Genomic DNA, 72,089 nt, shown 5'->3' with positions numbered 1-72,089 from the left:
TTTACATTAATGCCTTTCTCATGAATCTGAAGGTGACCGTTATTCCTTTCATCGTGTTGTAATTAAATGGATCAACTATTGCTTTATTATTTCCACTATTTGTCTGCACAGCACATTAAAACTTTCAGATTAGAAAGTGGTATCGAACAATGTGTGAACTATAACAAACAAATATTTCCAAAAATATAGGGTCCTCTTGATGCATTGCTAAAGGAACTGTTCCAAGTGAAAGCACAAAATCTTTAATATTTTATTGATCAGATCTAAACCTTCTGCCCAAAGTGGCAATTAAATTTCAATTAAACTGACTGAAAGCATCATATTAAATTTCAGCACTTTACGAGCTATCAGATAATGCTGCAGGACAAATCTTTAGCATGATCACACTCTTTTCAAATTATATTATCCTGTTCATTCACAATAAAAGTGACAGTTTTAGGTATACTTTCAATATTTCTTGAATATAAACCCTCTAATGAACACATTTTATTGCCTTTAAATCAATTATTATTGGATATTTTAATAAAGTGAATTGAGCACTTTGTTTTACACACTGCTTAGAAGTTATTATATTTTGCAGTCTGCACAGCAAAGAACTGAATCAGAGAGAAAGAAAGAGAAATGGCCAAATGTCTGACAATATAGGAGAAATGGAATGAGCCATTTATAAGGAGGCGGGCTTCCTGTCTCACTCTATAACATTTAATGATACATGCTAATTAGCATTTGATTAATGGTTTTTTCTTTTTGAAATTTAGGTCCAAGTTCTAGAAATAGCTCTTATCACAAGAGGAGGATGTTAGAAATCACAAAACTATACATGAATATAATCATGTATATTTTATTTTGGAAATTAGGACCTTACGTTTTGTTTATTTGTTTCTGTCTCCTTTGCCCTTTGAATTTGTGATTTATAACACTTTTCTGAGTATTTCAACACAAAGTTCATATTAAATGTTGACCAAGATTGTGCCCATCTGAATGACGTAAGTGGAATCCTGAGGCATTTTGTTCTTCGCTTTGGCCACTCTTGTGAATAAGTCAGACTCCAGACTCTAGCGTACAGCTGAAATGGTCAGTATTGATCGCCAAGATGGCCAAAATGACTGCTTTGGCTCTGTGCTGTCCAGATCGCTTATCACATACTGGAGACATCACTCCATATTCACTTCATACAAAGCTCAATGTACTGGTCCCATTTCATGCACATGTGTACACCATTAACACACTAACTAGACAAATAGCATAGAATCACATTTGGAAAGAGACTAGGCAAGAGAATGCCTTCTACTTTGAAAGAACCTAGCCACATATAAGGATTTTGTCCTGCTTTGTGAATAGGGAGATGCCTTTGTTGCTGAAGTCAAAAGGATGCTGTAATAACCTCAGTATAATTCATTGGAGTAGATTAAATTAAAAGTTAGATGAAAATCATGATTTCTTATTGAAATGATTCAATTAGATTATGATCCCTGAATTTGAGTAATTGAGTCTCAAGGTGACAAGGGATTTAACAAGTCATTAAAACTATGCTTCTGTGCGGAGCTGGATAAGACACCAACTGTAAGCCTATTCATGGACCTGCAATCCAATCTATAAGCGATGCAAGAACATCATTTCAATCAATGGGGAAGTAAACTCTGGCTTCCATATGCAACCCATGTAGGACGTAAACTACAAATTGCCCAACTCCTGCTGAAGTAAACAGCACCTCCAAGTCACAATTGTTAGACTGTTCCTTCCTAGCACCGTTATTTCTGTTGAACATGGGCCCCTTCAGCTTCAGTGAGGCAGACACAGTCAACTGTTCACTATTTACCTGGAATGAGTGGTATAGGATCTGCTTCCCAATAACAACAAAATATTTAGAAATAAAAATAAAACGGTAATACAAGCAATTTGTAAAGTAGGAAGTGCTTTGCCCAGCTATTTCAGAATAGCAGCTGTGCTTCAGCAGTTGAAGTGAACTAAGATACCAGTCTCTATACAATTTCCATGAAGACAAAAATCGGTTTCTCCTTCACTCATATTTTGAAAGGACCCAAAGAAATGTTGTGCTAAGAAAGACTCTTCTCTATATCATTCCTCACAGGCCACAAACATAAGAATGGGAACTTTTAAAAGCACATTCTAATTTTAAATAATCCTCACTACCAGCGAATCCCCGTACACATAATTACAGCTTCCGTTTATTTGGGTTCTGTTTTTAGTTGAGCAGAGACAGTTGACAAGAGACAATCCTGAAAACGTTCACTATCCTATCTTAATTGACTTGGTGTTTTATACATTGGCAAAGTAGTGGTATGTGTGTATGGTGGCAGAGGGGGGTGACCTCTGTTTGGAAATTAAAAAAAAGAAAAATAGGCATAGCAGAAAATATATTTCCCAATGAGGGTTGAACCCTTCGAAGTTGAAAACCTTGGAGCCTACCCACCTGGACTTCCTCAGGTGAAGCTGACCAAGTGAAGGGAAGCCAGGGTTACCTCCCTAACCACTCTGCTGCCCTCCAGGATTCATTTTCTCTCCCAGATGTCTTCAGAGTGTTCAGGGTGAGCCACCGACGTGAGAGAACACACTAGACATTCTATTTGTGTTTATTTATTTATTTATTGCTGCATTGGGTCTTCGTTGCTGCGCCCAGGCTCTCTCTAGTTGCAGCGAGTGGGGTCTGCTCTTTGTTGCGGTGCGTGGGCTTCTCATTGAAGTGGCTTCTCTTGCTGTGGAGCACGGGCTCTAGGTGCGTGGGCTTCAGTAGTTGTGGCTCGTGGGCTCAGCGGCTCTGCAGCATGTGGGATCTTCCCAGACCAGGGCTCGAACCCGTGTCCCCTACACCAACAAGAGGACTACCAACTACTGTGCCACCAGGGAAGTCCCTGTATTTAATTTTAGATAAAAGTAAGAAGGAAATGAATCTTTACTAAAACTCAATATACAGTTTGACACTGACAGCCTCACTCAGACACATGTCACTTACAGCACAAGAGGGCAATTGAACAAAGCAGCAATATCACTAGAGCAGGGAAGGACCCTCCTGCCTTCGTCTGCTTCCAGCCCATCCCAGGGCATAATCTCCTACTTCTACCCAGTTAGACAGACCTCCAGATCATGTTATCTAGTTTTAACTAAACTGACCCTCCCAATATGGCCTTATGGCTCTAGAATATTCCTGCAGAAAAACTGAGACAATACAAGCACATGCAATCCTTCTCTTATTCCTAATCATGTGCTTCATCATTCACATTACAAGTTAAAAAATAATGATGGCCTAAATCGGTCTAACAAAATTTCAGGCAAAAAATTTTTTTAATTCTCAGGAAAACTATTGGAAAGGTAGACTTACATCAACAGCTGCTAATAATGACCTTCACCCTTCTCATGCAACAACTTTTTTTTTTTTTTTTTTTTTTGGCTGCATTCTGTCTTCGTTGCTGCACGCGGGCTTTCTCTAGTTGTGGCGAGCGAGGGCTACTCTTCGTTGCGGTGCACGGGCTTCTCACTGTGGTGCTTCTCTTGTTGCAGAGCATAGGCTCTAGGCGCACGGGCTTCGGTAGCTGTGGCTCATGGGCTGTAGAGCGCAGGCTCAGTAGTTGTGGTGCACGGGCTTAGTTGCTCTGCGGCCTATGGGATCTTCCCAGACCAGGGCTCAAACCTGTGTCCCCTGCATTGGCAGGGAGATTCTTAACCACTGCGCCACCAGGGAAGCCTGCAACAACTGTTTCTTGAGCAGCTTTGATGGGCCAAGCAGTATTCTAGGCCCAGGAGATGGCTGTGAACAAAAGACAATCCGTTCATTCATGGGGAGGTGCAGTAAGATGTACAGTAAACCAAATAAGTAAATTATATAGAGTATTCAAAGGTAATAGGAAAAAATGAAGCAGGGAAGAGAGGTAGGGAATGGTAGGGAAGGATTTATAATTTTAAAGAAGATGATCAGGGAAAGCATCACTGAGACAATGATATGAGATAAAAAACGATGCAACGGTGATTAGCAAGACACATCAAAACTGAACACCCACTACCTGAAAACAAACATCTACAACTTGAAAGCAGAGGCATTGATGTATTTAAAAAAACAAAATACTCTTTAAAAAAATTTTAAATGCATTTCAAAATTAGGTCATTCTTTTAAATTTTTAGTTTTGTGTACTTGCTTAAATAAACATAGTATATTAGTACAGTGGAACCTGTATAGTATGTAAAAATAAATAAATATTCGTATGTTAAGAGATGAGTTCTCCAAAAATCTTTACTGATGGGATGTATGATGAAAGAATTTGGGGGGTACTTGGCACAACTACAACCAAAATAATTTTTAAAAATTTGATCACCCTCTTGCTTACGGGAAGCCCTTTCCTAGCTTCCGATTGCCCTAAAGAGTATATCCAGACTCTTGGTTCTTGAGACCCAACATGACCTGCTTTCTCTTTCCTCCCCGTCTCAGCCTACACATTTCAGTGAGACTGAACTCTCAGTTCCTAAAGTAGACCATGCGCTCTCTCTCACCTCCTGACCCGCACACACTCTCTTCCCTCAGTTGGAGACACTCTTTCAAGGACCACCCCACTCTCCAGGGGCTTCCTCACTTTTCACCTGGCCAGCTGTGCTCCTTGTCCTTCCACGTTGTGAGTCACTGCAGAAGTCTCTTCCTCCAGGGGGCCTTCTCTGACTCATCAAGCCCAGCTTAGTTGCCCTGGTAAATTATCATCCCAGCACCTATTGATTCCAGCTCCCTGTAGGCAATAGAGGGCATGGACTTGTCCCAGGTCACTGCTGTAGTCTCAGAGCCCAATCCAGTGATGCACATAATAGGTATTTCCCACGTATTTGTTAAGGGAGTGAATGAATAAACAAATGGATGTAGCTACTGCATATTTAAGTATTGGTACAAATTTCATAGCTTCTGTTCACACTCATAGTGCTATTAATTGTGCTCTCATGACAGTTTCTCTGTATATCTTTTTTCTTTTCCTTTTTGGCTGCATCGAGCAGCATGAGGGGTCCTAGTTCCCCAACCAGAATCGAATGTGCACCCCCTGCAGTGGAAGCACGAGTCTTAACCACTGGACTGCCAGGGAAGTCCTTCTCTATATATCTTTATAAGAGAACATTTTATCCTGGATTTTAATTATTTTCACCTTGGATAGTGTGATCACTGGTAGTTGACAAGCTCACAGTGCTTTGGATTGTGCCTGATGTATGGTGAATTCTCCAAAAATATTTATCAAATGAATTACCTTGAGAATGTAAGATACAGTCCTTAATGAATGAAAGTATACGTTCTTTGAGCATTAATTTTCACAAGACACAATGTTTTAGAAATAAGCTCTGTGATTTTAGTTTGGACTAATGTGAAGGCTGCCCCTCATTCAAATTCACAAACTTGAAATAATTATTTTTTTAATACTTTAAAATTTATTTTATCATCACACACAAATATGTCAGATGGGATGATTGTAACGTAATAACTATATACCATATCTGTGTAATATGTTTTATATGTATTGTGTGTGTGTGTCCAGATGTGTCTTCCCCTTGTAACCAAAGGCTGTCCTTGCCTCATTGATGCCTAGAGGAGGACCATACTCTGAGATTCCACAAGATTCCACCTTATTTATGATCTTCTCATTAAGAACATGCATAAGAGAGTATAAATGTGACAGTAAGGGACTTGACCTTCCTCTTTAAGAAAGTCTGATCACATTCCCCCCTGCTGGAATTATGTAGGTCTTAACTCTTCCCAGTTGTACCCATCCCCTACTTGCTCAAACCTTGGGGTAGCAAAATGAAATGACAAAAGGAAAATGTTTAGCACATGCACACCTGACCTGACTCTTGTAGTAGACAGGCTACATTCTTTTCACGGGATACTCAATTTTTTTTCTTCATTTTTTTTTTTTCCTGAAAGCAATTTTTGATGGATAGTTAGAGGAAACCCCTAACTTTGACCAAGAAAAAAAATCAAATCAATGAATGTAAATATTGAAAGACATGCTGTTTGTTTATAAGGACACACTCTTGGCATTTAAGCAGACAGTCCACAATCTGAGCTGTGTGTTGTGTTTATAAAGTGCATGGTATTTGAGAGAGCATTTTTTTCCATGATTCAGTATGTTTGGTTTACTCTTAGCTATAAACACCTTTTCCATACAAATCTGCTTTTCCTGCAAAAACATACATATGTAAGCAATCTTGACAAACTGATCAAGCCAAGCTGCTAATAAATTTATTTGATAGCTATTCTTTGCATATCCTGCACCTCCTAAATATATAAATTCCCAAACGTAGTAAAAGACTAATTTTTATTGCATTTAATAGAGTCATTTGGCAATTTTTTTATGCTGTGTTTTATTTAACTACGATGAAAGCCTTCAGAAAAGGCTTCATGTAAGAGATATAAGTAGATGGGGAAGGAAAGGGGACAGAGGAGATGGGAGGCAGAGGGGCGTGCTGTGCTCAGAAAGTGCTTTGCATTTCATGGAGTCCTTACAATTCATATCCAAGTACAGTAGCTCTGTTGTGTGAGCAAATCTCTTTGCCTAGACCACAGTAATTGAACTTTTACAGATTTCTCAAGTACATTGAAACTGCTGCTAAATCAGGAAGGGTGAACTGAAGCCTGCTCCTCTATACCACACTTACTCATCTCCAGTGCTATGCTGAATTTATTTTTGACACTAAGAAAAGAACCATGAATTTTTGTCAACTGCAGCATGGGAATTTACATTTGTTCTATAAAATGCACTGAAAGGACCAGCCTGCTCTTTGAGAATGGGAAATGTAATCTCTCCAACTCTCAATAAACTTGAGAATATATATCTGGTTAAACCCATCTAAAATGAGATGCAGTCCTGGCAATATGGTGGGCTCAGAAAGGCTGGCAATAAAAGTAGATATACAATATCTGACATCAGATTGTTTCAAGCTTAATTTCAGTAAAGTAATAATGTCAGGAAAAGAAACGCTCTGTGATGCACAGATTGATAACATTAGATGGAAACTGTGCAATGCCTTATGAACACGACCATTTTTGACTTGATATTATGAGTAAAGAATAGAGCAATATTCAATGTGCCAGCTCCAGATTTGCAGTTATAAAAGTTGACCAGGAATGTGGTCAGGAAAAGGGATAAAATATGGCAAATATGCTCTTCTGTAAATAAAACCAAACAAGATTATATTACTCTAAAATATGTTCTGTGTAGATGCCCTTCACAGTTTGCCCTGGGTAGCAAGTAATTGCCCGCATTTGATGAGAAGGAGCCTTCCAACACAGAATATTAAACAAAGAATACATACGTATCATTGTCAAAGACAACAAAAGCACCTCGGAGGCACTTCCGGTCTCAACAACAGAGGTGCATGAAATAATTGGTGAAAGGCAATGGATATCTTGAGAAACGCAAGCAATGAAAGTCCAGTTCCATTTATTTTTCCCTTAAATTGCTTTTTCTAGTCAATAAATAATCACACAATCACATCCTACTTCCAGGAGAACATACATGGTTGACATCCTTAGCAGGTTTCATTTGTGGGCTCACACCTCTATTCAGGATTCCACGTGTCAGGTCTGCCTTTAGTTTTCATCTTAACAAATGTCAAGTGCATTTTGTCTTCAAAAACAATGGTGTTTCTGGTTTCTCTTGTCCTGTACGAAAGATCACTTCCCGCTCTCCTTTCTCTTTTGCAGAAGATATTATAGCCAGTTCAGGTACTGATCAAGTTTGTAAAACATGAAGTGGTACACATCCGTAAAGGTAAAATCACACATAGAAATATTCCACTTCCCTCCTCGCATAAACATACACACATGCATTTTCTACCCAAACGTGGCTAGATACCTTAACAAAGAGCTTACTTGGACATACACCCTTAAAAACAAGGAGACAAGTAAATAATCCATAAAGAATTGTCCTTTATAATCTTGGAAAATATTATGGCAAGCTTAAATCAATAGATAATGCCACAATTAAAAAATTATTTCGAAATCCACTCTGTTAACATATTAAGTACGCTCCCGATTGTGCTGTGAAATGAATAAAAGAGGAAAATAAAATCTTTTCTTTCACCTCCACAATAATGAAAAGATTACTGACAAATCAATATTGTTGCTAAAATAGTTGCATCCTAAAGCCATTTTGGGGGGAAAATTGTGCTTTCCTCTGTTTGTATACCATGAGTCTGTCCTCTGTCATTCCTTTTCTCTTTAATCTTGTTTGAGTGTACAGCTCACTCGTCCTTATTTTATTGACTCAATCACAGGCACACTGTCACTTTTTATAAAATGGTCACTGCAGAATCACATCAAGCAAATTTTTGATTCTGCAGTCAGTAATTTCGTGCCTTTATGGAACTGCAATTTCAGGGCTCACTGCTTGTTTTTCTAAAACGTACTTTAGGAATTAGTTACTCCAGCCACAAATCAGTTGAATTTATGCACAGTTGTAATACAGTTTATGGCCTCATGGTACATTGCTTCAAAAACAGCAGATGTGAAATTATGATAAATATAATGAGTGTTTTTTTGCCTGATCTAGTGGAGTAGAGAAGGATCTGGAGCGTGTTTACCTATCCCATACAGTACATTTAATGTCTTAGTCAGGAGCCCTGACAATGGCTGATTAATGTCCTCATTTCCTTTATTAAAGATAAGAGTAGCACTGCAGTCAGGAGATAGAAAGCACACCATAAATCTTCGTAAAATGAACAGTCAAATAATCACTCATCAGAAATAAAATCTACATACATTAACACTAACACTCAGCCTTCCGCGCACGCTCCCATAAAAAGCAAGAAGAGATGGCGGTCCTGAAGTTTTAATTTGAACTAGTTCTTTAAGTTGAATATTACCAACCCTGTAACCTGGATGCAAAAGCTGGCATTTAAAAGCACATGTGAAAGGAGCAGATGCCTCATCATTACATTAAGAGCATGAAGCAGGCAACAATTAAGCGATTCACTGGAAAGACATAATGCTGATCTATGCTAGCAATTAATCACAGAATACATTAGACAATGATGGGTGACCTACAAATTTTTGACAAAATAATTTTTCATCATGTTGGCGATTTCTTAGCCTAATATGCCTGCAAGGCACAGAGTCAAAACCTGTCATTTATTCCATCGCTCCTTGACAGGCGGCAACCTGTCTTCCAGACAAAATGAACATTATCTGTGCTCACTAGACATTTAGTGCAGGGCTTAGCTTATGACTAATGATAATCGGCAGACAGAAATGTTAGAGTCTGAAATAATGTTCTCTTTGTTAAAGAAATTTCTTGAGGTAGAATTTTTTTTTCCGAAAGATGTATAAAGATAAAAACTGTTTTTTATCTGGGTTTTAATGCAACTCCAAGAACCAATATTTCCCTTCTACCAAAATAAACAGAAGGATGGAGCAATTTTTTTAAATTAACATCTCATTTGAATACCGACTCTTGCCTGAAAATTTCTTATGTGGTTAGAAACTGAGATACGGAGGAAAGCTCAGGAGATAGAGCCTTAAACAAGAAAATATGGGCAAGCTGTTTTGTGTTCCAGGCTTTATTTTGAATCTGGTGGAAATAAGGTTGAAACATCATGAGTGCGTGTGCTGCAGAATATAAATAAATGAAGACTGTGTTGAGAAATGTACTCCCACCACCCCTATTCTTCTTGATTTCCATTTGTCACTAGGTTCTTCAAAGCCTGAGACAACCTAAAGCAATTTGAGGAAAGCAATTTTGAGGGAGAGAAATGCATAAAATCGCAAATTTATTAAATGGATCTAAAATTCCACAAGCAAGTACTTTATCTTGTACTTATAATTAATATAATTGTTTTATGTGCTTTGGATGAAGAGGAATGGATTTTTTGGTTATTTTTCTTTGTGTATTACATGTGCATAATGCCATCTTAGAGGCAGCTTTTTCCTTGGGTTCAGGCACCAAATTCCTATTAGCCTTAATGGGACTTATACATGCACATGGATAGGAGAATATACCCCTTAGGCTTGAAATTTAAAGGAACAAATGGCAAGGACATCAAAATAGTAAAGTCTAATTTAGATGATCCATAAGCCTGCACAGTTACTTTCCTGAGAAGGCAAACAAATGTTATGCCTTATGATGTTTCAGATTGTTTTGATAGCCCTGTAAATACATCCTCTAGACTCATTACTTAGGGGGAAAGTCTGTTTTTATCAAGCAATGCAGTTTTTGACCACACATGTTTGGTTTGACTTATATATTTTTTTATTTTGCATAATGCATTAGTGCAAGTTAGTTAGATGTAGTTCATCATTTCAATCACAACCTCCTGCTTTGAACCTCTTTGTACCTATCATACAACTTGTATGTCATTCTTTTCCCAAAGGTAAAAAGGAAGATGAAAAGCCAAAGCTCTTTTGACCCCCAATTTTGTAGGTTTGAGTAGATTCGCTAACCAGATTCCTTCCAGAAAGAGTCTGGTTGGTGCATAGTCCAAAGAAGTCTGTGTTATTCTGATGAGACGGTTGCTGACATTCCATAAATCACATGACTTTGTTTTATCAGTATCCAAGGCCAGATAAATAGTCGTCTACCTGGCAAGAGTGGGGCTCGTTTTGTTATTGTTCAAAACAATTCAGTTTTGAAGGATGCTGAGAAAATTACCCTTTCCTTTCTAAACATAACCGGGGTTTCCAGTTCAAGGGTCTGGGTATACTGAGTATGATAGCTAATATTTAAATGACTGTCTAATCTCAGGATAACAAACAACTTTAGCCTTCAGTGATCACAAGTCCCTCATTTTCTGGGCTTTCATTTTATCTCTTGCAAAACAAATATGAAAAAATTATCACACTTTTTCCCCATCACTGGGCCTCATTCTCTGTCATGTACGTATTGATTCATCAGCACCAAGGGGCTTCTAAATGAGGGGGACGAGAGCTCAAGTGTTGTTACAAGCCTCCTCCAGGAGGTTACAACTCTTGCCAGTAACTAACTGTGTTAGAACTGCTGCTTCCCTGCCAGGGCAAAGTCAGGTCTGTGTCTGTTTTTCCCACTTCGGTATGGAAACCTCCAGAAAATCCTTTGCGTTGTTCAAAACTGTAAAATTTTGCTTCAGTAAAAATATGAATGAGAGATGTGGGCCTGAGCAGTCAAGTGACCATTTGATACAAGTCACCTATTAAATGTCATAAGAGTGTAAATTAAATTTGAGAAAAATAAATTAGTACATTAAAATTTAGAAGGCAGCCAGCCTAGCTTGGAGCTAAGGAATGAAAACTCTGTGCATGCCAATTCTAATTCTGGGAACAGCTTACTTTGTGAGCTTCACCTCTCTTCTCCTTATTCTCCTTCAGCTCTTATTACATCTCTCCTGTTCCCTCCATCTACCCCTTCTGCCTCTGTGTCAGCCAATGGACTCGTCGTACTGTTTCTCCATGTGTAAAATGGAGACAGAACAAGAAACAAACACTGGTTCAAACATCTGGTATCAGGATCACAACCACAGCAGAGCTGTCCAGGAAGATAAGGTTGAAAACATGTGGAAGAGAATAACTATTGGGTGAATGTTATGAGTATGGAAATGACGACACCGCATACAGAGTCTGTGACTTTGTTCCTGTTTTCAAACCCGCACTTTGCTGAATAATGAAGATTCAGGAGTGGTTTTACAATCATACCTTCGATTCGCTGTTTTCTCCTGAAGTTCACAGGACAGGAGTGAAAACACTTAGTGGGAGGCCAATGTCCTAACATCACTACATTTGAATTGAGAGCACTTAGAAACCACCCCATCCTATGCATGAATTCCTCTCTACAACATCTATTCGGAGTAGCTGTCTGTACTTGCCCCTATTCTCCTCTAGCGATGTGATATTTACCTTGAGTGAGACCTTCTTTCCGTAGGAATATGAAAGGTTTAATAATGATAGTGACCATTTATTTAACATTCATTACATACCAGACATTGGGATAGGACCATTACATGCATATCCTCATTTAAATCCACTTGAAGTGTTTTAAACCCATTTTAAGGATGAAGTGATGCAGACATAGTTTAGGAAATTTCCACAAGGGCACAGAGCTGCTTAGTTCTGTCTGATTCTATAACCATTATGGGATACTACCTCCTTGAAATATATACACATTCTGTTTTAGTCTTGCAGAATAAACTGATTCCATGCCAATATCATTATCACTTCCTTGCTACCTTTCTTCTCTTCCAAGAGACATTCTGAGTCCAGTTTAACATTTCCAGTTGTCTGGACTATTTCTCATGCGACTTTGCTTTGATTGTCTTTTGTGTCCTTCTTACTTTCCCTTAGGGATTCTTTTAAAATGTGGCACCTAGAGCCAAATGTAATAATTTTTATGAGGTCTGGTTACGTTTTCTGAAAAGTATACTTTTATTTATATGGACTAAGATGAAATTAGCTTTGGTCTTAGGTCATATTTTGGAAGTGCTAAACTGTATCACCCCCTTGACATGTGAATATCACAGTCTGATAAAAGGGCAAACTGCATTTCACATGACTAGGATGCATCTCTCCTGGATTTCCATCTGTTCTCATCACCAGTTAGATATGGAACCCTCACTAGGTCACAGTTTTCTCATTTATAAAAAGAGCCAGTTGATTGATTCCTCTCCAAGACCTATCCCAGCTAAAATATTACTTGTGTCTTCAATGTAATGCCAATAAATTCTCTTTCATCTCTTTGCTTATTCCTCTCCGGGCCTACCAAATTGAAGATAGGGGTAAAAAGAGGGTTGTGGGGTTGGAAAAGAGCAGAAATTACATAAAGGAAAAATTAAAAGCTCACTTTAATAAGAAGCTTACTTACATGTAGGGTCATATTTCATGCATAATGTAAGGAGCATTGTAAACTTTTTAGAGTTTAAGCTCCTACGAGTCAGGTATTTTTTGTCAGAGAACTTTGGGCATGTTCCCAGATCCAACAGAAGGAGCAATAATCCTTAAAACCGTCTTTGCAAAAAAGCCCAGAATTTATCATAAATCAAATGGACTAAGATTAAAGTCTTTAAACCTAAGCCACATGTAATAGTTCTTCTAGGTATCACCAGAATCAGATATGAATGAAGCTTCATTTGTGACAAATGGAGTAACTACAATTTATTCACTTTACTCCTATCCTGAGTATAAGGATTAACATGGAGATTTTCTGAATCATTTCGATGTTTTCAGCACTGACAGTTTTTCATCATTTTTGATGAGAAGATGGCTTAGCATAGGATAGGAAGATTGCAGGTAAAACTTTCTTCTTATAGCTTCAGTGTTTCTTACAGTCTTCCAGGAAACAACAGGCCTGTATGTCCTTCCTCTTTGCCTGAAAAATGCCCAACTTATTGCTGAGAGCGCCAGCAGTAGGTGCTTTTGAGAAAATTGTTCTGCCTAGTCCAAAAGTGTTCATTGGATCTCTGATTCAAAAATTTGCGTTTTTCAGTCTCATTAATTACTTAATGTATAACAACTACCTACGGAGGGCTCCTAACACCATTAGTTTTGCCTCTATTTTTCCCATCTTTAAAGGAGATGTGGTCATCTTTTTTCTTTTCCTACTTTGAAGGAAATATACACTGAATTGTGAGAACATGTAAATAAAACTTTAATTGATAAAAGGTATCAAAGGTGAGATAATATAAAACCTTATTAATTCAATATTCCAATGCTATGGGGGCAGACTTAATATGCAGCTAACATACAGGGGAAGTCCTCAAATGTCGCAACATGGACTTCTGTTTTTTGCAGATGGGAATAGAAAATCCCAAATAATTTAAGCACTTTCTATCTGGGTGCTCTTGGACAAACCAACAAAGATTTTCATGTTACCAAGGCCAATGGTTCTTTTTCTGATCATGTGTTACCTGTTATCTCAATGGCATTTGTTGTAGTAACAGTTTCAATCTTCTTAAAACATTGTTTCCTGGCTTCCATGATATCATTTTCCCAGTGTGACACTAACTCTCCTTTTCAGACTCCTTTGCTGTCTCTTCCTCCTCTTCTGTACCTAGGTCCTCCTCTCTTCTGTATATATACATGCTTTCTCCTCTTTGAATTCACTCAGTCACATGGCTTTAAGTACCATCCCTAAGCCAGACTTTTTAATTTGACTGCTTAACTGACAGTTCCACATGGATATCTAATAATCATACCAAACACATGTCACAAAAACTAAGAGTTCCCCCAAGCCTCCTCTTCCCTCAGCCTTACCAAATTCAATAAGCAGTACTGCCATCTCCCCAGCAACTCAAGCTAAAAATCCTAGGAGTCATTCTTGATTTCTCCAGTCTGTTTACCCTCAGTATCCCGTTTTTCATCTAACCTTGATGATTCTACTCCAAAACCTATTTCACATGCAAACAATTCTATCTCCACTATTACCAGCATAGTCAAAGCACCACCTCTGCCTTGGACAAATGTGGTGACCTCCTAACCAATCAGCCTCTTCCATTCTTTTCTTCTTTGATCCATTCTCCACACAGCAGTCATCATATTCTTTCACTGTATAATCATATCATGTCACTCTAGTGCTTAAAATCTTCCAATGGCTTCCTATCAGAAAAAATAATAATAATAATAATCAAAATGTCCTACCCTGGCTTATAAAACTAACATGATCAGCCCCTTCCTGTCTCTCTCACCTCATCTTCGTTCATGGTCCTATTTTCACCATGCTCAAGTCACAGTGAGCTTTCTTTCCTGTTTATCAATCATTCATGGCTTGTTCATGCCTTACAAACTTTCACTAATTGATGCCTCTGCCTAGAATGCTCTTCTGTACGTCTTTTCCAACCGGCTCCTTCCTGTCATTCATCCATCAGCTTCAATAACATCTCCTCAGAGAAGCCTTTCCAAATCAACCATGCAAGCTCCATAGAGTAAGGCCTTTTTGTGTCTCATTCTTCACTCCATCCCCAACACCTAGAACATGACTAGCACACAGTGGTACTCAATAAATATTTGTTGAATGAGTGAATGAGCTTTATTTTTCTTAACTGTAAAGTGAACAAATTGGAATGGATAACAGCTAAGCCCTCTCTAGTTCAATCATGTTAAGTATGGGTAGGTCACCAGTAATTTGAATTTTCATATTGAATCCACTCTATTCCAATCTGTTTCTCCATTTGAAAGGATTTTCTTTTCTAACAACAAAAGCTGTTAATAACTGATATTGCTGGGCATGATGACACCATATCTTCTTGAGATAATATTAATTATGGCTCTTTTTATTAGCCATAAGTACTAGCATCCTTTCTTTAGAGCTGTGTTGACACACATCTGCTCTTAATGTTTGATTTATTTCCATAGCAAAAAATTTCCATGCCAATGTAAACAGGGATGAGAGAGGGATACATGGCATCTTATAACTGAGCATTATATGAGATTCTATACTCTATTTTTAACAGAAAAGATAAACACTTTTATTATGACTAATACATAATACAATATATTTATGTCTCACTTTATTCTTTTTACATACATACTTTTATTTCACTGCCTCTGTGTGATATATACCTATTTCAAGGTGGTGTGATTTAACTCATCTAATACAAGCTCTTAGGAACTTTTTTCTGCCTGTTTTATGATTATTATTACCTATCATCTTTTACCATCTGAATTTCTTGAAAACTAATGAAGGCAGTATGTGTATCATACTCTACTAGGTCTTAAAATGCCCATATCACTTGAAGACTTTATAATAATCCCAAATAATAGTTGTCTATGTATTTCAGAGATTTAGATGGCTAAAGTTTCCTATTTTATATTTTTATCTAATTGCCTCATTTGCCAGTCTCATCTCCTAGGTCTTCTCAAAAGAAATGATTGTCTTGTATTCTCCTTTGCTGTTTAAAGTCTTACATAGAAGCTGAATGTGCAAATGAAGAGTTAAATGTTAGAAACTAAGTGGCTTCTTTAATTTGGTTTTATTAAAACACACTTCCATTTGACATTCCAAACTAAAATTATTTTTATATTTTATTTATAGACACAAAAGTATTAGTGCCATCATGGAATTACTTCTTAGAATTCATTATGTTAAATGGTGGCTATAATTATAGACACATCCCAGTGTATTTTGCAACTGCTTCCTTTTTTTATTTTTTATTTATTTATTTATTTTTGCATAGATGCTGGTCCATGCTCCAGAGTTAAGGAAAAGGCTTGTATGTTTTGGTCACCTTTCAATGGATCTTTTCTGCAACATTTTTCCAGGGTGAGAAGTAGTCACTCTCAAGCATACAGGACCTGTGACCTCATCCTATGATGATTTAATGTTACTTACATGAAGGCAAATCTTACACCAAATGTCGCATGGGCCCATATATGGAAAACATGAACACATTATCATTCGATAGCTGATAGTTACAGGGAAATATAAACAAACAACACTTTCCTTTTTGGGAAAATATAATTTTTAAGCCCCATTCCATTTATCTACATCAATATTTGTAGAAGTAAGTATCTTACAGAACCACCCACATAGTTATTTGTTGATCCATTCCTGTAGTCTATCAATCTTTTTTCAATTCTGGGCTCATGGCTAGAGTGGTGTAGCAGCATATATTGCATCTCTATGATAATTTAATTTAACTGTAGTGTGCTAGGGTCTAGATTGCTCTTCTTAGCAGCCAGAGGTGACCGCAAACAGTGCCAGGGCCTAGATTGTTGTCAGCAATAATTACTGGCTAAAGAGAGCTTTGAAAGGATATGACATTCTACAGAAATATCCAGCAATAAGAGTCAGAGTGTATAAGGATACATATATGGGTATTTTAACAAAACCACAAATTTCTTTGTCAAAACAGTTCATAATTGATTAGCCGATGAAGTCTCTAAACTGCATGCATCTTTGTATAAGTCTGTATGGTATCTGTTTGCTCCAGGCATGTTTCCTTAATGGGTTTATATATACTGATAATCTGAAAATGAAGTAAATGGCTGGGCTAAATACGAGAGTACAAATGGAAAGAAGGGGAAAAAAAGAAATTTTGCTCATGTATTTTCTCTTTTTTCTACTCATACAAAAGTAAATTCAAGTTTAAAAATCAAAGGAGAGAAATAAATGGCTCTTCTTCCTTTAATTACCACGTTTAGAAAGAACTGTAAGTACACACACCATTTCAGCAAATGGTGCTGGATCTGAGTGATGCCAATCTCACATGATGCCGAACTAAAACGCTTGTCTTAGAAAGTGCTCTTTAGTCATGTACTGGCTTTCTCAGCCCTTATTTCTGTGAAATAGGAGTCAAAAGAAAATGATAGGAACCCCAACACCATGACTGCCATAACATTCTTCTTTTTTTTCTTCTTCTTGTTTAGGTTGGCATTGTCAGAAAATAATTATCCATGAGGGGAAAAAAAGTCAACTATTTGGGTAAGTTAGTAAATATATAGGTGGTTACAGAAACAAATTTATTATCATATGTGTTTGCATTAGATACAAAATAATGTCGAATGCTCCATCCTAGTGGTGCTGCTGCTTAGCGATGGCACACTGAGGGCTGTGGGATTTTTGAAGCAATTTTGCTTTAACGATAAGAACTAGTGGAATGCTTACACAATCCATTTGAGAAGGGGAAGAATGAAATTAGTAACAAGACAATTTTGGACATTAAGAAAAGATTACAGGACTTCCCTGGTAGCTCAGTGGTTAAGAATCCGCTTGCCAGTGCAGGGGACATGGGTTTGAGCCCTGGTCCAGGAAGATCCCACATGCCACGGAGCAACTAAGCCCATGCACCACAACTATTGAGCCTGTGCTCTAGAGCCGACAAGCCACAACTACTGAGCCCACATGCTGCAACTACTGAAGCCCACGTGCCTAGAAGCCCATGCTCCACAACAGGAGAAGCCACCGCAATGAGAAGCCCGCACACTACAAAGGCGAGTAGCCCCCACTTGCCACAACTAGAGAAAGCCCACGCACAGCAATGAAGACCCAATGCAGCCAAAAAATCAATTAATTAATTAATTAAAATAAAGATTATGTCTGAAAAATTTTATCTTAGTTTGAAATTTTTCTAACAGTATTGTCTCAAACAAAATAAAAGAAGAGGAAATCAGAAACCTGTGGGATGGTCTACTAGTTTGTCCTTCAGAAGCCCCAGGTCCTGATAACAGAAGCATATTCTCAGACAAAGGACATTATCATGCTCTTCCCCTTCCTGGAACAGCACACACCACCTACCCCAATGTGGTTATTGCCTCATAGTTATGAGAAATCTCAGGATTGTAAGGGACTTCAACTTTCACCTTGTTAAGTGCTCAAGCTCTCATTCCAGGGTAAATGTGAAGAAATTCTTTTTCTTATGCCTACGATCTTTTATTCCTTTGTCTACTCTCTGAGAAGGCTTTAATAGTCAGGGAGTTCACAGAACTCCCAAAAGGAGTTATTTCAAACCATATATTCCCCACTTGAAGTATTTACTAACTGGTCTGTACCAAAGACAGCATATATCACACACTAACTTGCATGTTTCCTACTGATTTCATGAATATATATCTTGTTTCCCCAGTTACATTGTAAATTCATCAATGATAAAGTCTACGTCTCGTACATAAGCCACAGTATCCCAAAAATATCTGCAAATATGAGTCTTTGGCACCGGGAAAGTGCCCATAAATCCTTGGGGTTTGATAATGTAACTGTGACTATTGGTTATGCATAAGGGCAGAATATACATCTCAGTAATGATAATTTTTATTTATTCATTTATTTATACCACAAACTACTGAATCTTAGGTTCTATCCACAGGCATAGACTGATTAAAGAAGGTATTGTCCTGCTCTCAGTCATAAATAGTTACAGTGTCTTAGGATGGGAGCTACCATCCAAATCTGTATGAGGTTCAGATAAAGAAGTAATTGATAGAAGTAGAGACTGAGTTGGTTCTTAAAGAATATGTTCAAAAGGTAGAAGGTGATGGGAAGAATTTTCACGGCAGAGGGAAAAATAATTATTGGTGTAGCTGGAATATAGTGAGTGTTTGAATTGTAGAAGATGGAGTTAAAGAGGGAAGTGTTTGAAAATGTAAACACACTCTACCCCACAGACTGTTTCATTCTTCAGAAATTTCCTTGGGTGCTGCCTCCAGCACCATCCTCCTCATTTTACCTCATCTCCACTGCAGACATTTCCCTTCAGATTCAGTTCTAAAAGCTCTTCATCTATCCCTGAGCACACTTGCATCTAGGACATAAACAATAGCTCCCCTTGGTTCTTTTACCCAGGATCATGGGACAGATTCTGAAGACCCCAGCTCAGGAAAGAGCCCAAGCCCCGCCTTATCCACTTACACCAACAAGAGCCTAGATGGTGAACTTGGAGCAGTTTTATGTGCCTTGCTAAGGAGTTTGTACTTTATCCTCTAGCTTAGGCACTAGGGTTCCATTGTTATACTTTGTTCAAAAAATGAAAAGATGAACATTTAATAGACTATAACTAGAATGGCATTAAATCTAAATCATAACCTTTGATTCTTATTATGGTCTTCTGAGAATAAATAGAATGATTAACTTAAATCATTAATCCAGGTAAACATTTGATCCATTGTTGTTTAGATATTAGAACAAGCATGTGAATCAAGTCTTGGAAACCGGCCAGTATTCTACTGTGCACATTTTAGCAGTACTCAGAGAACCATTTTCCTGATATCCATATGTCATTACACATGGGTGATTTATTAATCATCAGATGTATTTTAAAATACTGCACATACACTGATTATAATGTGCCCAATAATCATGTACTACAGTGCATGATTTATGTTACAGATTTCTCTATTTAACATTGGGTTTTTTTTTTTTTCTGGAGGCAATCTCTTCAGAAAAGTTGGGCTTCATGATTCTGCTGTTTTGTAGTGGATAAAGGAGGTTTACATTATAATCCTAAGAAAGGGAGATGTTTTTCTTATCCCAGCTAACAATCATTTCAGTCATTGGTGAAGCACTGTCTCCTATTCAACTTCAGGTTCAGTTCCACTTTTCAGCAATCATAGTCAATCTATAAAGATGGTACTCCTTCAGGAAAGTATACAAGTATAATTAGGGCAACAATGGTTAGGTAAAGGTAAAGGCTCTTCATGTCTGCTGCATATGGTGGTACATGTTGTACGTCAGCCAGCTCCAGGGAGAACAATTCATAGTAATCATAGATTTCTTTATTGATTAGGACTCTTGTTCTGGCAGATAAGAAGATGTCTTGAGGAAAGATAGGCTTCCTTTAATGTACAAAAATATGCCAGATAGACTAGCAGCACCTAAGTGCAAGAGATGAAATTTTACTGAATTTATAAATTTGTAGTATGTCTTCTTCATTCCCAAATCCATGAATAATATGTTATAGTAACTTTAAAAAGGACACAAAACCAAAAGTGCTTGGAAAGTTTAAAGGATGTTGAAGGAGGCTGAAATTGAAAGTTAAGTTAAACAGCAGTAATAATTAAGAATTAGAATGGATAGACAAAAATATGAAACTAAACACAAGTTCAAAAGAAAAGAAATCATTCTACAAATATGATTAAAGGGTTAAGAACCACAATGACCTTGAAGACAGAAAAGCCCAACCCACTGATTATCACTAACTGTACCTTTACTAGCAAAACTGAACTGAGAATGGTCAGAAACCCAGGTCATGCATTAGTGATTTAACTGAGTGTTCAGAGTGTCCAAGTCTATATACTGTCTTAAGATCCAGCCTCACCGGGAGAGATCATAAGTCTTTTAAACTTTGCAAAGCACCACTGTCCCTCCATGCATAGTAGGGAAAACACCAGCTTGGAGCAAAGCACCTTGGAAGTTGGGGATACAGTACAGCTCTGTGGAAAGGAGTATTAAAGCAACAGTTGTCTTGATGTTCAGAGTTAAAAGACCTCTATAGAAAGACTTCACTTTTTTATTCTTTCTCTTCATGGTTTTATTTATTTTTTAGAGTAAGCAAATGGGGAAAAAAGGAAAATTATATTGGCAGAGGGCTGACCTCTATTTTATATAATTTGCAGCTAAAAAGCTTACAGGCTAAAACATGTAAATATATGCAGATCTGAGATCAAGACCTCAGAAGGGAAACAGCCAAGCAAGATTGAAGAGAATGTGGGCCGTACATAGGAAAACCACTGGGGCTCTTAGCAACCTGGAAACCTGAAATGAATTATTATCTGGGTCCTATTGTGACCTACTTAGTATCCTGGCAGCATGTTGGCATAAGGAGAAATTTGGGGCTGTAGGAATTGCTTATTTACTTGACCTTGAAGATACACGAACCAGTAGGATGTCTGCAGATTCAGCCCAGTGAGCAGATACTGCAGTAGTTATAGGGCAGTCACATTATGGAAAGATGACTCACCAAGTGTCATGGACAAAAGTGGCCTGAGCCCATGCCCTCTGCTGAGTTTCTCTTTCACTGAAATATTCTGTATCTAAACTGTAACCATTTCTGGTAAGAGCAGTAGACGGAAAAAAAAAAAAGTGAAATGTGTACCACCAATGTTCTTACTTGTTTTTTAAAAAAATATTTTACAATGAGAAGAGAAACAGAGCATGAATTTCAGATTAAAGTTAGAATGAGAAATTGGTTGCTTTGAATAAAAGAACAATCCATTTCTTTCAACACTGCATTTCTTTAAACTGTAGGTGAATGGAAACAGGGGAGATATTTGTAGCAAGGTAGAGAAAAGCACCATAATACTCCCTCAAACCTCAAGAATTCTCATCAACAGATTCTGGCCACGTTAAAGAGCTGGAATGATCCCAAGAGACCATGGATTTTAACTGTTGGGGTTTACAGATGAGAAACACAAGGAACAAAATCATGATACTCTTCAATGTCCCAGAAAAGAACTTGACTCTCCAAATGCTCAGAATTGCCCCACACTGCTCCCTGCAGCACGTATCCTTTCAAAGCCTCCTTAAACGTAAATCTTTTCTCATGGCACTATGGATCAGTGGAGTTCTGAGCAAGGAGAGCTGAGGTAAAGGTCTGAGGTCTCTTAGCTTCCTTTTCCTCTTTTGAGGAAGAGTCTGTTGAAGGGCCAAGTTACGCCCAGCACTTCAGTCAAAGCAGACATGAGTCACAGTTGAAATTGGATCCTACACTTAATTTTGCTTGTGTACATCTGGCTTATAATATATGTCTCACAAATGGACTCTTTCAGAAGAGTCAAAACCTGAGATGCCATGATTGATGAAAATTCCAAGTACCCAATTAACACGAATGAGGAAGTTATCAAATGTGAAAACTTTAGGTGAATTAACTGCCATCCGTATGTTATGATGTGGTGAATACTGGGCCCCTGGAGTTTTATTAATAAGCATCTAATGGAACAGATGGAACTGGTAACAACAAGTTTAATCCCCACTAATGTATAAAACAAGCCTAAGCCAAAACCAGGAGATCTGTAGGCACCAGATCCTATGACCTACAATAGGAAGCATCCTTAACTCATAGAGGTTTTACCAGAAAGACACACGCCAGCCAGCTCACAATGTTTTCATAAGACAGGAACCTCAGCCTTGAACCACTCCAAGCATTACTCTTTTATCTTGACTGTCACAAGTGCATCTCAGGACATGTACTGTCTAGAGAATCATCCAAGTCAGTGGTGGTTACCTGTACTTAGCAAAATAAGCAGGCAGTGGAAGGCAATGGTTGTGCTAAGTTTTGTAACAGTACAGCAAATTCTTGTATGTGGCACAGGTATCACATATAACTGGATATACATTTTTTCTTCAGAAAAGCTTTCTATTACAAAGATTTCTTTTAAATACAAAATTAGATGTATTTGTGGCCAAAATAAATGGCTGCCTATAAGGAGTAATTCTAAAGATCCCAAAACATCTTCCGAACAAAGGATTGCCACTATTGCCTGAAATTCTTCCATGAAAGGTTTCTTGCATTACATATTGCCCTCTTTTGTGATATGGTTTTTTCCCCAGAATGATAGCATGTGCAGTATCCTATAAGTCAATGGCAAATATTCACACAAAGATGTTAGTGTCTTTCCAACAAATAGCTACAACAGAGAGAATTTTTGTGAAGAGGGAGAAGAAGACAGAAAGGTTCTGATCCTAGTCCAATGCAGAAGGGGAACCACATGGACTGGTGACTCTGAACAGCCATAGCGCAGAGTTAGTGGATTCAGAGAAGGGCATAAAAGAACTCCAACTGAAAGCTCGCACTTCCTCAAAATTGTTACGTGTTTTTTTGCAGTCAGTCTTTGCACATGTTGTTCTTTCCTGTGGAAGGCTCTTCCACCCATACCAGTTTTTCCTCATTTTTCCTGGCTAACTGAGTAATTTTAAAGATTAGAGAAATTATCTTATTCTTTTACTCTTATTGCAATGCATAGAATATTATATATGCTTAATAATTTTTCAAGTGAGAAATTGGAGTTAGGAAGATAGCTAGGATCAATCCCACTTAGTTCACAGTTTTTCCTTGGGCCACCCTAATTAAATGAAACTTGTTTTCCTAATGTGTTGTGCCATTAAGTTGAAAATACATTTGGCTAGAAAAAAATATTACCAATCAATATGATTACATCAGTGCTGCTGTGACTATCTTGGAATATCATGATATTAAAACAAATTTCTTAAAGGTAAGAACTTATCAATGTGATAAGTTTTCTAGTTCATATTATGTAAACACTTTGTAGGGGAAATCTCTGGCAATTTCTAATATTTTTATTAACCCAAAACTTCCCCAATTCTAACTTTGCCCTTGTGAAAATTATTTTTGTTCAAATTTTTTGGTTTCCTTTCAAATCTCTTAATTCAGGATTTTAAAAATATATGTACTTGTCAAGAAGAGGTAAAATACATACAAAAAGATTAGAGACCACAAGCTTCTATGAAGGCCAAGCAAGTGTCAGTTGAGATATGTGCTGCTCTCCTGATAATGAACCTCTAGTTTAAAAGACCTAATAAATTAAGAGGGAGAAAGAGTCTATGGATCATTCTATGCTCAACTTACTAATGATTAGTGTGACTTGCTTAGACATTTGGCAATCATAACTAGGTTTAAGAGTTTTGTAGTATATTCATTTCCTTTTAAAAGAAATGAAATAACATTTAAAGTCTATGTATCAATTTCCCCTAGGAAAATATTTTAATGGACACTAACAGGAACAAGAGGACAGGCACAGAAATGACAGTGTGGAATCCTAAAATTCCAGAGGTGAGTGATTTTCCTTCCTAGAGTGAATTACTGCAAAGATGAGAAATTATTTAAAATCATCTTTCAGATGTCCTGCCTGCCGTCTGCCACACACGGTGGGGTGTTACTCCAGGATCTTGCTTCAGACAGGTCTGGACTCAAAGAGGGCTAAAAATCCTTAACAGAAACTCTCTGGTAATTAAGCAGCACCCGGCAACAAATGAGCACAGGCAGCTTGCGGGATCTTGGTTCACAAGCCCAGGGTCGGGCTGAAGCTCCTGCAGTGGGAGCTCCAAGTCCAAACCACTGGACTAACAGAGAACCTCAGACCCCAGGGAATATTCATGGGAATATGGTCTCACGGAGTTCCTCATCTCAGCATCAAGACCCAGCTCTACCCAATAGCCTACAAACTCCAGTGTTGGAAGCCTCAGGCCAAACAACCAGTAAGACAGGCACACAATCCCACACATTAAAAAAAATTTTTTTTAAATTAAAAAAAACTGAGACAGCAAAAAAATATGTCACAGGTGAAGGAGAAAGGTACAAGACCAAATAAATGAAGAGGAAATAGGCAATCTACCTGAAAAAGAATTCAAAGTAATGATATTAAAGATGATCCAGAATCTCAGAAATAGAATGGAGGCATGGATTGAGAAAATACAAGAAATGTTTAACAAAGATCTAGAAGAACTAAAGAATGAACAAACAGAAATGAACAACACAATAACTGAAATGAAAAATACACTAGAAGGAATCAATAACGGAATAACTGAGACAGAAGAACGAATAAGTGAGCTGCAAGACAAAATGGTGGAAAAAACTGCCAAGGAGCAGAATAAAGAAAAAAGAATGAAAAGAGTTGAAGACAATCTCAGAGACCTCTGGGACAACACTAAACTCACCAACATTAGAATTATAGGGATCCCAGAAGAAGAAGGGAAAAAGAAAGGGTCTGAGAAAATATCTGAAGAGATTATAGTTGAAAACTTCCCTAACCTGGGAAAAGAAATAGTCACCCAAATCCAGGAAGCACAGAGAGTCCCATACAGGATAAAACCTAGGAAAAACACACAAAGACACATACTAATCAAACTACCAAAAATTAAATATAAAGAAAAAATAGTAAAAGCAGCAAGGGAAAAACAAAAAAAAATAACATACAAAGAATCCCCCATAAGGTTATCAGCTGATTTGTCAGCAGAAACTCTGCAGGCCAGAAGGGAGTGGCAGGATATACTTAAAGTGATGAAAGAGAAAAACCTACAACCAAGATTACCCAGCAAGGATCTCATTCAGATTCATGGAGAAATAAAAAGCTTTTCAGACAAGCAAAAGCTAAGAGAATTCAGCACCACCAAACCAGCTTTACAACAAATGCTAAAGAAACTTCTCTCACCGCGAAACACAAGAGAAGAAAAAGACACATAGAAACAAACCCAAAACAATTAAGAAAATGGTAATAGGAACATAAGTATCGATAATAACCTTGAATGTGAATGGATTAAATGCCCCAACCAAAAGACACAGACTGGCTGAATGCATTCAAAAACAAGACACTTATATATGCTGTCTACAGGAGACCCACTTCAGACCTAGGGACACATACAGACTAAAAGTGAAAGGATGGAAAAAGATATTCCATGCAAATGGAAATCAAAAGAAAGCTGGAGTAGCAATACACATATCAGATAAAATAGACTTTAAGAAAAACTGTTACAAGAGATAAGGAGGGACACTACATAATGATCAACCCAAGAAAATATAACAATTATAAATGGTTATGCACCCAACATAGGAGCACCTCAATACATAATGCAAATGCTAACAACCATGAAAGGAGAAATCAACAGTAACACAATAATAGTAGGGGACTTTAACATCCCACTTACACCAATGGACAGATCATCCAAACAGAAAATAAATAAGGAAACATAAGCTTTAAATGCCACAACAGACCAGATATATCTAACTGATATTTATAGAACATTCCACCCAAAAGTGGCAGAATACACTTTCTTCTCAAGTGTACATGGAACGTTCTCCAGGATAGATCACAGCTTGGGTCACAAATCAAGCCTCGGAAAATTTAAGAAAATTGAAATCATATCAAACATCTTTTCTGACCACTAGGCTATGAGATTGGAAATCAATTACAGGAAAAAAAACTGTAAAAAACACAAATACATGGAGGCTAAACAGTGCACTACTGAATAACCAAGACATCACTGAAGAAATCAAAGAAGAAATTTAAAAATACATAGAAACAGGGCTTCCCTGGTGGCGCAGTGGTTGGGAGTCCGCCTGCCGATGCAGGGGACGCAGGTTCATGCCCCGGTGCGGGAGGATCCCACATGCTGCAGAGCAGCTGGGCCCGTGAGCCATGGCCGCTGGGCCTGCGCGTCTGGAGCCTGTGCTCCGCAGCGGGAGAGGCCACAGTGGTGAGAGGCCCACGTACCACAAAAAAATATATATATACATAGAAACAAATGACAATGACAACACGATGACCCAAAACCTATGGGATGCAGCAAAAGCAGTTCTAAGAGGGAAGTTTATAGCAATACAGTCTCACCTCAAGAAACAAGAAAAATCTCAAATAAACAATCTAACCCTACACTTAAAACAACTAGGGAAAGAAGAACAAAGAAAACCCAAAGTCAGTAGAAGGAAGGAAATCATAAAGATCAGAGTAGAAATAAATAAAATAGAAAAGAAGAAAACAATAGCAAAGATCAATAAAACTAAAAGCTGGTTCTTTGAGAAGATAAACAAAATTGATAAATCCTTAGCCAGACTCATCAAGAAAAAAAGGGAGAGGATGCAAATCAATAAAATTAGAAATGAAAAAGGAGAAATCAAAACACACTGCAGAAATACAAAAGATTTTAAGAGACTACTAAAAAAACCTATATGCCAATAAAATGGACAACCATGAAGAAATGGACAAATTCTTGGATTAAATGAATTTAATAAATGGATTAAACAATTTTCCAAGACTGAACCAGGAAGAATTAGAAAATATAAACAGACCTATAACAAGTAATAAATTGAAACTGTAATTAAAAATCTTCCAATAAACAAAAGTCCAGATGGCTTCACAGGCGAACTCTATCAAACATTTAGAGAAGAGCTAACACCGATCCTTCTGAAACTCTTCCAAAAACTTGCAGAGGGAGAAACATTCCCAAACTCATTCTATGAAGCCATGATCACCCTGGTACCAAAACCAGACAAAGATGTTGCAAAAAAAGAAAATTATGGACCAATATCACTGATGAACATAGATGCAAAAATCCTCAACAAAATACTAGTAAACAGAATCCAACAGCACATTAAGAGTATCACACACCATGATCAAGTGGGATTTATCCCAGGGATGCAAGGATTCTTCAGTATACCCAAATCAATCAATGTGATACACCACATTAACAAATTAAGGACTAAAAACCATATGATCATCTCAATAGATGCAGAAAAAGCTTTTGACAAAACTCAACACCTATTTATGATAAAAACTCTCCAGAAAATGGGCATAGAGGGAACCTACCTCAACAAAATAAAGGCCATATATGACAAACCCACAGCAAGCATCATACTCAATGGTGAAAAACTGAAACATTTCCACTGAGATCAGGAACAACACAAGGATGTCCACTCTCACCACTCTTATTCAACATAGTTTTGGAAGTTCTAGCCACGGCAATCAGAAGAAAAGGAAATAAAAGGAATACAAATTGGAAAAGAAGAAGTAAAACTGTCACTGTTTGCAGATAACATGATCCTATACATAGAAAATCCTAAAGATGCCACCACAAAACTACTAGAACTAATCAATGAATTTGGTAAGGTTGCAGGATACAAAATTAATGCACAGAAATCTCTGACATTCCTATACACCAACAATGAAAAATAAAAAAGAGAAATTAAGGAAACACTTCCATTTACCATTGCAACAAAAAGAATAAAATACCTAGGAATAAAACCTGCCTAAGGGGGCGAAAGGCTTGTACTCAGAAAACTATAAAACAATGATGAAATCCATCAAAGATGACATAAACAGATGGTGAAGTATACCATGCTCTTGGATTGGAAGACTCAATACTGTGAAAATGACTATAATACCCAAAGCAATCTACAGATTCAATGCAATCCCTATCAAACTACCAATGGTATTCTTCACAGAATTAGAACAAAAAATTTTACAATTCGTATGGAAACACCGAAGACCCTGAATAGCCAAAGCAATCTTGAGAAAGAAAAACGGAACTGGAGGAATCAGGCTCCCTGACTTCATACTATACCACAAAGCTACAGTAATCAAGATGGTATGGTACTGGCACAAAAACAGAAATATAGATCAATTTCTGGATAGAATGCCCAGAGGAGGCAAGAACGTACAATGGAGAAAAGACAAACTCTTCATTAATTGGTGCTGGGAAAACTGGACAGCTACATGTAAAAGAATGAAATTAGAACACTCCCTAACACCAGACACAAAAATAAACTCAAAATGGAGTAAAGACTTAAATGTAAGACCAGACACTATAAAACTCTTATAGGAAAACATAGGGAAAACTCTCTTTGACATAAACCACAGCAAGATCTTTTTTAACCTACCTCCTAGAGTAACGGAAATAAAAACAAAAATAAACAAATGGGACTTAATTAAACTTAAAAGCTTTTACACAGCAAAGCAAACCATAAAGAAGACAAAAAGACAACCCTCAGAATGGGAGAAAATATTTGCAAATGAAACAACAGACAAAGGATTAATCTCCAAAATATACAAACAGCTCATGGAGCTCAATATCAAAAAACCAAACAATCCAATTAAAAAATGGGCACTAGACCTAAACAGACATTTCACCAAGGAAGACATACAGATAGCCAAGAGGCACGTGAAAAGATGTTCAACATCACTAATAGAGAAATGCAAATCAAAACTACGATGAAGTATCACCTCATGCTGGTCAGAATGACCATTATCAAAAAAATCTAGAAACAATAAATGCTGGGAAGGGTGTGGTGAAAAAGGAACCCTCCTGCACTGTTGGTGGGAATGTAAATTGATACAACCACTATGGAGAACAGTATGGAGATTCCTTAAAAAACTAAAAATAGAACTACCATATGACCCAGCAATCCCACTACTGGGCATATACCCTGAGAAAACCATAATTCAAAAAGAGACATGTACCACAATGTTCATTGCAGCACTACTTACAATAGCCAGCACATGGAACCAACCTAAGTGTCCATCAACAGATGAATGGATAAAGAAGGTGTGGCACATATATACAATGGAATATTACTCAGCCATAAAAAGAAACGAAATTGAGTTATTTGTAGTGAGGTGCATGGACCTAGCATCTGTCATACAGAGTGAAGTAAGTCAGAAACAGAAAAACAAATACCATATGCTAATGCGTATGTATGGAATCTAAAAAAAAGAAAAAAAATGGTACTGATGAACCTAGTTGCAGGGCAGAAATAAAGAGGTAGACGTAGAAAATGGACGTAAGGATATGGGGTGGGAGGGCGAAGCTGGGACGAAGTGAGAGTAGTATCAACATGTGTACACTACTGAATGTAAAATAGTTGGCTGGTGGGAAGCAGCAGCATAGCACAGGAAGATCGGCTAGGTGCTTTGCGATGACCTAGAGGGGTGGGAGAGGGAGGATAAGAGGGAGGTTCAAGAGGGAAGGGATATGGATACATGTGTATGCATATGGCTGATTCGCTTTGTCGTGCAACAGAAACTAACGCAGTATTGTGAAGCAATTATACTCCAGTAACGATCTATTAAAAAAAGTCATCTTTCAATTAAGTAAATTTCTGTTAAGTGAGTGAAGGTTGTGCACTTAAGAAAAATAAAGAGGTACTTTGCTCTTCATCTATCTAAAGGAATGCAGGAATAAAAGGAAAAAGGAGGGAGGATAAAAAAGGAAGAGAGGGGCCCAACCTACTACAGAAGGACATTTTCATTTGTAGTTAGGAGTCATGAGACTTAAGAAGATGGGGGAATAATCTCAGATACAAACTTACTGGAAGGTGATTTTACAATGTGAACGAAAGCCTTCAAAGTCTGCATACATTTCGATTCAATAATTCCACTTCTAGGAACTTATCCCAATAAAATTAGCAAACAAGTGTGTTCAGATTTATGTATTTGGATGTTCTTTGGTATTTTGTTTATTATAGTAAAAAAAATGTGTTTGGTTAAATAATGATATTCCATAATGATATAGATATATATTTATTGAATAGAAAAATTTTGGGTACTTTTTGTTATGTAAAAAAGCAGATTATAAAGTGATACATATAGTACAATCCCATTTTCTAATACTCTTTTATATATTTTCCTGGGACTATTTCTCATATATATATTTCTCATGTATATAAATGTATAAAGGAAACTTTTAAACATCTATTATAGATATTAAACTCAGAGAAACATATAATGATAATGATGATTATATTTGCCTTTAATGCTGACAGCACTATTTTCACTACTTCAGTTTTTATTCAAAACTAGAACAAGGCAATAATGATTTTGCTATGAAACTTTTCCTCCAAGTACTTCTCTCAGACTTTACTATTATTTACCACATCTTCTGGGACATGACTACAAATCGGTTTCCAACTTGGGAATACACAAACACCCCAAACTAATATGTAAAACAGATTGTTCCCTCATTCCATAGTTAACAGTTGGGAAGAATTATTGGTATTATAAATGATATTCAATTGAAAGTTTAGAACAGATATGTCTCTGCCTGAGTAGTTTATTGGAAAATCATTTGTTTCATATCAGTTTTGGCATCGAGTATTCAATATGAATTATGTAGTTATAGCCCAGTTTATTGTATTTCTGTTTGTTCCACTGTGTATATATGTGTCTTAGGCTTTAAAAAGGTAATTTGTGCCCTCAAAATGTATTATATAACAAATTGTGATTCACGCAAATCACTTTGATTTGTTTTCCAAAAATGTGGTCTGCTTCAATTAATCAGTTGCTATTCATTTCATATGTTTCAGTTGCACTCACAACAAAAGCTCCAGTGGGTTATCACTTACATGGGGTCTGGCCTCCAGAGGGCATAAAAGGCACAACAATCAGACATTAGACCAAGCATACAATTATAGTGTGTGTCCCCACCAATACCAATAAATCACACATCACATTATCTTGGACTCCCCGCTCTCTGAAGTTCTCCATTACCCGAGCCACCTACCTGCTGTAATCACAGCGTTCTGCTGTGCGTGGGTGCACAGCTCTCAACCTGCTGAGACCTATTCCATGACTCCCAATGTGCAGCAGGAGTCAGCCAAGCAGATTGCTATATCTGTGTTCTGCAGCCTGCCTCTCACGATAAATAGTAGCTCAAAATGCTGTACTCCTGTGCACGGACTTTGTTTAGGAAAGAAGGGAAGCAAAAGCCACATGGCAACTGCATTTGTGCTTAGACATGGATGGTATGCAGTATTTTCCTGTATCTTTTATTACTCGAAGTGTAAAAATGGCATAGCAAAATCTTGCAAGCGATGTTATAAATTAACTATAGAAAATGTTCTCTTTTGTAAAGGTTTTACTTTAATTATGGGACATCTTCAAGTATAATTACCACCCATGCTTTTAGTTACGTGTCACATTGTCTCAGTCCTACACCACAGGATGAACTAATAATAATGGACTGGGATTAGCATTTTATAAGAGGTATATTATTATTTATTTTCCTAGCAGTAACAGGGTACTTAGTGTCATCTAAAATAGAGGGCATTATTAAACCCAAACCACTTTTCTGTGCCAGCTATTTATAAACCACATATGAATAGTTCTAAAGTATAGGGTGCTGAAATGACTAATTGTACTGAGTAGGTACTCATTAGGAGAAAAACTGCCCACAAAGAGAAGAGTTATATATGGAGTTCTAATGTCACTCCGTCAGCCATTGCCAAGTTACTCTGATGACAATGATATAAGATCTTACTTGAGCATATTTCTTTTGGGGCCAGTTACCATGGAAATAATTAAAGGTCAGAAGAATGTAGTATTAGGCATATTTCCACCATGTAAGAATATTGAATCTGAATTGGGCTATGGGAGACCTCAGGAGAGTAGACAAAATAACAGGATGCCAATCATATGGCATATAACTCTGTGATCTTTTTACATGGCTGACTATCAGTAAGACACACCTCAATTCCACCAAGGTAAAGGTCACAAGTAATAGCTAGTATTTCAAAGGGAAACTCTCAACTTTGACGTTGTTGCCATTGTATGTTTGCAATTCTAATGTGCTGTCCTCATTCTTCTAATTTAATATGCTACAGAAAGAAAAAGAAAATGAAAGTGAATGAACATTTATTTATTGAGTTCATACTATGTTATTAGTAATCAGAAATGTACCTATGGCATTGAACACCATAATCACAACAAATCTGTGAAAGATGACAATCTCCATTTGAGCCAATAGAGGGTCAAAGAAGATAAGTAACAATACAAGTTTGTAGTCAAGCCTTAGTGTTCCAGAGTCAGATTTCCCTCTTGGCTTTCCTATGGAAAAGAAACAGTTATCTATAACCCACAATGAAACATTTCTTTTATTTTATCTATAACATGTCTTTCTTTGTGAAAGATAGAAATAAAACATATTATTTTAGATGATGTCCTTATCTCCAATTTCTGTTAGGAAGCAGGAAGTTGCAATAGAACACTGTGGTAGGCTGAATAATGGCCCCCCAAAGATGTTCATGTCCTAATCTCTGAAACCTGTGAATATGTTACCATATATGGGGAAGAGACATTTCATATGTGATTAAGTTAAGGACGTTGAAATGAGAAGATTATCCTGAATTATCCTGCTGGGTCCAATGGTAATCATAAGGGTCCTTGTGACTAGAAGGATGGAAAAGTATTAGAGTAATAGTAGGACTTGTGAAACAGAAACAGGAGTTGGAGTGATGCTCTTTGAAGATCACTTCGGAAGAAGGATAAAGGAGCCAAGGAAAGCAGGTAGCTTCTAAAACCTGGAAAAGACAAGGAAATAAATTTTCCCCTAGAGCCTCCAGAAGGCATGCAGCCTTACTGAGACCTTAATTTTCTCTCTGTAAAACTCATTTCAGACTTCTGACCTTCAGAACTGTAAAATAATAAATTTAGTTCAAGACACTAAGTTTGTGGCAATTTTTATAGTAACAATAAGACACTAATACAACCATCATCCCCACCTTAAATATAATCAAAACAAAACAAACAAAAGTATCAAAGAAGAGTTTTTCAGAGTATCAGAGAGCTAATGATTTAAAAAAAAAAAAAAAGCCCTGAGGGAATTAAATTTTAAAATGGACAAGTCTTGGGGAATTCCCTAGTGATCCAGTGGTTAGGACTCCATGCTTCCACTGCCGGGGGCCGCCACGTTCAATCCCTGGTTGGGGAGCTAAGATCCCACAAGCCACAAGGTGCAGTCAAATAAATAAATTAATTAAATAAAATGGACAAGTCTTTCCTAAGAGAGAATCATATGCCTGCTTCTATTGATAGAAGAACAATAGTAGTGGTAGGAGAGACTAATCTTCCATGTGAAGGTAAAGAGAAACCAGCTCAACTTCTAACAAGCTATAAGTAGCTACTGTGGGTTAGTATGACAGATTACAGACCCAGGGAGCCCCAGTCACAGAGAGAATGTGCATCCACCCACAAACTCTCCTCTACGAAACCATCACTAAGTGCATCTGGACGACATGCTAAAGGCTGGGAGCAAGAAGAGAGAACAGGACCCCTCTGACACACAAAGACCTTCACCAAAGCACAAGGCAGAGGACACCAACAGCTGCAGGCTGGGGGGCAGTTGGAGAGTTGCACGGGATTTTCACTGGGTTTTTCACTGACTTCAAGGCAGTAACCCACTGAAGGCCGGGAGTAGAATGGGAAAACTGAAGAGATCCCCTGAGGTGTACCAAGGGGTTAAGGAAGCAGGATAAACAGAGCTGTCCTGAGATACAGAAAGCCAGGGCAGGTCTGGAGAGCAAAATCAACTTCCAGTAACTCAGAAAGTTGGGAATTGAGTTTTAAAGCATTGAAGTATTGCTGGAGAATCATTGGTACTCATATGTCAGGCCCTGCTGAAAAGAAGGTGCTGATCCTCCAAGTATTTGAAGGCAGTGGCAAACCAAATCTAACTAAATCTACCACAAAGCCTACGCTCAGCGCAGTGACAGATGAGACTGACTCAGCACACGTTCTGGCAGTCTGACAGAGGAAGGGGAAGGCCTTTGCTTGCAGATTCTTCATACAAGATGACTGCCATACAATAAAAATTACAAAAACATGTGAGGAAGTAGAAAAATGGGACCAATAAGGAAAAGACAGATACAGGCTGACAGATGACCCAGATATTTTATTTAGCTAATGAGAACTTTAACTCTGATAAATGCCTTACAGAATCTAGTGAAACTTGATGCAAAAAGAGGTTGAAAATTTCAAATATATAAAACTATACAAAAGAGCTAAGTAGAAACACTATAATAATATAAGGAGTGTGAAATTCACTTACTGAGCATAAGGGCATAGTGGACACAGCAGAAGAAAAGATTGGTGAACTGGAAAACCACAATAGAAATCATCCAAACAGAAATACAAAGAGAAAAAAATATTTAAACTGAATGGGGAAGCCAAGATCTGTTGAATGACATCAAATTATCTAATATATGTATAACTGGAGTTCCAGAAAGAGAACAGAGAAAGAGAGAATGGGGCAGACATTTATTTTGTAGAGATAATGGCTGAGAATTTTCCAAAATTAATAAAATATATAAATCCACATACTCTAGGTATAACATCAAACTACTAGAAACAAAAGATAAAGAGAAAATCTTAAGAAGAGCCAGGAAAAAACAAAGGCACATCACGTGCAAGAAAAAGAATATAGGAATGATGGCTGACTTCTCAAAAAAAAAAAAAAAAAGGAGGCCAGTAGGCAATGGAATAACATTCTTTAAGTACTGAAAACAATAATAGAATGCTGTGTATAGCAAATATATCCCTCAGAAATAAAAGCAAAATAGACATTTCAAATAGACAAAGTCAAGAGAATTTATCTCAATAAACCTGATCTACATGAAATGTTAATGGAAATTTTTTAGTATGAAAGAAAATAATACAAGATAGAAGCCTGAATCTACAAGGAAAAAAATAAAAGACCACCAGAAAGGGCAACTATGTGGCTAAATATAAAAGACTTTTTTACATATGTGTGAACATACATATGTATATGTATATATATTTAACTTTAAGACTATTGGCAATGTAAAGAAAAAATAATAACAATGTATTTAAAGTAATAAGATATAAAAAAGTAAAGATATAACAAAAGCAGAAAAGCAAGAGGGAAGTTAAATAGAATTATGCTGTTGTAAGTTTCTTACATTGTTTGAAAGGTAATATTTAAAATTCAACTGTGATAAGTTAAAGATGAATATTGTACTTTCTAGAGCATGCACTAAAAAGCAATAAAAAAGGAGATAAAATCGAATTTTATTTTATAAAATATTTGACCAATCCAAAAGAAGACAGAAAAAGAGAAACAGGAAGACTGGATGGTTTAAACAGAAAATAAATACCAAGATGATAGAATTAAACCCAACCATGTACATAATTGCATTAGATACAAATGTACTCCATGAAAAGACAGATTTTCAGACTGGATTTAAAAGCAAGACCCAACTATAAAATGTCTTTAAAATATATACTTTAAGCACAGTGAATAGATAAGTAAAAACACAGATTTAGATTGAAATAAGAGTGGAAAAACCTGCTGTGACTATCAGACAAAATAGACATTGACAAGAAGAGATAAAGGGACATTTTCAAATGATAAAAGGGCCAATTCACAAAAAGCTAAGAGTTCTAAATATATATGCACTTATTGATAGGGCTTCAAAATACATGAACCAAAAACTTATAGAACTAAAGGGAGAAATAGACAAATCTATAATGATAATTGGAGATTTTAACACCCCTCTATCAATAATTGATAGACCAATAGAACAACTACAATAAAAAGTGAGGATATACAAACTGAACAACACTATCAACCACATTGAACAAATTAATTTTTATAGAACATTTCACCCAACAACTTCAGAATACAAATTCTTTTGAAATGCACATGAGATAACCAAGAGAGATCATATGCTGGGTCATACAGAAGTATAAAAAACTGTCAAGAGAATGAAATCATAGAGAGTATTTCTCTGACCACAATAGTATTAAATTAGAAATATGTAGAAAACTTCAAATTATTTGGAAAATAAGCTGCATACATCTAAGTAACCCATGAGACAAAGAATAAACCACTAGGAAAATTTTTTAAATATTTCAAACTTAGTAATGATGAAAATACAATACATAAATGTTTGTGAGACGCAGCTAAAGCAGTGCTTGAGAGAAATTTACTAATCTGAACTCCTGATTAAAGAAGAAATGTTTAAAATAAGTGACCTCAGATTTTATATTAAGAAGTTAGAAAAAGCAGAGCAAATTAATCTAAAAAAAATAGAAGGAAGAAAATAAAGATAAAAGCAGAAAACAATGAAATATAAAACAAAAATCACAGCAACTAAACAACTTGTTATTTTTTTTTAAAAGATTAATATATTTTACAAAATCCTAGCAAGATTGGCCAAGAAAAGAAGACAGAAAAAGCACAAATTACTAGTGTCCAGAATGAAAGAGGTGATAGCCTAACAGGACCTGTAGCCAGGAAATGAAAATAAGGGAATATTTTAAACAATTGTATGGCAATAAATTCAACAACACAGATGAAATGGAATGTCCTTAAGAAATGCAGTTTACCAAAACTAACTCAGAAAGAAATAGAAAAACTGAATAGCCTTGTATATAACAGGAGAAATAATTTTGAATTAAAATTTTACACATGTGCCCCCCAAAAAAACAAACAAAAAAAAAAAACTTGAGGTCCAGATAGTTTAACTGGTGAATTCTACTAAACATTTTAGAAGAAATAATACCAAGCTTACGTAATTTCTTTGATAAAATAGATGAGAAGGAAAGAAACATTTCTTAACTCATTTTATGAAGCCATAATAATGCTAAATACAAATAGACAAAGATATTACCAAAACATTTTTCAAAGGAAATAAAATTACAGATAAAAATCATTCATGAATATATATAAAATTCTCAACAAAATATTAATAAATCCAACCCAGCAATATGTAAAATGGATGATATATTCCATAATCAATGGCATATATACCAGGAAATGCAAAATTGGTTTAACAATCAAAAATCGATCAATATAATTCATCACATTAATATAATAAAAAGGGAAATCATATGATAATAAATGCACAAAAAAAGCATTTGACAAAATTTAATGCTTATTCATGATAAAATTCTAAGTGAACTAGAAATAAGAGTCTTTTCTCAATCTAATAAAGTGCATCTATTAAAAATGTACAGTTAACATCAAACTTAATGGCAAATATTTATCACTTTCTCCCTAAAAGGTAGAAAAGTGTCTGTTATCACCCTTTCCATTTTAACATTGCACTCATTGGAAGTTCTAGTCATTAACTCTAATCAAGGCAAGAAAAATAAACAAAAGGCATAAAATTAGAAATGTAGTAAAATGAAAATAGTTTTTTTCCCAGATGATATGATTGTACACAAAGAAAACCCTAAGAAATCCAAAGAGGAAAAAAAAAACCACTAGAACTAATGAGTAAGTTGAACATACTTATAAGATAAAATTTTGAGATATAAAAATCAGTTTTATTTCCCTATACTAACCAAAAAGTGAAATTTTTAATAGCATTAATAAAAGCATCCAAAAAAATCAAATACTTAGGAATAAATGGACCAGACGATGTGTAATGTATTTGTCTTGAAAACTATAAAACATTGCTGAGAAACTTAAAGAAGATGTAAACAAGTGGAGAGAGGCGCCGTGTTCTTAATTGGAAGAGTTTATATCATTAAACACTCATTCTCCCTAAATTGATCTCTAGATCCCACACAAGTAACAAAGTATCAGCAACATTTTTTGAAGAAATTGACACAGTGGTTCAAAAATCTATAAGGGAATGCAAACTATAGCCAAACAACCTTGAAAAGACAAAGACGAAGGTGAAGAACTTTCACCTTCTGAATTCAAGACTTACTCTATAGCTAAACTAATCAGGACAGTTAATTATTGGAATAAGGAGAGGTAAATAGATCTACATGTAAACAAAGCAGCTGATTTTCAACAAAGCAAAGTCTTTTTAACAAACGATACCAGAAAGACTGTACAATTGTCTAGAAGAAAATAAGACTCTTGACCCCTACTTCACTCCATACCCAAAAATAAATTTAAAATGGATTATAGACCTAAACATAAAAGCTAGAACTATAAAGCTTCCAAGAAAAAAACATAGGAGAAGATCAAGAGGGATGAATATGTGTGTATATACCCACAAAAAGAATTGTGTACTGTATAATTGAAGTTTGCTAAGAGGGTAGAACTTAAGTGTTCTCATAAAAAAAAAAAAAATTAAAAAATAAATATGTGAGGTGATGGGTCTGTTAATTAAGTCAGTGGTAGGAATCTTTCACAATATATATCAAATCATTATACACTTTATTTTTTAATTACTTTTTATTGGAGTATAGTTGCTTTACAATGTTGTGTTAGTTTTTACTGTACAGCAAAGTGAATCAGCTATACATATACAAATATCCCCTCTTTTTTTGGATTTCCTTCCCATTTAGGTTACCACAGAGCACTGAGTAGAGTTCCCTGAGCTATACAGTAGACTTTAAATATATTACAATTTTATTTGTTAATTATACTTCAATAAAGCTGAAAAAAAGAATATTTAGAGAAGCTATATTCATGGTAGCCAAAAACTGGACAAAATCCATATATTCCTCAACAGAATTGATAAACAAATTGAGGCATAGCCACAGACTGCTCCTCAGCAATAAAAAGCTAAGAACTAGTGATTCATGCAACAATATGGGTGAATCTCAAAAATGTTTCATTCAGAAAAAGAAGGCTTTTATATAAAATCCAAGAACATAAAACTAATCTGTGGTGAATGAAATCAGAAAGTGGTTGCTTCTGGAAGGGAGGATTGATTGGCTAGGAACATAAAGGAACTTTCTAGGGTGATGAAAATGTGCTGTATCTTGTTTTGGGTGGTGGGGAAATGGATATATAATTGTCAAGACATCACATAGAAAACTTGAGATCTGTACTTTTATTATATGTAAAATATACCTTATTTTTATTGTATGTAAAAATTGTGGATTCACTTATCTGAGACACTAAATAATTCTGTAACATAATTACAGTCGTTTTTGAAGCATTTCTAAGATTTTAAAATGAGTCATCCTGAATATAATCAAATATTACTACCATTTATGGAAAGTAGAAGAAAAAGAAACATTATTTGATATGATGAGGAAATAATCAGTCAGATCCATAATATGGACTATTTCACAGGAAAAATGACCTTATTTCTTCCAAATAAATACCATTAAAAAGGGAGGAAGGGACTTCCCTGGTGGTCCAGTGGTAAGGAATCCACCTTACAATGCAGGGGACGCAGGTTGAATCCCTGGTCAGGTAACTAAGATCCCACATGCCACGGGGCAACTAAGCCCACTCGCCACAACTACTGAGCTAGCGCACCTCAACTAGAGTCCATGTGATGCAAACTACAGAGCCCACGTGCCCTGGAGCCTGTGCCCCACAACTAGAGAAGAGAAAAAACCCGCACGCCACAACTAGCGAGAAGCCCGCGCACCACGACGAAAGATCCCGAGTGCCTTAACGAAGATCCCGCGTGCCGCAACTAAGACTCGACACAGCCAGAAATAAAATAAATAAATAAATAAATCTTTTTTAAAAAGGCGGGGGTGGGGGGGAGGAAGGTGTGTTACAGATTAAAAGAGATTTAAGAGCCACATCAGCCAAATAAAGTTATTTGCCTGGGTCTTGTTTGGATCTCTTTCTGAGCAAACCAACTGTTAAAAAAAATTTTTTTTTTTTTTTAATTTTGCGGTACGCGGGCCTCTCACTGTTGTGGCCTCTCCCGTTGCGGAGCACAGGCTCCGGACGCACAGGCTCAGCGGCCATGGCTCACGGGCCCAGCCGCTCCGCAGCATGTGGGATCTTCCCGGACCAGGGCACGAACCCATGTCCCCTGCATCGGTAGGCGGACTCTCAACCACTGCACCACCAGGGAGGCCCCCCCCCAAAAAATTATTTTAAACAATTGAAGAAATTTGAGTATGCACTAGGTATTAGATAATAAAAAGTTATTAACTTGCTAGATGTGATAATGGTATTGTGGGCACCTTAAAAAATACTCTCATGTTAACAATATAGTAAAATATTTAGAGTGAAATAACATTATGTCTAAGATTTATTTTAAAAGATTCTAGTAAAAAAATGTAAGAGGGAGGATAAGTGGAATAATATTGGCAACGAGGTTGACAGTAATTGACTCTGGGTGATGGGAGCATGTGGATTTGTCACATTATTTGACTTGTGTATGCTGGTAATATACAATAATGAAAGTTTTTAATGGATTATTATCTATGAACTATTATGAGTTACCCTTATCTTCCAATGAAGGATATAGCTCTCACTCAAGCTTTTATTATTGATAAGCTTGCAAATTACACTTAAATCATTCGTTATTTTTATTTTTTTAATTTTTTTTTTTTTGCCGTACGCAGGCCTCTCACTGTTGTGGCGTCTCCCATTGCTGAGCACAGACTCCGGACGCGCAGGCTCAGCGGCCATGGCTCATGGGTCCAGCCCCTCTGCGGCATGTGGGATCTTCCCGGACCCGGGCACGAACCCCTGTCCCCTGCATCGGCAGGCGGACTCTCAACCACTGCGCCACCAGGGAAGCCCTTAACCTTTTATTCACCAAGGTAAATGCTCCCACTCTTCAGAGCTTTCTTTATTACCTCAAACGATCTCTTTCCCAAGTCTTTTTTTTTTCACTTTTCTAAAACATTTTGAATTGTTTTTCATATTGAAATATCTGATGACTAATAGTTTCTTTGGCAATATTAGCCACACATTGATTATGTGCTTCCATTTTTAAAGAAGGTTAATTATAGTCAAGTGATTTCCCCAATATGAGCTTATTTTAGGAACAGGAAATCAGTCACCAGTTGTGGCTCCAAATAATTGGGCACAAGGCTCTGGATCAACTTTTTGGACTACAGTGAGCTATGATTGAATGAGTTGTGATACAACATAGAAGCCAATTAAAATTGTATAAGTATAAACATGACAGTAGTCCTGGTCCTGGCTCTGTTTCTGATGAGCTGTGGGATCTTTGACAAACCATTTAACTCAATGGACTGCAGCTGTCTCAGAGCTCTGCTAAGACTCAGGTAAAGTTGCTGCAAATATACTCAAAAAGATGCCCAGCTTTCTCAAGGCTGAAAGCCTGGTTTGTTGGTGCCTTATACACACACACACACACACACACACACAGACACGCACATAGACACGCACACACACACGCACACATTTTCTTTCTCTCTCTCTCTCTCTCTCTCAACACCCTAATGTCATTCAACTCAGTTTAATTGCCACCTACTCCATCAATCCATCCCTGATCCCACATTCCCCACCAGCCTATTACTGCATTTCGGGGGTATGACCTGCTTCACTTTTAGGATACCTGTTATCTTCCATCTACATTTCTGCCTTTGGGGATATTGTGAGTCGTTCTGCAAAAATCCCTATGCTTTGGAGGCAGAAAACTTAGTTTCTTTAACCTAGACCAAAGATCCAAAATCTCTGGACCTATTTCCTCATATGTTATAATGAAAGCAATATTAACCTACCCTGTACTGTTTATTCTGAGGGTTAAATGAGATTCTCTGTGATCTTACTACTGTGTCCAGCTCATAGTAGCATTATCCATAAATGTTAGCAGTTTGCACTGTGGTATAGTTACTTTCACATATCTCTGTTTTGCACATTCCCTTTGTAAGTTCCTCAAGGATAAAGTTTTGCACATTCCCTTTGTAAGTTCCTCAAGTTCCTCAAGGAACTTTGTAAGTTCCTCAAGGATAAAGATCGTGTCTAGTTAGTTCTTTGCAGATAGTTAGGTCTTAAAAATAGTTCAGGAAAGGATGCTGGAAAAAATAAGAAAGGAGAAAAAGGCATTATAATTAGAAGTAGATAAGAAACGTTAAGTAGCATTTCAAGTAAAATGTGTTCACTTAACCCAGAAACATATCATGTTGTATGATGAGCTTCTCTTCACAGAGAATCCCACCCAGATTCCAGAAGAAGGACATATGTTTAGAAGTAATTTTAAATAAATGAGTTGTGTTTATTAGGAAAGGTAGAAGTAGTTTCTTCTGGTTTTGCTACATTTTATTTATCAAACCATATCCAGTAAATAATTTGGTATCAAACAGAATAAAATCCCAACTGTTAGCCTGAATGTGTCACTCTTCAGCAGTTGGTGCCACCATTGTTGGAGCTCCTTGAGCCAAGAAAATTGAGAATAAAATGAAAGGGCAAGTAGGGGAGCACAAGTACAGAGATTTGGAGGAGATGACAGGCAAGAGGTCTGGGTAAATTTGAAGGATAAAAAGATTAAATCTACCTGGATGGCAATGAAATAATCCTTGTTTCAGTTTCACCTAAAAAACTGGTATCTAATTCTGCATTCACAACAGCATTTGCCTGGCTGACCAACTACAGTTATGCCTACTAGTAGAGCGGGAAGAATGGAGTAAATGGGATTTCAGTAGAAAAACACTAGCATTTGGTTCCTTTCCAGAGCTCCTAGATACCACGATATGGATGAGAAATTTCCAAGTGCTCTGAGATAGAGAATTATTTGAAATGGCAAAAGCTACAATCTCAAATGTATAAAGGTAGATATGGTCTGCTTGGCTCCCTCGCCCAAATAGATTCAATTTCCAAGTGTAGTTTACATCCAAGAACACAAAGAATCATTGCCACATAAAATAAATGTGGAGAAAGATCCAGACTTCTAAATAGTAATGTATACATTCGATAAGACAAGGTGAAAACAGAAAACAAGTTAGAACATAGTCCTGTCAAAGTGGTCTAAATTGGCATATCGCAACTTTGTAGTATCCGATTTATTCCCATTTTTAATTTGATCACAAAAATAAAAGTTTTCTATTCTAAGTAATAGTCTTACAGTATTTAGTTTTCAGATTTCCCCTAAAAGAAACTGTTTTCCCTATTATTCAGTATTATAAATGGGGCCTTTCTCAGTGTGTCTGAAAGAAACTCTGTAGCCTGCCCTTATCCAGTATTGCGGAACTTTATGACCTAAATCTTGACAGGTAGTTGCCAAATAGTGAAGCCCTCTCTAAAAAGTTCAACCTTCTAAAACAATAGATTCCAATAGGTTATAGGATCTCAGGTGCCATTGATTGAAACTTCTGTTTATCGCACAATCTAGCTTTACTCAGCTTGTTTATGCACACTGCACTGATTGTAGAACAAAATTATAATGAAATATATTTGCATTTATAACCTAAGGCTATTGCAGGTAGCCTAGATTTTCTGGAGCATATCCAATTCAGTATAATTTTATTCTTTTTAACAAATTAAATGTCAATTTGTATACCTTTGCAAAACTTTTCATATAATAAATTTACAATTCAGAAAGAAAATTACCTGCAAGGATAAGAGTTCCTGTTTTTGATTTAGAAAAAAGCTATAACCATGCCTAAAACGTATTTTAAATCCAAATCTCTTTCTGCTTGAGCTGCAGTCCCAAGAGGAATGTCCAGAAGACAACAGCGCATTGATACCACTACCAATCCCAGTCAAGGGCTAGCATGCAACTGTTCATGTCAATGACCATTTACTAACAGTTCCCTGCATGTTATTACACGCTGTGCTTAATTCTAAGCACCTCAGAATGACTTAAAGCCTTCCTGATGAGTCCTCCAGGCTTCAAGAGGACGATTTTGTTTGTGTCAAATTCTCCATTTCCTGGACTTAGAGCTTCACTGCCTTCCCCTAAATATTCCTTAAATATTGGCAATATTCCTTAAATAAAGATGCCCTAAGGAATCCAAAAAGATGCAAGTCTTTGTCAGGCTCCCCTGGATAACACTAGAAGCAAACCAAGGAAAGCTTTCAGTTTAGGGGAATTTTCTTTAATGACTTAATGGATGGTTTTCTCCTCCTCATTTTGTTTCACTTTCTGGAACTCCTGAAGAGGTTAAATTTCTTATCTTTTCAGTCATATTGTTTTTCTCTTTGTACTTTGTGTCTATTTTCTTGGAGATTTCCTCGTCTTCTAGTTTTTTTTCTACTTCGGTTCTACTTTTTTTCTCCCTTTTCATTAAATTTTTTGTCTCTGATGTTCCTTTTTATAGCAACCTTATTTACTTATTTAGTTCTTATTTACTTTAAGAATGAAGTGTTTTACTTTGTAAGGATACTAATGGTTATATTTTGAAGTTTTCTTAATCCAGCCTCATTCTTTTTCCCTGAGGTTGCATTTTTTAGTTTGTTTGAGTTTCCAGCTTTTACATTGAAGGCTTTTCTCAAATGTTTGGTGATCCTTTATTTCCCACTCATAGCAAAGCATGGGTCTCTATAAATTGATTGAAAATCTGAGCTCCAGAACAGGGTTTAGAAAAGGGAAACAAGAGTTTCACTGTATGGTGATCTGGCTGAGATGTTTTACCAGGTAACCCTGAGGTCATTACCTTTAGTTCCTCTAAGCTATTGAGAGTCCCATAGAAGAATACTACAAGCCCCAGACTAGAGGGTACAATACAGGCTGCCAGGATTCTGGAAACCAAGTAGAATCAAGGGTAAGAAGTGGAAATGTTTCATTCAGGTGGAAATATTCATTTACGGGTTTTTCAGTCAGTGCCTCCAGACTCAACTTGAAACAGACTTCCATACCATCTTGATTTTAACCTACCTTCACCTCTACTTTTGGAGATACATATGGTCACAAATTCATGAGCCTTTTTGAGTTTCTGTGGTGTAAATCAGGTTGTCAGTTTTCCTGGCTGCTGGCTTAGGATCAGCTTTCTAAGCTCTGCTCTTACCGCTAGCACATCTGCTTTCCAAGTTCAAAACTGTGAGGCTGTTGTCCCTCGCCAGTTCTTTGGCCTTGTGACCTTAAACCTGTGGATCTCAATGGAGCAGTAATGCTCCCAGGAGTATATTGGAAATTGGAAGTAATGTTTTTTTTCGTTTGTTTGGTTTTGGTTATCACAATGATTGGGGGATACTTCTGGCATTTGATAAAAAGGACACAACTTCATTTCAGTCATTCTATAAATACTTTGCTTATGGAATTATATCACAGTCCACTCCCAGACTAAGAATTCTGAGATCAGATACATTACTAAGATATTGACTCTGATTTCTGCAAAAATGCCCTATATGAAAATTGTTTTATATTTATAAAGGAAATTTTGCTTTCTTATTTTGCTTTGTTCTGAACACAAAGAAAATTTTTCCTTTTCCAATGTCTATTTATCAACTCAGAAATGCAAATTAGTTATGTTGATTTTATTAACAGTACTTTGAAAAATTAAGCAAGCTGAGTTTGCAGAAGTACTAGCTGTTGTTTTTGTTTCATTTCACATTTTTAATTGCATCCTCCATGAGAATGCATAATTAGGCCTTGAATCTAATTTATGATAAATACAATTAATTCAAATATTTAAAAATAATTAATGACAGCCTCAAAAAGAGCAAGATTAATGAGACCAACAATACAGCTCAACAAATTTCAATTTATTGTCTTATTTGGCTTGACCAACTCAAAAACATGAGTCTTTACTAACATATTCAAGAACTGAGAAAGAGAAGAAAAAAGGGAGAAAGTAACATTTAAAAAAAATAACAATAGTACAGATGAACCTATTTGCAAAGCAGAAATAGAGACACAGAGGTAGAGAGCAAATGTATGGACACCAAGGGGGGAAAAGAGGAGTTGGATAAATTGGGAGATTGGGATTGACATATACACACTACTATGCATAAAATAGATAACTAATGAGAACCTACTGTATAGCACAGGGAAAGAAAAAGAAGAAGGTACAGTCTGTTTGTAGGACATATATTAAGTTAACCTAACAAATGCATTCCAATATACAGTAGGTGCAGACAAATACTGTTTGATTCCACATATATGAGGTACCTAGAATAGTCAAATTCATAGACTCAGAAAGTACATTGGTAGATACCAGGGGCCAGGGGTGGGGATGGGGGGAATGGGGAGTTAAAAGGGGACAGAGTTTCAGTTTAGGAAGGTGAAAAATTCAGGAGATGGATGATGGTGAGAGTTACACAACAATGTGAATGTACTTAGTGCCACTGAACCGTACAGTTAAATATGGTTGAAGTAATATGTTTTATATTATGTGACTTTTACCAAATAAAAAACATTAAAAAAAAAAACCAATAAAATACTGAGAGTTCAATGGCTGTTCCTTGAAGGGACTCAATGTACTGTTAAAGAATCATTCCCTTACTATGCCTTCCTCACAAAGTTTAAAAGCCACAAAGTGGAGAAATGAGGAGTTCTGATGCAAATAAAAATTCTCTCGCGATGCCTAGAAGTTAATATTTTCACCACACATATATTTATGTTAATGTACTTCTTATTTCCTCTGATTTGCATTGTCCTGAATTATTTTACATCAGTGGAAGGCTTCCAGAAAAGGATTAAAATAATGTCACATTTAATGCTTCATCTTCAAAACTTCACATGAGAATTAGAGACACTTTCAAAGCTAATTAACCCATTATTTTTCTCCAAAGGTAGGATAAGTGTACACTGGTCATAGTACACTAATGATCTGCCAGATAATCTTGTTTAATAATGTATACAATATTCTGTAGGCCTACCGTAGTTAAAAATAATATTAGTATTTCTTATATAACTTAGAAGAAATTGCTAATATTTTAGAGAAAATAGTTTTTCCAAGTATATCGCCATCAGTGGACTAACAAATTTAAACTGTTCAAAGCAATCCCACTAATTAAAGAGTTAACATGTAGCATATCTACCATGGCCACTTTCTGAAAGTCAGTTATTTATGATAATAATTTTATTTCTTGAACTATTTGCCTAGGATCTACCTACCTTACTGGAGTTATTGGTAACTATCTTTATTTGTTTTTAAGGTTAAGTTAATGTGTATATAAGTAACATTGCCATTTCATTCCCAATGACAAAATTTATATTATATTTTGAAATATAATTTCAATGCTCAGACTTTTGCCAGTGAAAAAAATACTAGTGTGCCCAAAGTTTATTTTTTCTATGCCTATAATTACCCTTTAGGTAATTTCCCATATGCTTCCAGCTTGACACAGCTAGTTGAATACAAGCTAGTAAAAGTCTCCTCATTCCCACCATCCCAAACTATTCATACAATATATGTTATAGAATATCATGGACCTCTTTTCCCAAAAGGGGCTTCAGAGAAGCTTGGGGAATAGAGCCAGGGGAATTTGCATACCAAATACTCTATCTCTGAATAAAAAGGAAGATATATCAGTTATGTCCCAAACACAAAACATTTTATTAATACTTTAAAGACATCTATATCTATGAGATTGTATTAAAAATGAAGGTTTTGAAAGAGCATCACTCCTACCCTAACAATAATTTTAAAAAGCTATATAAACCTAAAAATAATCACTTTTCTTGCATCCATTCGAGAGTTAACACTACAAAGCAACCAAGCAGCCTGAAATCTAAGGAAAGACAGGCCCGTCCAAACAGAAAGAAAGTGAGCACAGGCTCAATTTTAGCAGAATATGTGGGGAAGAAGTGCTGAGCCCCGTGTAAGTGAATAATATCTCAGCTAAAATGTTTAACAAACTTCTAGGGCTCAGTGTGAGCTAGCATGAGAGTATAAAATCCCTGAGAACTGCAGACTCAAGGGGAGTCTACCTTTTCCCCCTGACATCCACTGGGCACTGAAGAGAAAGCATGTGGGTAGGGCAGGAGACCAGAGAAATCCTCTCTCAGTAGTACAGACCTGGGGAGGGGAGAAACCACTGCTATGGAAAAAATTCCAAGACCCTACCAGATTCTTCTCCCATATGGAATAATGGGCAAAGGGCAGAAAACGTATAACTCCCAGGGACACGAACACCTGCCGAATCTGAAGAAAGGGTAAAATAACAGTTCCTACCTATATTCTTAGGGAAGGGAAAAAAACTGTCTTGGGCCCAGACCATTAGAGGAGGGGCTGGAAACCCTCTCACATACAAGACCCACCAAGGCAAAATTCAGTTGCCACATGGGGCAGAAGTAGGATCACTGAGACCCAAGGACAGGTGGCATACATGAAACTGAGGCTGGGTTAAAGTACAGAGAATTACCCTTGCCCCCACCTCTAAGTTAGGAAGCACTGAATGAAGAACAACCACAGCTTTCCATTATCAGAGAGGAGACAAAACCCCCTCTTAAGCACAGGGACAAGAAGGGCAAAAGCAGAAGGTGGAGAAAGAACATTATAAAAACCCTCCAGCAAGTCAGTCCGTACCATACACTGAAGGCCATACTAGAGGGATTTGCAGTTGGTTCTGCACAGAAGATAACCACAGCGACAACAACCAAAGGCAAACACAGCTTAACTAATGAGTATATGGATGAAAATTCCAACACTAATGACCTAGCAGAAGAGGCTTGCCCATTTTTAGGCATAAATACTATTTACCTTGATCTTTACTGTTCTACATATAATGTCAGCATTCAGAAGAAAAAAAAAATCTCTTGTCAAGAAACTAAGGAATCAATATAACCAGACCCAGAGATGTGCATGATATTGAATGTATTAGATAAGGAATTAAAAATAAGTACCCTTAACATGCTAATGGCTCAAGTTAAAAGATAGACAAATGTATTAAGAGATGCGGAATATCAGCCAATAGATGGAAAAGTCTAATGGAAATACTAGAAATAAAAATCATGGTAAAAGGGGCTTCCCTGTTGGCGCAGTGGTTGGGGAGCCGCCTGCCGATGCAGGGGACGCGGGTTCGTGCCCCGGTCTGGGAAGATCCCACATGCCGTGGAGCGGCTGGGCCCGTGAGCCATGGCCACTGAGCCTGCGCGTCCGAGGCCACAGCAGTGAGAGGCCTGCGTACCGCAAAAAAAAAAAAAAAAAAAAGGTAAAAGGATGAAGAATGTCTTTGACAGTCTCATTAAGCACAGTCAGCACAACTAAGGAACGAATCAGTGAACTTGAAGATAGGACAACAGAAATTTAATAAAGCAAAGACAAAAAGGAATAAAATCAATGACAGAAGAGAAAAGGCCATCCAAGAGCTACCAAACAGTCTAAAATGTGTATAACCATAATCCTAGAGGAGAAGAAAGAATTAGTCAGAAAGTATTGAACACACAGTGGCCAAGAATTTTCCCCAAAATGATGAAATACATGAAATAAAAAATCTGAAAAACCCAGAAAACACCAAGAATAATCATATTAATAATAATAATTTTAAGATCTAATCACAGTATATTCAAACTGCTGAAAATGAGAGATAAAGAGAAAATCTTGAAGGGGCAACCAGAGAAAAAAGACACATTATATTTAAAGTGATATAGATGAGAATTACAGCAGACTTCTTGTTTAAAAGCCAGAAGAAAAATAATATAATACCATTAAAGCAGTGAAAGGACCAAAGTCAGGCAAGAATGCTACACACACTGAAAATAAAGACTTTTTTTCAGACAAACAAAAGCTGAGGGAATTAATTTCCCCAAAACTTGCATTATAAGAAATATTAAAGGAAATTCTTCAAACAAAAGAATGTGGTACCAGACAAACTGAGTTCTACACAAAGAAAGGAACATCTCTGGAAATTGTTAAAATGAAGTTAAAAGTCTTTTTTTCTAAGTTTTAGTCATCCTAAAATATAATTTACTTTCTAAAGTAAATAGTGACAATATTGTGTCATATAGCATATATAAAATTAATATTTTTGGAAAAATAGCACATAAAATGGGAGAGAGGAATTTGGTGTATCCAGTTGTAAGTTTCTTATACTACACAGGAAGTACTATAATGTTATTTGAAGGTAGACTGTTATTAAAGATGCATATTATAAACACACTAAGAAATTAAAAGAGGTATAAATAAAATACAATTGACTTTTAAACAAAAATAATAACACTGTATTGTGAAGTTTATAACCTGTCATACATGTAAAATGTGTGGTAAGTCAAGGAAGGGAAGAAATGGAAGTACACCGTTATAAACCTCATCTACTCTATATAGTACAATACCACTTGAAGGTAGACTGTGGTAAGTGAAAGCTGTATGTTATAAACTAAAGCAGCCACTAAAATAACAGAACAAAGATTTCTCTAGTTTTCTCTTTTTAAATTTAATTAATGTATTTATTTATTTTGGGCTGAAATATGGGGTTTTTTAAATTTTTATTTTATATTGGACTATAGTTGATTTACAATGTTGTGTTAGTTTCAGGTGTTCAGCAAAGTGATTCAGTTATACATATACATATATCTGTTCTTTTTCAAATTATTTTCCCATTTAGGTTATTACAGAATATTGAGCAGAGTTCCCTGTGCTATACAATAGGTCCTTGTTGGCTATCTATTTTAAATATAGTAGTTTCTCTAGTTTTAAAAAGCAGATGAGTGGTTGCTTAGGGATGCCAGTGGGTAAGTAGGGGGGCCATGGAGTGCATGTAATGAAGCATGAAGTAATAGAGTGATGGATATGTTCACTATTTTGATTGTGGTGGTAGTTTCATGTGCATACATATTTCAAAACTTACCAATTGTACCCTTAAATATGTGCAGTTACTTACATCAATTATACCTCAATAAAACTTTTTAAAAAACTCAAGCAGTCAATTTTTAAAATGTGAACAAAAGATTTGAACAGACACTTCCCCAATGAAAATATAGAAATGGTCAAATAAAAGATGCCCATGAAAAGATGCTCAACATCATTAGTCACTGGAGAAATGCAAGTTAAAACTACATGGAGATGCCACTTCACACCTTTAAGGTGTCTGACAATACCAAATGTTGATGAAGATGCAGAACACCTGGAACTTGGAGACATTTTGGCTGGAAATGCAAAATAATGCCACCGTTTTGGAGAACAGTTTGGCAGTTTCTCATAAAGTTAAAGACACTTATCATAAGACCCAGAAATCCTGTTTCTAAGGTATTTACCCGAGAGAAATGGAAACTTGCGTTCACACAAAAACCTATACATGAATGTTTCCAGAAACAGCCTAAATGTCCTTCAACTAGTGAATAGATAAACTGTGAAACACTCACACAATGGAACAATACTTCGGTTTAGAAGGGAATAAATTGATACAACAACACAAGTGAATCTCAAAAATATTTCACTGAGCAAAAGAAACACAATGGAACATTTATTATTATTGCCTTTATAGAAAATTCTAGAACAGGCAAAGCTAGTGTAGTCAGAAAGTAGATTGAAGGTTGCCTGGCTCTGGGAAGAGAATGGCTGTGAAGCGACACAAGAGTCCTTTTTGGAGTGATAGAGTTGTTCTGTATCTTGATTGTGGTTGTGATTACATGAGTGTAGAAATTTGTCAAAATTTATCAGCCTGTATATATAAAGTGGGTACATTTTATTTTATGTAAATGTCTGTATTTCAAATTAAAAAGAAAACTTAAGGCCTTGGAGAAATTCAATATGGGGGAAAAAACATCCTATTTTCTACAGGAAAAACCCTTGAATTTACTTCATTAACTGGAATTTTAAAGATGGATTCTCACACAAATTCAAATATTCAGCAAGAAAAAAAATCTTACCTCTTCACAGTGCAGTTTCCTTTTTAAGGTCTGATAGAAGTACAGATGCATGCTATAAACGTTTTAAATTGCATTTACAAAGACTTACCACTAAAGCAAAAGCTGTTTTCCTGGGCTCTGCATTCCACTTAATGGAAGTATCTCTTTATTTTAATCCTCTTAACCTTCCAAGGGTGAAATGCTTGGTAACTTCAAAATAAAAAATGCCCCCAGAAGGCTTCATCTGTTAAGAATTGGTATAATGTTAGCTTTCAAAATCAGGATTCAAATTAATCTGGACATTGACAACTATGTCAAATAGCAAATAAAACATGCATAGAAAAGAGACTGGAGAAACACACAACAAAATGTTAACTAAGCTGTGGAAATATGGGCTACTACATTCTCTTCTACTTACTGGTATTTTACAGTTTCTATAGTGATAATGTATTACTTTGTGATAAAAGTGAGTAAAAATTATTTCTAATTATTTAAGCACAAATGAAAAGATAAATACAGTTCTCATTGCCCTGCACACCTCTTTATCTGAAAGTTTTATGCATCTGACCCTGACAATTTTTTAAGATGAGCAGAACATATATGCTTTAGCTAACTTTAAAATTTTGTTTTCATAAAGCAAACTAATGGGATCTGAATATCTTTTTTTCCCCTTCATTTTGAAAGAGTTTTTCTGCCCAGAGTTTCTATTTTCGGGCAAAAATATACTTGTGACTTGAGCAGCTGAATAAACACATACTGAAAATTCATATATTAGCAATAGAAAGTTAAGCACATGCAGGGAGCATATCCTACACGCATCTGGCCTTAGATCCTCTTCCCCAAGGACACTGACCTCTGAATAGTGTTGACAGGGTAGGTCATTCATCTGTCCCAGGATGGCCCTACTACCAGCATTTCCCTTCACTTCATAAAAGAGTAGGGTGGCCAGCTCCACCCTCTTAAACCTTATAAGATGCTTCCAAGTTACTCATCATCACAAGTGAACTTAGGAGAGGTTCTCCTTAATTTTGTATTCAAATGTCTACACATTTCTTATACTATCTACAAACCCCAAAGTATTCTTCTTTGTAAGGCAAAGGCCTGGTATTCCAGTGCTCAATTAACAGGTGACTAACATAAATCTTGTGATACTATTTAAAACCTCCAGTCCCTAATGCGCACTCAGACTGTTACACTGGAAAATTACAAACCAGTAGCAAACTTACTGGGGATGGTGGGAGGGTGAATAACACAAGCGAACAACCAAAAGAGAAGAGCATAGCTTCAGCACTTTTCTTTATGAAGCCAACTTATGACCTGGATTTTTATGAATATAAAAGAAGACGTTGCAAGCTCAGGTAGAGGTCCATTTTATTGCTTCAAAGCAATTCCAGGCCTTCAAGGGAACCCCATGTCCTCGACACGTTAATATTTTTTTTAATATTTATTTATTTTTGGCTGTGTCAGGTCTTAGTTGCAGCATGCAGTATCTTTCGTTGCAGTGCGTGGGCTTCTCTCTAGTTGTGGCACACGAGCTCCAGAGCATATGGGCTCTGTAGTTGCAGCACGCGAGCTCTCTAGTTGTAGTGCAGGGCTTAGTTGCCCCGCAGCATGTGGGGTACTAGTTCCCCGACCAGGGATCGAACCCACATCCCCTGCATTGGAAGGCGGATTCTTAACCCCTGGAGCACCAGGGAAGTCCTGGAACGTTAATATTGCTATGGGATTCCAAAGCAAACCCTGGAGCATGCCACTGTTCATTGTGTCTTCATTATTTTCTTGGTCCTCTCTGACTTTTTTTGTCTTAATAAAGTTCTTATCTCACTCTTCATCCCTGTTTTTTGTTTGTTTGTTTGTTTGTTTTTGTGGTACACAGGCCTCTCACTGTTGTGGCCTTTCCCGTTGCGGAGCACAGGCTCCGGACGCGCAGGCTCAGCGGCCATGGCTCATGGGCCCAGCTGCTCCGTGGTATGTGGGATCTTTCCGGACCGGGGCTCGAACCCTTGCCCCCTGCATCGGCAGGCGGACTCTCAACCACTGCTCCACCAGGGAAGCCCCATCCCTGTTTTTTACAGGGATATTCTTGGCTCCTTTGTGGTTCTGTAACTGACCAAAATAAGAATTGGAGATAATTTATGTAAAAATTCAATAAAAGGTTATTATTGTTGTTTTCATTAGTAGCATAATCTACCTGTATTCTTCCCTCTCCAGTCCTACAAAACTATTTTCCATCATATCAAATTTGAAATCTTCTTGTTATGTATTCTAGACCTTTGCTATTCTGAGTGCATCTACAGACGAGTAGCATTAGTGTCACTTGGGAGCTTATCAGAAATGTAGTATCTCAGGCCCAAATCAAGCCTGCTGAATCACAGTCTAGCTTTTAACAAGATGATTCATAGGCACACTCTGCTAGAAAGGCCCTGTGCTAGAGCATTCATAGTTGGCACCATTTTGCCTGTTCCAGATCTCCTCTAATCCTCACATATGCCTTCTGATACCAGCAAGCTAATCCGGTAGTCTCTACTATTTTGTACTTTTCCCATGAGCTGTATGACATTGTTTAATAAAATAAGTATTCTTGATCCTTTTCTATGACTGTCCAGATTCTACTAGTTATTCAAGGCCCATCTTTAAGTCAACCTTTCTTTTAATGAAGACTTCAAAAGATGGGAAAACTGGACAGCTACATTTAAAAGAATGAAATTAGAACATTCTCTAACACCATACACAAAAACAAATTCAAAATGGATTAAAGACCTAAATGTAAGACTGGGTACTATAAAACTCCTAGAAGAAAACATAGGCAGAACACTCTTTGACATAAATCATCTCAATATTTTTTGGATCATTCTCCTAAAGCAAAGGAAGTAAAAGCAAAAATAAACAAATGGGAACTAATTAAACATAAAAGCTTTTCACAGCAAAGGAAACCATTGACAAAATGAAAAGACACCATACTGGATGGGAGAAAATATTTGCAAATGATTTGACCAACGATGGATTAATATACAACTCAACATCCAAAAGCAAACAATCCAATTAAAAAATGGGCAGAAGACCTGAATAGACATTTCTCCAAAGAGGACACGTAGATGGCCAACAGGCACATGAAAAGATGCTCAACTTGCTAATCTTCAGGGAAATGCAAATCAAAACCACAATGAGTTATCACCTCACACTTGTAAGAATGACTATCATCAAAAAGAACAAAAATAAGAAGTGTTCGCAAGGATGTGGAGAAAAAGGAACCCTTGTACATTGTTGGTGGGGTTGTAAATTGGTGCAGCCACTGTGGAAAACACTATGGAGGTTTCTCAAAAAACTAAAAATAGAACTACCATCTGTCCCACCAATTCCACTCCTAGGTATATATGCAGAAAAGGACAAAAGCACTAATTTGAAAAGATGCATGCACCCCAATAGCAGCATTATGTACAGTTGCCGAGATATGGAAGCAACCTAAGTGTCCATCAACAGATGAATGGATAAAGAAGATATGGTGTATATATACTATGGAATACTGCTCAGCAATAAAAAAGAATGAAATTTTGCCATTTGCAGCAACATGCATGGACTTAGAGGGTATTATGCTAAATGAAATAAGTCAGACAGAAGGACAAATACTGTATGATATCACTTATATGTGGAATCTAAAAAATACAACAAACAAGGTAATATAACACAAAAGAAACAGACTCACAAATACAGATAAACTAGTCCAAATGTGCATGAGCCCTTTAAGAGCTATTTCTTAGATCCTTATAGCCTTCTAGGTTTCAAACCTCTTTGAAAACATGAGGTTTTCAAAGCTAGATGTTTTGGGATTCATCTCTCAGGTGAAGGTCTCAAAAGTTGGGAGTGCCCTTTGTGGGATTCAAACCCTTCACTAATCAGGGAGAAGCTCCGGGTTTTGAATTCCATACTGACTATGGGTCACCGTGCCCAGGGGGTGGGGTTTGTGGTGAGATTCTGTCCCAGCCTCTCCTACTTGCTTTGATGTTGGCTTTCTCTCCTTTGCCTCGTGCCAGGTTTTAGTTTTTTTCAGATGAAGTCGTTCTGTATGTAGCTGGAGATTCAGTGTGTTCTTGGAAGGAGGTGAATTCAGGATCCTCTTATGTTGCTATCCTGAACTGGAAACTTGACCATAGGGATGTACAGACACAGTGGTACTACAGTATTTAAATTATTTATGTTGAACAAAGTATCTAATTTTATGTTAATTCAATAAATATTTATTGAGTATTACCACAAACGAGACAAATTTCTAGAAATGTGGTATAGAGCAGTGTACAAACATAATGAAATACGTGCCCCTGTGGATCTTATATTCTAACTCCACATTTAAAAGAAATACATTTCTAGAACAGTTGTTCACACTCAATTGTTAGTATCACCAGGGACCTATTACTATTGAATATTTTTCTTAGACTGTAAGATTTAAAAGTAAAATAGAAGGCATTATAAATTATTTATATATTATCTTAGTTTTATGCCTAGTATAATTTTTATGTGAAGAAAAAAATCATCTTAAATTTTTAGTTGGTACAGAATGAAATAAAATTCCTTAAGCAGAAGACATGTAAACTGACTTTATCCCTCGAAATATGTTTGTTTGTTTTGTTTCATTTGAATTCCTTCAAGCTATGTGTAAGTGTGAGCACTAGTGTGCACACTCACCTCCCAAACACTCCCAAGTAATAGACCCCACTATTCCTTTTTTGTAGATATTTTTTCAAAGTATAACGTGTATTAGAGTGCACACATCTTAAGTCTACAGCTCAAAGAATTTTTACAAGGTAAACCTGTCCGTGTAATCATCATCTAGATCAAGATGTAGAATATTACAAGCACCCTGAATATTTTTATGCTCCCTCTCAGTGCTTACTGCACCTAAAGGTAACCAGTAATCTTTCTTTCCCCCAGATCAATTTGCCTATTGTTGTAATTTATAGAACATAAAATGCAGTATATATTCTTTTGCATCTGGCTTCTCTTGCTCAAAATTACACCTGTGAGATCCATCTATGTTGATATGCTTGACAGTGGTTGCTTCTTTTTCAATGCTTTATAGTATTTTTGAAGAAATATATCACAATTTATATATCCAGTCTGCTCTTGATGAATATTTTCATTGTTTCCAATTTGGAGATATTACAAATAATGCTTTTAATAATTCTTATTAATGTCTTTGGTTACACATTTATATTTATTTCGATTGGGTATATTTCCAGGAGTAGAATTGCTGGGTAATAGAATTATGCATATATTCGTGTAGATGCTACCAAGTTGTTTTTGAAAGGATTATTCCAATTTAGTCTACAATCACCATCATACGTTAGAGTTGTCCCACATCCTTGTCAACACTTAATATTGTAAAGGCTTTTTTCTTTCATTTTAGCCATTCTGGTGGCCGTGTAGTGATGTATTTTTTTAGTTTTAATTTGCATTTAAGTTGCATTTTGAGCAACTTGTTACATGCTTATTGGTTGCTTTGGATATCCTCCATACACATTTCTAATAGGGTTGTTTTTCTTTTTCTCATTGATTCACAGAATTTTTTTTCTAGATATGTATCCTTTGTCTATGTGTTAGCTTTCATGAGGTTATGTCAATAAACAATCTCAGATCTCATTGGCTTAGAATAACAAATATATATTTTATGCTGACTTCACATGTTGGTTGCAGATCTGTTGCAACTCTTCTGGACTCTACTAGACTAAGTAGAACTCAGCTTTTCTTGGCTGGGCTTGGCCTCACATGTCTTCTCATTCTAGAACATAAGTTATAGATGGATCCACTATCTGATATATCCTGTTCTTATGGTTGAAAGTCAGAGCAAGAGATGGGGCAAGCAGAAACTAGCAATGCCTCTAAAAGCATCTATTCAGTCAGGATAAACGTCAAGTCCATTTACATACCATTGGCCAAAACAAGTCACAAAATCAAGCCCAAACTCACTGGGTCAGGGAAGTACACTCTCCCTAGAGATTATGGAAGGGAGGATTAAGTAGAGGAGGATTAAGGAGGCAGAGGGAAGGAGGGGAGGACTGAGGAGGCAGAGGAGAGCAGGGATAAAATAACAGTAAATAAATAATACAATGTACCACAGTTAGAAACATAGTACAAAAACCTTCTCCCATTCTGTGTTAATCATGTCTTATAATTAATAGAAATTCTTAATAATAATGAAGTATAAGTTAACAATCTTTTTATTTATGATTTGTACTTTTTGCATTCAATTAAGAAATCATTACCTCTTAAAAGGACATGACAATATTCTTCTATGTCAAGAACTGGCACTTTTTCTGTAAAGAACCAAATAGTAAATATTTTTGCTTTGTAAGCGCTACACTTTGTGTCATAACCATTCATCTCTGTTATTGTAGCACAAAAACAGTCAGAGGCAATACATAAATGAATGGGTATGACTGTATTCCAATAAAAGTTTATTTACAAAAATATGTGGCAGGATGAATTTGTCCTCTAGACCATATTTTCCTGACCTCTGTTCTGTGTTATCCTCTACAGGCTTTATTTTTTAACCTTTCACAATTACATCCACAAGCGATCTGTCTGGAATTGATTTTCTGTGTTTGGTAGGAAATAAGGGAATTGTCATTTTTTTAGATATGTATATCCAATTGATCTATGATTGTTAATTAAAAAGACTCTCTTTCTCTACTGCATTACAGTAGTACCTTAGTCACAAATCAAGTGACCATATGTGTAGGTAAGTCCAACAATTTTTATATTCTTTTTCAAATTTTATTTGTTGACCTTGGCCCTTTGCGTTTCTATACAAATTTTAGCATCAGCCTTTTCATTTTCAAACACACACACACACACACACACACACACACACACACACACACCTGCTAGGATTTTTATTGAGGTTGCATTTTTTAAAATACACACACACATTGGAGAGGATTGATATCTTTTCATTACTAATTTTCCAACCTATAAGCATGATATATATCTCTATTTATATAGTTTTTTATTTCTCTCAGTAATAAATTTATACTTTTCTCTGTGGAAGGCATACATATTTACTAGAAAAGAGGAACACTTTCTAACTGTAAAATGATCAATTCAACTAGAATATCCCTAAGTTTATATGCAACTAAGAATATAGCTTCAAAATATATAAAGCAAAATGTGCTAGAACCAAAAGGAGAAATAGAAGATCCATAATTACAGCTGGAGATTTTAACAGATTTCTCTGTAAAGAAAAAGAAGAATTGAACAACAAGATTATCAAACATACACATACACCTATTAAACATATACTGGATCATAAAGCAAGTATCAAGAAATTTCAAAGGATTGAAATCATATACACTGTATCTTCAGACCAGAGTGCAATAAATGTAGAAATTAATAACACAAATTTAACTGTGTCCACTTTGATATTAGTAGAACTACACCAACTTTGTTTTGGTTGGTATTAATATGGTAAATCTCTTTTCACACTTTCACTTAACTTTTATGTTATGTTTCAGATATGCCTTTTGTAGTAAGCTATAGTTAATTTTTATTTGTTTGCTTAATCCAGTCTGGCAATTATAGTTTTTTTCAGCTTATGTAGCCTAAATGAATGTATATAGTCCTGGGAATTCCCTAGCAGTCCAGTGATTAGTACTCCACACTTCCACTGCTGGGGGCCTGGGTTCGATACCTGGTCACGGAACTAGGATACCGCAAGCTGTGCAGTCAAAAAATTAATTAATTTAATTTAAAAAATAGTTTAAAAAAAGTATATATTCCATTTCTTTTTAAAGTAATTACGGATATATTTGGATTTAAATCACCAACCTGTTTGTTTTCTGTTTATCTCATCCTTCTTTTCTTCCTTTCTTACTAGGTTTTGGATTATTTGAGTATTTTTATTATTCTAAATTAACACTATTCATCCCCTGACCTTTTATTCTATTGTAGTTGTATATTCTAATTCTACCTAAATTTTAAAGACTATTTTAAAGACATCATTATTATTGCTTTCAAAAGTCAATAAACATAGAGTTACTTGTTTATCTTTTCTGGCGCTCTTCATTTCTTCTTGCATTTCCATTCATCTACCTATTATCCTTTTCCCTCTTCCCAGAAAGTTTCCTTTAGCATGTCTTTTAAGTATGGACCTTCTGATGATGAACTCTTTCCATTCTTGTTAGCCTGAATATATCTTTATTTTGCCTTAATTTTTGAAGAATATCTTCTCCTGATACAGAATTTGAGGCTGGTAGTTATTTTCTTTTAGTACTTTGACTATATCACCTTTCCTTATGGTCAGCTGCTGCTCTTTTGAAGGTTATAAGTCTTTGTGGAGAGGGGCCCACTTTTAAAACTATATTTTTGTCCCTAGTTCTCAGCATTTTTACTATCATATACCTAGGTATCACTTTTTTAAAAGTTTGCAATTTGTAGAACTTCTTGAATGTACAACTAAATAGATCTAGCATTACTGGAAGATTTGAGCTAATATATCTTCAAATATCTTTCTGTATATTTTATCTTATCTCATTTTGAGACTCCAATTACATACACATTAGGGCTTTCTTCACTATCTCAAATGTCTCATTTTTTTCTATTATTTTATCCTTGTTGCATTTCATGCTTCAACCTGGGTATTTTCTACTGTTTGATTTTTGCTTTTCCTCCCTCTGATTTGCTGTTAAACCCACCAATTGAGTTTCTAATTTCAGTTATTATATTTTATAATTCTAGAATTTTCTGTTGATTCTTCTTTTTAAAAAAATCCTGTTTTCTGGTAAATTATCCATCTTTTCATTTATTTTCTTGAACATTTTAATCATAGTTACTTTAATGCCAATCTCATAATTACAATTTCTTGATATTCTATTGCTCTGGTTCTATTGTATGTTTTTATTTTTGCTCAATTGGCTCTATTTTCTAGGATACCTGCTGATTTTGATTGACTGCCAAACATTATGTAGGAAAAGTTGTAAAGCATCTGGATGAGTTTATCTTCTATGAAAAATTTAATTTTCATCTGGCAGATATATGTGACGATAACTTTGACCCACTCAAGGCTGTATATTTCTGTTTGCTCTTACTCCTAGGGCATAGACCTTCAGGAGGTCTCAAGAGAAGCTCTTGGAGTTTCATAGCCCCTCCTTCATAGCTGGCCCAGAACTCCAGATTGTGTCTCTCCAGAATCCTGAGGCTGCCAGATCTTTGCTTGGCTCTTTGGCTCTTAGCAATCGTTCTTTACTTAGTTTCCTGGGTTTTTTTGTTTGTTTGTTTTTGATTTGGCTTCATTCAAGTACAATTCAGGGTTACACATGTGTCAGAGGAAATTCCATGTAGTTTGTTGGGTTTATTTCTTTTCAGTTCCCTTTTCTCCAGGATCTTGGCCCCTTAAGTCCTGGCTATCCTGGTAACCTTAAACTCTAACTTTTGTCTTCCCAGCCCACTGAAACCTCTGCAAGTTTAAAACTAATGCTTTCAGTTCAGCCTCTATGCACCGTGCTTGGAATTAGCAGACTCTCTAACTGTAAACATAACTATAACTCTAACACTAACCTTAAGGAATAGAATAAGAGCAGGTGAGGTCTGGCTCATCTGAAGACATTGCCCTGTTTTCTGGATTCTTTGGTCGCTCTAATGCCTTCAAACGGTTGTTCTCTGGTTTTGTTTGTGTGTTATTTTTTTTTTTAATTTACCTTTTATATTTGTTCTGTAGGAGGACTAGTTTATCATGGATAAAAGCAAAATCCCTGCCATTCCCTTTTATTTCATGCCTGGCCAAATGTATGCATTTATGCACTCTCCCTGTACACTAAAGGCATGTAGATCAGTGAGCCCTGGTCTTTTTGAGCCTTACAATGAACGAATGGCCTAGTTGAAACTACGTATGTCTCCATAAGAAAGTGCCAAGCACTTTGCCCTTTGGACTCTCCAACATTCCTCAATATAACTTTCACACCCAACAAAAAGTGTATCCTACAATCTGTAAAATTACCTTTTCTAACACTCTTTATTTTATTTTGTTTCTATTAATTCAAATGCCCTGGCTATTGTAATGAACCTTTGAGTCCAGTTAAGAGATTTTGTTTTTTAATATCACAGTGTGAAACTCAGAGGAAAAACAAAACAAAACAAAACAAAAAAGGACATTGATTATTGCTTACACACACGACTAAAAACTAAAATATCTGGGGTTTGTGTCATTTATGTCTTACTCCTTATATGTCTAGTCAAGATTTATCTTTATGCCTTAATCAGTCTGACCCAGTTCCTCATCACTCTCCTGTTTTTCCCATGCTGCAATGGCAGGCTTTTTCCGTCCCTTGTCGACTTAATGTGTGTGAGGGCTGTAAAAAGAAGCTAAGTCGTTCTGGCACAGTAAAGAAGTGTGGAGGCTGTGCTGGACAGCCAGAGGACACAAGAGCTCTGCCATGTTATACTGTTTGTCACTCTGATGTGAACAATGGCTATGAGGTTATTAAACAGATTGTCCCGGGTTTTTCCTCTCATTATTTTAGCATTCGCTCCCCATGGCATTGTCCCAGGTTCTTTCCATTGTAACCTCTTAATTATAATGCAGGCTTGGGGAGAAGGATGCACCCACTGGAAACCATGCAGTGGTTCAGTTGTTCAAAGCCACTTGGGTATTCGTTTGTTTATTTGGTCCTAGGTTTGCAATTCAGCTGTGTTAACTCATGGAAACTGCTCTAAGACAGATTTAAATCAAAACAGACAGTTTCCATTTTTGCTCTGAAAATCAAATGGGAAGGTTTGTTTTAAATGGGCACTTAGTGGCTCGCCCCAACACGCTCAGAATGTGTGTTTACTTTTTAGAGATAGGACAATGTATTTTTCTACAAGTCCAAATGCTTCTGACAAAATAGGCAAAAAATACCTACTGTGTTGAATGGACTCTAGTAGACATCCACAGAGCAATGCCTTTTTGCTGACAAATATAAGTTTCTAGCTGGAAGAATAAAGTTTCCTTGAATATTTATGATAAATAAAACTTCTTATATGGGCACTTCTGTCAAAAAAAAAAAAAACTTCCTTGTTCTTTAAGCAGGTCACTCTACTCACTGGTATCAATATTTCAATATGTAAAAATAATTTCAATTTAAAATTCTATTGGGGCTTTAGTTTTAACTCTATAAACTGAGTGTGTTTCTAAGTGATGCTCAAACTCCTGGCATTTGTTCATTAAAGATTTACTGAGTAGCCATAATATGCCAGGCACTGATGAAAAAGAAATGAATAACACAAGGTCCTTGAGGTTTATCAGGGAAAATTCCTCTTTAAAAAAATACCTAACATCCCTTTAGTTTTTATTTCATTTTTGTAAAGAGTACCATAACTGAAGTTAATATATCTCACTATTCAAAAGGGTTGGAATAGGCAGTCATAATAATTACAGTACAAGGTTTAACTTTATCCTTTGATTGTGAACTATTTCCTCCTTATTGACAAACATATAAAAATACTTATACATGTACATCACTTTTTAAAGTTTTCTCACCTGTATAATTTAATTTAGTCTTTACAATAACTTGTGAAGTAGGCAGAATGGATATTATTACCTGCATGTTATAGTTGAAAAAAACCTGAGGCTCCCAGGGGCAAGTGATTTGCCCAAATCACAGAGTTAGGTTGGATTGCAAATCCAGTTCTCCACCCGTTCTCCCAGGACGTTCCTCAAAATGCTCTACCCCCATTTATTCAAGCTCTCCAGATACTTTTAAGGAGAACACTTGAATGCTTTAGGAGTCACAAAAAAATTTTAAGCATTAGACTATTTTTGAGCAAAGTGATTCTTTCTGATTATATTCCCAGATGAGAGAACTGGTAGCCTATGACTTTGCAAGGCACCGGATGTTTTATCTGAACCTGCTTGGGAATTCCTATGAATTATTGGTTGAATCCTACCTTAAAAAAGCATACCAGAAAGAAAGAGATTTTGCAAGAGTATGTTTTACAAACAGATCTTTATTATTGAGATTAAAGCAATTTAAAACTGTGCAAAGTATTTTATAGAGGTTAAACAAAATTTGTGGCGCCGTTTCCAACCTCAGCAGCTTAGAAATCTACACAGGCTTTGTCTGCATCTGGTCACAGTCATACATGGTTTTCTCTCCTTGCTTTTGTCTGTGCAATCCCACCTGCTCCAGGGAGCTCTTCTGATCGAGTCTGAATGATACAGCATATAGAACTTGCACTAGTCAGGTCTCAGATTCAATCCCCAGATGGCCCTGGAAACCTAGGGCCATCTAAGCAGATATCACTTTGTTTCCACAGTTTCTTTTTGGTATCAGACCATTCCATAAAGTTGTTGAAGTCTATAGGCCATAGATACAAAGGTGGTTGGTGCAACTTAATTAAACATAGCAGTTTAAACATAGGTACCAAAATTATATTTGAACTATAAGTGTGTGTCTGGTTATTAGCAGTATACTTTTAAAAGTTTGAATGTTTATTTTTTGCCCTGCTCTTAAACCCTGGCTAAACTTTGATATACTCCAGTGGACTGTTGGAATAAGGCTGTAGACCTTTGCCCACGTGGCCACTCCATAGAAGGAGGCTCCGTGGAAACAGAACTCACACCCAACCTGTGTGACTGCTGTTAATTTGTTTTGACCCGCTGAAGGGTGTGTTCTCCTTCCTTTGGACAGACAAAATACGATCCATCTTTCTGAGGGCCTGTGGGATGACAGCCCTCTTCCCCTTCTCCAAAATCTGCCTGTAGTGACAGAAAAATGGTCATCCTCCTTCGCTCATGATCCCTTTTTTTTTCTTTTTGGAAGATACTTAAGTCCTCTCTATACCCTGTGCCTCTGTGTCTACCCATCTAGAGAAAGAGAGAGAGAGATTGAGAAAGAGAAAGAAAATCCACTATAACTCTACTCTGGAACGAAAAAATTAGATTTTAATCAGACTCATAGAAAGGGTAAAGAAGAAAAAGACATTCCCTTTCCTCAAGGAGTGTATTAATTTGGCAGCGCCTGAAACTCAGCTTCTTTAGAACACGATTCTAAGGAAACTAGTTTTCCTGGAGAATTCCAGACTTTGACCAACGGGTGAAAAATTGAAGTTTTGAATGGTAATGAGGCTTTCCAGTATCATGGCTATCCTACTGCGGAGGGTCGTAATCTATATACCTCTGAATAAAGCCCCTTTTTTCATCACGTAGCACTGTAAAAAAATCATCTAGTGAGAAAATCAGTATTAATCTAAGAGGTATGACCCACGTTCATTAGTAAGAATCCATAATGGGTGCCGTAATTTTGTTTTCCCTCAGTGATGCTCTTTGGCCTTCATGTATGTTTGTTTTTTTTAAAGCTAGTTTTATAGGTTCCTTTCAGGAATCCTTCTTTAGTTCATGGGCCACATTTGGAGCCGCTCTCATAAACAGGGTTTCAGCTCCTAGGTGATTTCTCCTAATTTCTGTGGCCAGCCAAGCTCTTCACAGTTAAGCAGGAGTACCTGATGGCCACTCGTCACTCAGCTACTTCATCAAAATGCCAGGGGGGGCTTCCCTGGGGGCGCAGTGGTTGAGAGTCTGCCTGCCGATGCAGGGGATGCGGGTTCATGCCCCGGTCCAGGAGTATCCCACATGCCGCGGAGCGGCTGGGCCCGTGAGCCATGGCCGCTGGGCCTGCGCGTCCGGAGCCTGTTGCTCCGCAACGGGAGAGGCCACAACAGTGAGAGGCCCGCGTACCGCAAAAAAAAAAAAAAAAAATGCCAAGGGTATGGCTACCTCTTGATAAACAAAGTTTATTTCATTCCTTTCCCCTATCGCTTTCTCTCTGCATTAATTGTGCTTCCTATGCACTTTACAGGTGTTTGTGTAACATTCTTTACTGTATTTTTTCCTAGTAAGTATTTAGATCAAATGCTTATATTTCCTAAACTGACACCCTTCGCCTATAAATAGGGGACTCTCCTAAATGATTAGAAGAAAACATCACATCAACAATGCTAACACTAGCTAGTTCTGAGCAAAAAAATGAAAATTTCTTCAGTTCCTTAAATGTGAAATTCCTGGAATTTCATTCTTTTTTAGCCCTCCACTCTAAGGCTTGTGTCCAAAATGATAAGATTGTTGACAAAGAACTCCAGAACACTCGATTTTAATTTATACACCATGGACTTTAAATTAGCAAAATGATAATAAATTTGTTTAAATTTTTGAAAAACTTAAAAATGAGACAAAAATATGTGTTGACCTTTACTTGGTGTGGAGAGAAAAGTTCTGGAACCCACGTATTTTAACAGTGGTGATAATCAGAGCCAGCTTCGTGGGCATGTGTCTTGTGCATCACACAGAACCCCACATTCAGAAAGACTCCCTGCTTGGTTTAATGCTCTACAATCACCATTTGAATTTCTTAATACCTTTCTAACAAAGGGGCTCGTGCTTTCATTTTGCAGTTGGCCCTACAAACTATGTAGCCAGCCATGGCGAAAATTCCCCTTATACCCTACAAATAGGGTGAAAATGTGTCCCACATTTGCTCTGGATAATCATGGCTCGTGCCCGTTTTCTGTGGTAGTTATTCCACGGCATCCTCCCTTCACTCCCAGAAATGTTCTAATTTGGATAATAATATTAATAATAAATACATATATATTTGCTGAACAAAACCTGAAAGCTGGTTATGATTAGAAGTCTGTGAGTGTATGTGGCTGCCCAAAAAAGTTGGCCTATTGTTCAGTTTACATAGAACCTTGCCAATTTAATTCCTTATTAAAAATGGTTGCAGAGTATCTATGCCATATGAGATAGTGTATGCTGCACCAGGATCATACCTGTAGAATTTGAAAGTCCTATATTCACTGCATTCCAATATTTTATCATTTAAATGTTAGAGTTATCAAATCAATATGAAATGTGAATCAGATACACATTAAACACAGCAATCTGTGGAAAACACACCCAATGTAGAGTAAACCATTTGAATTGTTTGGGGGCCGGTAGTTCAAATGGAGTTTATAACTAAGGAAGACCTTGTAAATACCTTTCTGTAGATGTAAAAATATGTGTTCTTATTTGCAAGGCTGTGCTGGTCCCTTGGTATAGACTCCATAAAAGACAAAGTCTTCACATCTAGAAATTAGCAGGATATTTTGCAAGGGTAATGAAAGGGGAAAGGAATTAACGTTTGTGTAACGCAAACCAAAGAGATACAGCAAATTATATCTTCTTGCTCACAACAGAAGAAAGTTTATTTTTCCGTTCTTCTGCCTCCCTTCATTTCTTCCCACTGTATTGAAAAACCACCTCAAAAGCACACTTTTCTATTGTCACCTATTGTCTTCTTTCTCCTACTCCTTTACATTAACTTCATTGAAATAAAGTACTTTTTGATTGATTAGAGGAAGGAGAAGTAGTTGGTAGACATCACTAAGAATTTTGTAACCGAATTGTGTTTTTTGAGAGCCTATTTTTTAAATCCATTTTATTCTTTTTAAGCGATTATATTGCACAGTTTGCAGTGCAAAGCATTGTCTTCTCAAACTGGTATAAAATATATGTGGTATAAAGTATAAAACTAAGATATACTTCTGCTGATAAAAGAAAGGTAAAAAAGGAAATGAAAACAGGATATTGAAGTGATATCTGTACTCCCACATTTATTGCAGCATTATTCACAATAGCCAAGATATTGAAACATCCATTAACCAATGAATAGATGTGGTATATATACACAAAGGAATATTACTCAGCCGTAAGAAGGAAGGAAATCCTGCTATATGCAATAAGATGGATGGGCTTTGAGGACTTAATGCTAAGTGAGATATGTCAGACAGAGAAAGACAAATAGAGTATAATATCATATGTGAAATCTAGAAAAGCCAAACATAAAAACTGAGAGTGGAATGGTGGTTACCAGGGGCTAAGGGAGTGGGGGAATTGAGGAGATGCTGCTTGTTTAAGTATACAAATTGCAACAGGTAGATAAATAAGTCCTGGAGATACAATGCACAGCATAATACAAAAAAGAAATGATAAGTATGTGTGTGACATGACAGAGGTTCTAGCTAAAACTACGGTGCTACTCACATTGCAATATATAAATGTATCCAATCAACATACTGTACACCTTAAACTTATACAGTGTTATATGTCAATGATATCTCAATTTTAAAAAGAAAGATTAGAAAAGGTAAAGTTTTGGGATGTATTCTCTTGAGTATGTTTGCTATTTATTTCAGAAAACATTTGGATCAATAACAAACAATAAAGCAAGGTTCATATGTATTTTATCCTTCAAACTTTCTCTTCCACCATATAAAACGAAATGAATACTCTCATACACAGCTAGGAACGATGTATGAAGCAGCACTTGTCAAAATGCTAAAACACTACAGTGCCCACACCTTTAACCCAGTTGTTTACTACAATCTTCAAACAGAATCCAAAATATGAGGAAATGTTATGCACTTGTTAGGCACAAGTGTTCATGAGATTAGTATTTTATTAGTAAATAATTAGAAAGCACACACAGATTTCACAGAAGGGAAATGGTCAGGTAAATTACAGTACATAGTGTATGTATAATACATACAAGTTTCTGTCCTCTTTTTTTTTCCGTTAATATTATAACACAAGTTGGGGTGTTCCCTGGAGGCCTAGTGGTTAGGATTCCAGACTTTCACTGCCATGCCCTGCGTTTACTCCCTGGTTGGGGAACTGAGATCCTGCAAGCACGCAGCACAGCCAAAAATATATTCATGTATGTATATATATAAATATATATATAATATATATAACACAAGCATTCTTCAACATAAGTCAAAGATCATACAATGCACTTGGTAGCTGCATTGTATTTTCCTAATTATCTACAGCTTGGACATATACAGTTTTTATAGTTGGAAATAAAATCTTTAAAAAAAAAGGATGGAAAAAAAAAAAAAAAAGGATGGAATATCCTGTAAATAACTTTCTATTCAAATAAAAAGCTGGCCTTGCTCTAAGATGTAAGAATGATGAACACTTACTTTTAATAGTTACCCAAGGATATTTTGGTCCCAACCATAGGGATCATTCAAATATTTTTAGAAATATTAGGAGTAAATCACTTCATTTTGTTTGTTCTTTGCTAAGAAACCGGAATGTTACAAAGCCAATTCTCTGAGCAAAGTCATTTCTAGGTTGACTGAATCTGAGTGATAATTTTCTGTATATAAAAGGAGTTTGGTACACTCTATATGATACTGAGAACCATGTCAAAAACGTGCAAATGCAACCCAATTGGTTCCCAGCAGAGAATGATGTCCTTCTGATGCTTTTTATCCACTTGGTTTCTTCCAGGCTCTGCCTACATCTAGATTTTCATATGAAAATATACTCAAATGTAAACAGAGCCCAAGGAATAAAGTCTGACTTATATTTCCACTGGAGAAAATCCGTGAACTCCATCGTATGGTCCTTGCTCTAGCAAAGCCTGTATGAACTTCAGTGGGAATTCTGCCAAGAGCAAGATGGTGAAGCAGGGCCAGTGGTGTCAAATCAGGTTAGTTCTCTCTGCCTTTGCCTAGCTGAGTGTTACACAGGATGGCACTCTTGTGTTGCATTTAACAACTTGTAGTTCAATATATTTTTATCTTTGAGGACAGCTAGATATACAAGATGTGGTGCAGTTGCCTTTTATGAAGGTGGTAAATTTAATGTACAGCATATACATAATATACATGTTTGTAGAAAACATATCGATCAAAACAGCTTCCTTTACTTACACTTAATAGGCAGAGAGAATGCAACATTTCTTAGCATTAACCTATGTTGTCTCACTAAAACAAAATGAAAGAAAAACATTTAATAATATTCTGAGTTTTAAAATGGTTCTAAAATATCTTCAGTAACTTATGACTATATTCCCATAGAGGAGTTTAGGCCCAGGATGTATCCTGCCAGAACAGTGGCCAGTCAAATCAGTGAAGAGAGACCAATGGGTGGGCAGTTTTGTTTTAGTAAACAATCCAGTTCATTCTATCAGGAATCTTCACTCTAGGAGTCCCATGTTTTTGGAGGTCACACACCCCAAAAGCAGATCTGAGACAGAGATTTGCATGCAGTTGGTTTATTTGGGAATTGCTTTCCAGTGAAAGACCTGTAAGGGGAGTGAAGGAAGCAGAGGGAGATTTGAAGTGCGATTAGATTGCAACAGAGGCCCCAGCAGTCCCACTAGTGCTGTGAATCTGGGATGGGCCTTCATAGATGTCCCAACTTGAGTCAAAAGGGCCAGACCATTGGACCTCCTACGTTGACCAGTCATTGGTGGGAGCTATTACCCCAGGCAAAGTGGTTGCCTTAGGCCAAACACAAACCCTAGATTAAACTCAGCTGAGAGTCATCAGGTGGCAACTCTCCTGGCAGCTGGGGAATGAAGGTCTTTGTCCTGAAGGGGGAATCTGAGCAGCAACCCCCAGTATCCACTACAGTCAACTACAGTCAACTTCTGTAACCACTCACATTCACTTGCTTCAGATAATAAGTTCACCACATCTGGAAGCAGCTCCTCCAGGATTCTCAGTAACCTTTTTTTCCTGAAGAAACTAACAAGAGGAAGCTTAGCAAGAAAAACTAGAGCCTACTGTCTCAGCGAGTCTCATGGCTACAATTAATACTCATAATCTCCCTCCTCTGTTACCCATTCTAGACTTCCCTCACCCACAATTATTATCCCTATTGGTGCTGGCGGACGAGTGGGGATGGCAGAGAGAGTGACCTAGATCAAATCCGCATCTTTTATTTGGTGGGGGGACAGGAAAAATTCCAAGTAGAATTACAATTCTTTCTATAAATCCATTCCTTCTCATCATTGTCATTTGTGAAAATATTTATTAGCATATGAATGTGGATGTAATTTTTTCAGTTTTATTGAGATGTAATGAATATACATGATTGTATGAGTTTCAGCTTTACAGCATAAAAGTTTGACTTACATATATTATAAAATGATTTCCACAATAACTTTAGTTAACATCCAGCATCTCATGTAGATACAATACTTTAAAAAAATTTTTTTTTAAGAAATAAAAATTTTTCTCCTTGTGATGAGAACTCTTAGGATTTGTTCTCTTAACAACTTTCCTATATACCATACAGCAGTGTTAACTATAGTCATCACGTGCATTACAATCCTAGTAAAGTTTGTATTTTTCAACCACCTTCCTCCAGTTCTTCCATCCCTCATCGCCCACTTCTGGTAACTACAAAGCTGATCTGTTTTTCTATGAGTTTTTTTTTAAGATTCTACATATAAGTGATATCATACATCTTTGTCTTTCTCTGCCTGACTTATTTTACTTAGCATAACACCCTCAAGTTTCATGTTGCCACAGATGGCAGGATTTTCTCATTTTTATGGCTGAATAATATTCCCTTGTGTGTATATACCACAACTTCTTTATCCATTTATCTGTCAATGGCACTTAGTTTATTTCCACGTCTTGGCTTTTGTAAAAAATGCTGCTATGAACATGAGGGTGGAGATATCTTTTCAAGTTTGTGTTCTTGTTTTGTCTGGCAGGTCCCCATCTTTGATTACCATCACCACTGGAGAGGAGAGTACAAACGGAGTGCTAAATGTATTTTTCCCGTCCCCATTGTGTAATAGCAGCCCTACCTCCTCCTAATGATCAGAGTCAATTAGCCCTGCCAGAATAGTGATTCTTTTCTTGCCTGTTGTTCTCCTGGCACAGGGGGTATGAGGTGACCAGGTGGCAGTCATAGCTTAAAGTTTAATGGGACTCTTACTATATACCCTGGTGAAAGTGTTCCCTTTTGTAAACCAGCACCTCAAGACTTGCAGAGTTGTGGGGACAAAGTCCCATGGGTCACTGGGACTGATGTTTTAAAAAGTCCACTCCTGCATCTACCCTTGGTTTCCAGGCCTATGTATTCTACATTTTGGGTACATAGTATCATAAAATTGTCATTGATTGGGTTATATACTGCATCATGCAGGATGGAGATCTTTTCTCTCAAGGTATCATCTCCAAGTTGATGCCTTAGACATATCTTCAAAAAGCTGTTTCATTGCTTTATGGACCAGCAGATTCTAAGTGGTATAGTCTTTGATAGAACCAGTGAACCCCATGGCTATGTGTCCACTGCACACAAG

Source organism: Pseudorca crassidens, chromosome 1 (genome assembly GCF_039906515.1).
Source record: "Pseudorca crassidens isolate mPseCra1 chromosome 1, mPseCra1.hap1, whole genome shotgun sequence".
Classification (NCBI taxonomy): domain Eukaryota; kingdom Metazoa; phylum Chordata; class Mammalia; order Artiodactyla; family Delphinidae; genus Pseudorca; species Pseudorca crassidens.
Note: the sequence above shows the minus strand (reverse complement) of the source record.